Source organism: Cibotium barometz, chromosome 1 (genome assembly GCF_041138505.1).
Source record: "Cibotium barometz isolate CiBa-2024 chromosome 1, ASM4113850v1, whole genome shotgun sequence".
NCBI classification, from domain to species: Eukaryota; Viridiplantae; Streptophyta; class Polypodiopsida; order Cyatheales; family Cibotiaceae; genus Cibotium; species Cibotium barometz.
This window is the reverse complement of record NC_141046.1, coordinates 79,317,666-79,389,754: the sequence shown is the minus strand read 5'-3', so window position 1 is coordinate 79,389,754 and position 72,089 is coordinate 79,317,666. Positions and strand designations below refer to the sequence as shown.

At 41.7% G+C, this 72,089-nt stretch overlaps 1 protein-coding gene across 1 annotated transcript; it reads right to left on the bottom strand.

Annotated features, from left to right (window-relative positions):
* Positions 1-31,883: 31,883 nt before the first annotated feature.
* Positions 31,884-69,490, bottom strand: LOC147642468 (coiled-coil protein). Its single transcript, XM_086806831.1, has 3 exons — positions 69,234-69,490; positions 68,537-69,012; positions 31,884-32,415 (listed from the first exon to the last, which is right to left on the bottom strand). The coding sequence occupies exons 1-3, from the start codon at positions 69,430-69,432 to the stop codon at positions 32,017-32,019; spliced, it is 1,074 nt and encodes a 357-aa protein (XP_086662957.1). The 5' UTR covers positions 69,433-69,490; the 3' UTR covers positions 31,884-32,016.
* Positions 69,491-72,089: the final 2,599 nt, after the last annotated feature.

Here is a 72,089-nt window from a genome sequence, read left to right as displayed (position 1 = left end):
TATTTTTATAATAAAAGTGTTATTCTCATGAGAATTAATTTCTATGCATAGAAGGATGCATATTGGGAATATTTTGATTATAAAAGTGTTACTTTCATCAAAATTGATTTTTATGTATAAATAGATGCATAAAAGAATTTTTTTATTATAAAAGTGTTACTTTCATTGAAATTAAATTTATGCTGCATAAAAGATTTTTTTATATAAAAGCGTTACTTTCATCAAATTTTGATTTTATGCATAGAAAGATGCATAAAGAAATTTATTTTTATTTCAAAAGAGTTATTTTCATTAAAATTAAATTTATGCATAGAAAGATGCATAAAAGATTTATTTTTATTTAGAAAGTGTTATTCTTCTTAAAATTGAATTTATGCATAGAAAGATGCATAAAAGATTTATTTTTATTTCGGAAGTGTTATTCTTCTTAAATTTAAATTTATGCATAAATAGATGCATAAAAGAAATTTTTTTATTATAAAAGCGTTACTTTCATTAAATTTTGATTTTATGCATAAAAAGATGCATAAATAAATTTAATTTTATTTTAAAAGAGTTATTTTCATTAAAATTGAATTTATGCATGGAAAGATGCATAAAAGATTTATTTTTATTTCGAAAGTGTTATTCTCCTTAAAATTAAATTTATGCATAAATAGATGCATAAAAGAATTTTTTATTATAAAAGCGTTACTTTCATCAAATTTTGATTTTATGCATAGAAAGATGCATAAAGAAATTTATTTTTATTTCAAAAGAGTTATTCTCATTAAAATTGAATTTATGCAAAGAAAGATGCATAAAAGATTGATTTTTATTTCGAAAGTGTTATTCTCCTTAAAATTGAATTTATGCATAAATAGATGCATAAACGGATTTTTATAAAAGTGTTATTTCGCACTGAAGTTGTTCTTATGCATAAATAGATGCGTAAAGAATCTTTATATCAAAAATAAGAATTCTCTTACATTCTATAAATAGATGTGATAAGATGTGATATGAATCAGATAGATGGGAATGAATGGATGGATGGGTGTGATGAGAATAGAAGTGATAAGAATGAGAGGTAAATAGATGTGATGATATGTGATGCGAATCAGATAGATGGGAATGAATGGATGTGATGAGAATAGAAGTGATGAGAATGAGAGGTAAATAGATGTGATGAGATGGGATGCGAATCAGATAGATGGGGGAATGAATGGATGGATGGATGTGATGAGAATAGAAGTGATGAGAATGAGAGGTAAATAGATGTGATGAGATGGGATGTGAATCAGATAGATGGGAAAGAATGGATGGATGAACCTCTGTGATAACTTGCCATATGACCAAATAGGTTGGAAGCTAGTCTAACTATGACACGGCTAGGGCAGGGCTTCCTCTCCCTATATCTTAAGAACCTTCCATTGAGTGAAGCGAAATTGGGATAAACCCCATGCCTAAAAAACCAATTTTCATGTCTATTTAACCAAATTGATTCGATTTCAAGCCTAAATTATTGTTTTTTTTCTAGGTCGCAGTCTTTTTGTTGTCTTGAGTCAATCTTGAGTTCACATCAAAAAATGTTAGTGTACCACATGAGTTCAACAACAGGAGGGGTTTTTTTATTAGATACATTGAGAAAATTTAATAGGATTACATTAACAAGAAGGGTTTTTTTATTCAAATTTAGAAAAAAATCTGTTAGTTCATAAGTAAAGAGGGGTTGTTTTATTGGGGGGGGGGATTTAGTGAAGGGCTCTTGAACACACATGATACCTAGGGTTTTCTCGTAGTGCACCCCCCGAGGAGTCAATCCAGCCCGTCTCTCAGCTAGTTCTCTCATGAGATTCAATTGTAACCTCTCTTGTTCAAGGGCTTGTAGCTATAATTAGTCCTCTCATAATCTATTCTCTAGGTCCATCTCTTTAGTGGTGGTAGGAAAGAACACCACCCCTGCCTTTTGCAACATCTCTCTAGATCCTAGGTGGTGGGAGGTGGATGTCCTGTGGTAGGGTTGGCACAAGTGGACGCTTCATTATTTGTTCTATAAGGAAAATCCCTAAGACACGATCTATTCCATATTTTACACACCTTGCACTAGGGTTCACAGAGCGTTTTGCACAAGTTGTTGTCTCATTGAGGCCAACTAGGGAATGAATGGATGGATGGATGTGATTAGAATGAGAGGTAAATAGATGTGATTTGATGGGATGTGAATCAGATAGATGAGAATAAATGGATGGATGGATGTGATGAGAATAGAAGTGATGAGAATGAGAGGTAAATAGATGTGATGATATGTGATGCGAATCAGATAAATGGGAAAGAATGGATGGATGAATGGATGTGATGAGAATAGCAGTGATGAGAATGAAAGGTAAATATATGTGATGCGAATCAGATAGATGGGAAAGAATGGATGGATGGATGCGATGAGGATAGGAGTGATGAGAATGTGAGGTGAATAGATGTGATGAGATGTAATGCAAATCAGATAGATGGGAAAGAATGGATGGATGGACGTGATGAGAATAGAAGTGATGAGAATAGAAGTGATGAGAATGAAAGGTAAATAGATATGATGATATGTGATGCGAATCAGATAAATGTGAATGAATAGATGAGATGTGATGTCATGTGAATCAGGATGTAAATGAATGATATAGGATGTGAATGAATGTGATAACATGTGAATCGGGATATGAATGAACGATAAGGGACGTGAATGAATGTGTTAGCATGTGAATCGGGATGTGAATGAACGATAAGGGACGTGAATGAATGTGTTAGCATGTGAATCGGGATGTGAATGAATGAGTTGTGATGTGAAATGGATGTGATAAGATACGATGTAAACTGGATAGATGTTAATGTATGTGAAGTGATGAGATATATGGGTAGATGCAAGTAGATGTGATCTGATGAGGATAAATGAGAAAATCAGTGATGAGATAGAAAAAGATGTGATTAAATGAGAATGGGAATACTTATGAGGAATTTCCGTTCACATGAAAGAGAAACTTAAAATATTAAAGATAAAAATATTTTAGCTCAAAATTAATGCAGGAATGCCCCTCCAAAGGAATGAAAGAAAATTCTCAAATCAAGGCATGTTTCCCAATTAATATTGGTTGCCTCGTATACATAAAGAAAGCTCGACCCTCCTTACACTCAATCTCTCTCACACACACACACACTCACACATACACAATGAGCATATAATAGTTCTAATTGAATTAGGCAAGCAACACAAGAGATCAAGAGCACTCTATTAGTTGCATAAGAGAATAAGTCATTAGAGTTATATTTTAGGTTTTGTGTGGATGACCTCTAGGGCTTACACTCTTAGGTAGCTAAAGATAAAAGTATGGTCCTCAGGCTCATTTGGTTACTCTAGCTAGTGTAAACACCTATTCTAAAGCTAGCACTCTCAACCTAGGATCCCGTGTTACACCTTTAATAGACAAACAATGAGCACACACGTAAAATGTACAATACATGGTTTTCCTATAAATTGCGGCCATTTCAATGCTTGTGGCCCAAAAGAAGTGAAAATAATATGGTGGGTCCGGTGGTGTCGATGCCATAGAGGTCTCCGACAAGGGTTAACATATCTCCCTTCCTGATGTAAATTTCGTCCTTAGAATATGTGATGAAGATTCGTCTCGAGGCTATATGTTGGATGCATGTTGGCATTGGAAATGTTGGAGGTCTTAGAAGATTTGCACGGCAACATGGTTCAACGAGTAAGGTGCTCTTGTGAAAATATTAAAATTTAGGCATATTGCCTACACCTAATCTAATAATGAGGAAAGATTTTTGCGACTAATCAAATTTTCTAGTTAAGATAAGGGTAATATTAAGGTTGGTCCAAATTCGGTCTAAGATGGAGCAAAAAGCATGCCTTGGGTTATAATCTTAGTGTCAACACAATATCCCTTTAGTGAAACCATCTTTAGCTATTATCTAGCCTCACAAATGAAATTGCTAAGTGATTATTACACATGTTCAATTTGATTCTTTTATTTTTTATTTTTTATTTATTAAGAAGAGAAAAATATAAAAGTAGGGCACCACCCTATAGAGATCCAAGCAATGGCCCAAAGACCTTATACAAGAATATCTGAGAACGGTAAAGTACCTCTACAGTGATGGTTTTTTTTAAGCCCTTTATGTTTTTAGCCACAAGGTCCCATCCCATGGAGATTAAGGCTACGATCCCAAGGCTTCATCACTAAGAGCTAAAAGTCCTACCTAGATCGCACATGGCGATGGTTATCTTCTTGTGGGGTTTCTTTTTTCATTTTGTGTTTTACTTTATTTTTTGTTTTTTTTTGTTTAAACTAATTTCACTTTCACAATTCACCTAGAAGGCTCTATTATAACTAAAGAGGGCACACTAAGGAAGGTGGAGTACTTGGCATATACGTTAAGGTTGATCTCGGAAAGGATTGAACTAGAACCAAATCCTAAATGGTTATCCAAGTAAGAACTAGAAAAGTGATAGACTAGTCACATAATGATGCAAACAAGCACTCAAACAAACACTAAATGGAGAATCATAAAAAGATTGAAACAATAGCAATAGTTGAGGATGGGTTTATAATACACCTAGGCAAGTGGGAAAATCCAATCCATATTGAGGTTGCACGTCCACTGTAAGTTGTAAATCTGGATGTTGTCTACACGACTACACCTCAATAACCTGTAAATCAAACTCATCTAGCAAGCTCATCACTAGATAACCATAGCTCATATGCTCCAATTCGACATCCCTAGGTTGATTTTTCCCTCACTTGGGTTTGCTTCATATATATATGTCTCCTCTAGTATACTATAGGCAACGGTCTGAGGACATCCTCACTGTGAAATGACATGGGTACTGCAAGCTAAGCTATCTAGGAAATCACCCACCATGCTCCAGAAGGGACAAGAAGTCGGTAATATTACTTCATAGAATGATGGTGTAAGTTCATAAGTTCTCGCCCTCTGTTTAGGCTACACCTAAACATGGAAATTACATAGATACAAGAGAAAATACCATTGATGTGTATATTTTATTGCTTCATTCATATACATCGAATACAAAGATAAAGGAGGTTATAAATCCTCTATGCATAATAAGATATGAAGAGGCATGAGTGAAGGGATGTGCCTTACGCTAAGGTTAAATGACCATATTGTTATAATGTCCATAATGTGCATGCCCTAATGGATAATTTGTGCATGTGGTCGCTAGCACTTGGCACACCCGATGGGTCGGATTCCTAATCCGACCCATCGGACCCACAAGTATCACATGTATGCTAGAAATGAAATCCCATGAGGTATATGTGATACCATGCTATATCATGCAATATGAATATGAAGAACCATGAATGAAGAATGATATCCACACTCCAAGAGCATGGAGTGGATCATGTAAAACTGCCACATAAAAATCTACATGAAGCTCTAGCATCTGCATCATAGGCCAAAAATAGCCTATCACCATAAAGATACATATCGATGAAAAATCACCAGCACCTAGAACATAAAAATATGTCAATCCTCCAGCAATTAGGAAATATGCCAAGAAAGGCATACCACCAAAAGAATAAGTCAATGAAGCACATGGTGAAAGATCATCACCATAAAAGCATGCAAATAAGATCTAAGCTTCTGCATCAAGAAAGCATGGATGGTCGGATCATCCTCCAAAGGAAACATCAAATCTAAATGATCCACCAAAGGTACTAGATCAAGAGTATGATCCTCCACTAGAATATCATCTAGAGCATCATAATACTCTAACTCGGACATAGCATCATAATAGATATCATCATCATCAAAAGAGTAATCATCATGACTATGATCCACATAAATATTATCTTGAAGAACATGTGTTTCACCAATCAAGGTGAGAAGAAAAATCTGCTCCTTCCTCCCTATGCACTGCATAGCACAAAGAGGGTCTTCAAGAAATATATGTGCTCCAAGCATGAGAATATCCTCATCAAAGAAAATGAACACATAGAACCATAAATGTATGATATCTGCATGCTAATAACATCATATGAAAATCCATACTCTCCTACTGCAATATATAATCCATAAGCATATGCCATCATATGAAAGAGCATAGAAAAATCTCCATGAATAACCACACGCCTTGTTACCCATAATAGGCAACATGATGAATATATCTCCTTTGAATATATGTAAACCCACTTTTGCATGGATAAGCAAATCAGCCCCATCATGCCTCATAAAATAATGGGATAAACCCTCTATCACATGGAAAAATCTATCAAGATGGATCCCATCATGTATAATAGAAATATCATGAATATCATCATGGATCACCATAGCATCATCAAAAATAGTATCATGAGAAACAACATCATCATGGGAAACATCATCGTCATCATGATCAAGAGAAATTAAAAACTACATAATCACTGCATCATCAACATGATCGACATGCATCATATCAAATAAGATCGTATCAATGTGATCATCACCATCACTCATAATAGGCTCAATCAATGGAACCTCGAAATTTGGATCATGCGTAGTAGACTCAATGTGAGTCTCCAAACTCACATGAAGAACTAGATCACCATAAATAGAGTGAAAGATACTCATCATATTTGAATCAAGGCTAGCCAAAACTAGCTCCTCTCGATCATTATCAAGAATCAATGAGAGAGCATCATCAACTACATCACTGGATCAAAGATCTGCATATTTGCAACTGGAGTAGAAACTATGAGCAAGTCATCCTCCTTTGAAAAACCAAGGCCACTCCAATCATAAGGATATCGGTAAGACACATGAACATAAGAAGCTATTGGATGTCGAGTATGGAAAGCTAACATTGCAGACATAGTCACCTCAAGTATCATGGAAACCCACACCTCTATACTACGAGGTGATATGCAATCAGAATCACTATCTGACACCAAAGCCTCCTCTGTCATGGATTTATCTTCCAACTCGAGAGCTTTGCGTAGTCGACCGTCACTAATAGAGAATGTGTACTCTAGTGAATCATTATCCTGACCATCAACCAAACCCTGGGATCCATCTGCGAAGCTAGGGACATTCGAGAACTCCTCCTGACGCTTCCGGCATTCCTCGTTCTCCCATGCACTCTCAACTCCCTCCCAATATCCTGGCTATCAAGGTCAATATCATCATTAACATCACTATCTGACTCTGAATGTTGATTGCAATATTTCTATCCTCCTCAAACTCGAACAAGACTATGTCTACCCCTCTCATGATAATCATATGCATCATCTAGAGTATCTAAAAAATCACAAAGTTTTCTCCTGGCTTTCTCCAATTTTTTAGATGATTTTACTTTGCGAAAAGATTTAATGATCCCATATAACTCCTTTGCTAAATCTACCATGCAATAATATTTGCATTCATCTTTCTTATGACAAGGCTCACATAAGTATCGACATGCTTTAGGTTTATGATCCTTCTGGAGACAAATTCTATACTTCTTTTTATTCTTCTTCTTCCCCATTATGCTGATGAGGAGTGTGGGCCCTCACGAACGACGCACCACATCAACGCAAGACCAAGCTCACACACGACAAGAAGATCTTGGTACTATACCAATGTCCAAGACATGGACAAAACTCAACGGCCTAAACTTCTCATCATCACAACCAAATGATAATTTATCATTATTTTCTTTCAATTATATCTTCTCTCTTGCCCTAAGTGTGAAACTGATTAATGAATTTTATGCTCAAATTTTATCTTTCTTTTTCCTGGTTTGCTATTAATGAAATGATCGAGGAGAAGATATGGACTTTGAATCTCTCTGGCTCGGACTCGCTGCCTGTGAATCAGAGAGTTTGGCACAAAATTCCTTCGGCTTTGGTTCATTGTACTACTCTACCGAGTAGAGAAATTCAATCACATGCACTCACGAGCGATAGCATTGGCAGCCGAGACTGGTGCTTCACCGGATCTGGATCTGGATCCGGATGGTGTGCTACTCTGGGTGCGCAGATGATGTCAGAATCCGGATGGCGGATGACGTCAGTAGAGAGCCGGATGATGTCAAAATCCGGCTTGTGGCTTGGTTTGTCGACTCGAATGCTTTGCTTTGGCGGATGCTGTCTAGAATCCAAACTCCGGACGATGTCAGAATTCCGAAAACCAAACTGTAAGCGGCTTGATTCTGGAAATCCAAATATGGAGGCCGCCAGGGTTTGGGAAAAGAGAGGTTCACTTTAACCTTGGGAGAGTTCATCTCTTCAGAAATCCTCTTCACATTTGATCCAACAGGAACGCTAAGCCAGTCGAAATTAAGGGTGAAAAGGATTAACAGGCCAAAGCTAAGTGTGAAAGGATATTTTCCTTCTTATATAGAAAGCAAAAGCATAATTATTAAGATATTATATAATATATATATATTATATATATTATAATATAAAGTAACAAGTTTATAATATTATATTATATATTATTATATAGTAACTAGTTACCAATTAATTATTATCGGGATTCGGCACTTGGCACAAGTGGGCAGTGGGCAGCGGCCAGTGGGCACTAAAGTCTAAAATTCTAAATATGGATAATGGAAGCCTGAAGGATCTCGAACGATCAGATGATGCAGCATGCTGGCAGTTGCATGGCACATGCAATGTGCATGAATCAAATTATCAAGTATCTCTAGACAATGAGTTAATTTACTATCTATAGTAACTATTATCTAAAGGCTAATAATCCGATTTTATTAGATTATCCCAGCTAGTGGGTGGCCACCGAGTCCAGCTGGCCGCAAGTTGGCAACGGCAAACTTCGGACTCTCCATTCTCAGGCTTGTCGAATCTCCATTCTCAGGCTCGTTGAATCTCCATTCTCAGACTCACCGCTCTCACTGCTCAGTGCTAAGCACCCATTCTCAGGCTCGCCGCTCTCACTACTCAGTGCTTTAAGGACTCAGGAGGGTAACGGTTCTCCATTCTCGAATCTCATCCTCTCAGACTCCCAGCCTTGCAATCTCCTTCTCATCAGTGGGGTGAGTCTCAGGCACGTAACGTTCACAGTTCACTAAGCACTTTAGCCTTCAGGAGACTTGAAGACTCGACCGCTCAGTCTAGACTCTAGAGTCCAAAATACAGTGACTCTAGAGTCCAGCGGCCAACCTCGAGGCTCGCCCTCAAGCCTCCACTATCCCAGACTCCCAGTTTCCACGACTCCAGCCGCCAACGGCCCAGCCTCCGCCGCCCTCCGGCCTCCAACATCGCTCCAGTGACCTGAAATGTTTCTACATCTAATCTCTATAAGATCTGAAATTATATTTATTAAAATACGTTGATTTTTCATTTCCCAGATCTGCCATCATCGACAAGCAGCTAGCGACTCTGGACTCTAGAGTCTGAGAGTCTGGACGCTGACATCGACCCTCTGGAGTCTGAACTCTCTACTACTGTGGTAACTGAATCTTGAGAGTCTGAGAGTCTGGACGTTGACATCGACCCTCTGGAGTCTGAACTCTCTACTACTATGATAACTGAATCTTGAGAGTCCTTAGCTCTAAAGTTTTAGCTTTTAAGTGATTGATCATTGCAAGCTTGAGAGTCCTTTTCTCTTAGCGAGTTACTCTGAGTGTTTATGTCTTAAGAGTCCTTTGCTCTTAGCATTTGTGTTATAAGTTTCAATCTTTTAGATCTCCTTATGTTTATGAGTAGTGCTGAAAATCTCTAAGCGCATGTTGAATCACTAGAGCAACCTGCGAGCTCGGGAGAACTCAGAACGGGAAAGAGACTCCTTTTTGTGAAATCTAGAGAATTTGAAGGTAAATAATTTTTCTTTGCTAGATTTTCGTTTTCTTATTCACCAAAAGAGATGTTCATTTTCTTATAGCAAATCTTCCTCTTTCTTTATTTCCAACTTTGATTGAGCACTTGCAAGATTGTGAAGCACCCTACACCACGAGTCTATACAATGATGATAAGGCATGTGCCGAAATGATTTATTGTATGGCCAAGTGTCTAATGGCCTCTACGTTAAAAAAAGTTGCTCTGCAAGTCCTTGGTTTGGCATTCTTATTGATGAGTCAAATGATATCTCATCGCATGGTCATACGGTAATCTATTTGTCTTATCTTGAGGCAGAGTGTATTCCGCCAGTGAGATTTTATGGGATTGTTCGAGTGCATGTGTACATGCTCGCTGCTACACCTTCCAGACGGAAAACCAACACCGAATTTGTCTCTTTGCCAAATTTCACAGTAACTCCTCTCCGGGGCCAATGGTTAAACGCCGCCTAGCTGTTACCGCTCTGCATGCCACCCAGCTGTTTACTGCTCTGCACGCCCAGTTGTTACTACTCTCCACTCATTCTTCCATCGGGCTATAGGTCTAGCGCCAAATCGATGTTGCTCGAGTTCACCTTCCACGTCCAAAAGATCCACTCAGGATAGAAACCTAACCATGTATTTGTCCTAGAAACTCTGTCCACAGAGAGGCTTTCTACGTTGAGCTTCAAGTGCAGGTCGGTTGGGCTAAGGATACATTCAGTTGGGCACTTCCACGTCCAAAAGATCCAGTCCTCGTGTGGGATCCTTTTTTTTATTTTGACTGAGCTGGCAATTCACGCCCCACGTAAGCCATTGGCCCCGGAGAGGAGTTACTGTAAAATTTGGCAGAGAGAGAAATTCAGCGTTGGTTTTCCGTCTGGAAGGTGTAGCAGCTAGCGTGTACATAAGACGAGGCCAAGGCGCTGAAATGCCTGAACTTTGAAGGGCTAAGGATACATTTCAGCTGGGCACTTCCACGTCCAAAAGATCCAGCCGTGCACTTTCTGATAGCTCAGCACCCTGCGATATCCACCATTTGGGCTCTTCAATATTTGGACTTGTTAGGAAACTAAAATTTATACAGTTTTATTGTTTATTTTTGAATTACAGTTTTATTGCCATGTTTGAGTTCTCTTGCTTAAAAAAAAAAAACTTTCAACAGACGCAAGGTTCACACCATCTTTGAGAACTCTCAGGTAATTCACTACAAGACACTGCCGCCATACATGCGTTCAATACATGCGATAAGTTACGGGCGCGTGTATGGTCGCGCATGTATATGAGTAGTATCGGGCGCGTGTATATTGGCATCTAAATTCGCGTGTATACTGGTTTCAGAAACGCGTGTATCAGCACGTGTATATACGCGCAATTATACACGTATTATTACACGCGAGAACTTTCTTAAGAAAAACTCCATTCTTTTACAAAATTAAAAACCATTTTCTTTAAACCATCTCATTGTACATTACAGTATATATCATTACACAATCCCACTACATGCATTTACAACAATGAAATATATTCAAAAATAAATCATGAGATGATAATTAAAAGATAACATATACAATAGAAATGTCATCAATTTAGAACGATACAGTGATGGATTGGTTAGGGTTCGATCTCATCTTCAATAAGATCCATCCTTGCCAAACGATCAACATCAATATCCATTTGATCAATTTGTAAGGCTACGATTAAATTTATTCCACTATCGATATTCTGTCCCATTGATAATGGTATCGGTGCCCTGATCATCCTCATCAACATCACCATCATCCTCAATGATGGTAGGGTCATCCTCATGATCATGAGAAATGGCACGCTTATCCATATTATCATGATCATCTCTTATTTCTTGATCATCGATCACAACATCTTCATTGGCATGTTCGACATCATCTTCATTGCGGCTTGTTACATCCTCCATATGCTTCATATCAGTGAATGTATTATACATCACTTTGGAATGTGGTGCAATAGGGATGATGTACCACCATTTAATGAGCTTAGATATATATGTACATGAAACACATTAGTAAAAAAATGCATACTTGCTCACATTGTTATGGCAATACGAGCCTATCTTTCTTTGTTTGCCAAAACTTTGTAGAGTCAATAGTTACATAGCCACTTGCATGGCGTTTTATCATTGCATCAGGCCCTTTTTCCACCACGTTCATTTGCCATTTGACATCCAAAACATACACAAAGAAGCGACGAAAGTCAAGCCTAAATATGTCTTGGATTGTGCTACAATAATCATCCATTTTTCCATTAGCTCCCTCAAAGCTACTAATGACATAGCAATCTTGTGTATTCCTCTTTCCATCAATTCTTTGTGTTCGAAAATGCTTGCCTTCACACCATATAGCATTGAACATAGTGCACTAGACCAAAATAGAAGCAATATTTGTGTACGCAATGTGAATAAATATTAAAAGCAAATCACTTACAACTAATGCAAAACATTAGTTCTATGTACCTTTAACATGCATCCTCGTGCATACTCCCATTCTTCCACCGTGATATGCAGCCCCTCGCCGCTCTCTGCTCTCTCCATTTTCTCATGCAACCAATCAACATGGATATCATTCGGAAGTGTTGCTAGATGCTTAGGGTACGCCTTACGAGAGCCATGTTGCCTCCGAAAGAGAGCTCTTTCTGCTTGCCTTTTTGTCTTTGCATCCTCATATCTTGTAACCCATCTGCTCATCACATCACTATTAAGGATGCAAGTGAAATTGAGATCATCAATCAATGTTCTATCAATTACTTTACTCTATCCTTTTCCTTGAGGCACAATAGAGGTCATCCTCAAGTCCTCTTCATTGCTCCATAGTCGTGGCAAAGAGCTGTCCACCTGACCAAGAAATTTTGAAATATATACAAGAGACTCTTGTATCAACCAACCCTCGGCCATGCTTCCTTCGGGCCTAAACCCTAAACCCTAAACCCTAAACCACTAATTCAAATTTGCAAGTTAGAATGCTTACTTCAATAATGCGTCAAGACTTGCATTGCTCCATCCATAAACTATTTGTATATTGAGCAGTTCAAGTGAAGCATGTAAAATAGAGAATGTGCACCCTTCCAAAACCGGTGTCCGATGAAGCCTTGTAAAGATGCTCTTGTTCCATATCATCGTCATCCATACCTTTGGGATCATCCCTAAAAAGATACCGCACCATATCATCAAACACTTCCTCTTCCACAACATCAAACACTTCCTCGTCCATACCTTTGGGATCATCCCTAAAAAGATACCGCACCATATCATCCCTAAAAAGATACCGCACCATATCATCAAACACTTCCTCTTCCACAACTTCGTGGGGTGCAGGGCTATTGTCATCCCTTTCCCACTCATCTCTGACAATAGATCCCGAAGCTCCAGCATCATCTCGTCGACGCTTTGCATGCTCTCGCCGCGCGTAGGGCACCATGTTAGGGTATGGTATTGCATCCTGCTTCAATTAGAGTATATATATTACAACTCCATTAATTTAATTTGGATACCATGAGTCATTTGAATACTATCAATTTACATCTACTCACCTCTAAACCTATTTGATTCTATTCTCCATACATGGAGATGTGATTCAAGGTAATTCGACGCGCTCGTACAATGCATCCCTGACATCGATTACACATACACTCGATCCTTTGTCCCAACCACACATCGCGATTATGAGCGATGACGCATTGTCTCATCCTCACCAGAACTGCTTGAGGAGGTTGATGACATCCTATGTACAAAAGAGCAAACACATAATCATAATCAATTTTTAATGAAAGTATAAAAAGTTTCTATATCTTGTGTTAATCGCGTGTAACAGCGCATCTATATCCTTAAAATCGCGTGTATAAACGCGACTGTATCTTGTGTTAATTGCGTGTAAAAGCGCGTCTCACTGTTTTAAATCGCGTGCAACAGCGCGTCTATATCCTTAAAATCGCGTGTATAAACGTAGTTGTTTTATTATACACGCGAAAATACATGCGCTCCTACATGCGACCACCTGTCTATACCTAAAATAACCCACCGCCTTCTCCAAAAAACCATTTTCAAACTCAGCTTTCCTCTCCTTCGTCGCCGCCTCTTCCAATAGGGCACTAAAGCCAAGTGCAAGGAGCAGACGCAGACACGGGTGCAAGGAACAGACACGGGTGAAGGAAACCAGCCAAAAAGAAGACTCACTTTTTCAGAGGTAAGTCAGTTTGTCCTTTGTCCTATCTCTTTCCTTGTTTATGCGATTGTCTCTTTTCCTTATGCGATTGTCTCCGTCCTTCTCTGGTCGTGCTTGCTTCAGTACTTTTATAAATGATTGTGACAGTCTGGGGTTTTTTTATAAGAAAGATTTATCGGTGGTCAGTCGTTTTCAAAATTTTCTTTACGCAGGCGGCATGTAGTCTGCGTGTACCCTGTTTGCACAGACTGTTCACGTGCATATACACGCATTTTTGGACGGGTTTTTACACGCGACTGTGTTTCACCCATGCTTGCGATCCAACTCAAGAAAGAGATGATCCCATCTGCATATGGCTTGCCTTCACAAAATCATATGTGCTAGCTTGCATTTGTGCTTTGATACATAGAGTGATTCCCTTCATATGGCGACTGTGCTTTGATACATAGAGTGTTTCCCTTCATGTATATACTTTTATTTTTGCAGATTCTTCATGGATCCAGGTTCTTCATCCGATCCATTTGCGTACGGCACTTGGATGATGGAGATGCTAAATCATTTTGGGTGCCATCCTGGTCCAATTGAGCTTACAGAGTACATGTATGCCCATCCCCCTCCTGGATTGCCTGGTATCTATACCCCGCCCCCGAGTATCCATGTCACTCCACTGCCGTCTATGCCTGCGAGTCCGGCGAGACGGCATGCAGCTTCTCCTCTTCCACGCCCACCGAGGAGACATACCCCGTCCCAGACACACTCACGCACACCCTCCCAGGCACTGTCACGTCAGGACTCACAGCCACCATCACGTACTCCCTCACAGCCACAGTCACGTAGACAATCCCCCAGTCGTGACTCCACCCGCAGTACAGAGGAGAGCAAACGTCGCAGTAGGAAGAGTGGGAGTGGAGGATGCGGCGGGTGCTTTGGTGGGGGAGGTAGTAGGGCACGCGGTGAGAGAGTAGATAGAGGGAGAAGAGTTAGAGGAGACAGTGAGGATGAGGAGGAGGTTGGAGGGAGTGATCTGCTATGATGTGACGGATAGGGGCGGGGTAGTGATGGATGCGAGGGGGAAAGAGGTAATGGAGTACATGCGTGGGGTAGTTTCAAACTTGTACAGAAATTGTTTTATTAGATTTAAAGATCAAAATAGCCGATTAGTTGGGGAGGTGATAGATGCTATACATAGTCAGTATCCCAATCCCCCACATGCGACATTCTCGGATGTATGGGGAAGGATGCGAATAAGGGAGATCTTAAGTAATAAAAGATCTCACCTTAAGAAACTCGCGTACGATGATGGGCTAAATGTAGCTGCGGCGGGTGGCTATCCTGCCGAGAAACCTGCCCCACTGTGCACAAACGCGAGTGGAAGGAGGCAAAGAAACAAGCAGAGGGTGGCGTGAAGAGCAGGCAGCACGTGGAGGCACGACGGATCCAGATGGAGACCATTGGATCTTCGCATTTTGGATCTGGCGCCGTCGAGTCATGGGAGGCAGAGTTCGTAAGTATCTTGCCACTTTATTTGATTGTTTACTTAATTCATTGATTCTATGATTGTTTTAATCTTACAAATTGTGTTGATTATGATACAGCGATGGGTTATGGGGAGGAAGACCACATCCCACAATACTGGGTATGCTCGTCGGCATAGCAGACGTGACACGTGGGCCCTCTTCAGAGCCGAGGGACGTATTACGGACGCGCAATTTAAGATGGCCATGAGACCATACGGTCGACAGGTACTTGAAAACTCTAACCGAATGATTTTGGTTTATTGAATTACATATATATATACTTATATACTATATATTACTTGAACAGGCACAAGCTACGCTGTACCTGCTGATGATCCTGCCTGATGATCCACCCGCCCGCCACTGCTCCTGCTGGACGTGAGCACTACTCATCGGACATGTATACCGATGTGAGCTCATCTGATCATGGAGGGAGCAGTGGGTCATCATCTGGGTCTGAGTAGTACTCAGACTTATAGTATCACATTCCATATTGAGGATGTGGTTGTATATATATTTTTGTAACTGAGGCCATGGGCTACTTCGACATATGGACTCCCTTGTATATATGCACATAAAATTTTGATTGTAATATTGAATCGTGAATTGATAGTATTGCATTCATGTCTGTCTTGAATCGTGTATTGACAATGTATGCATACATGTCGTTCTTGAATCGTGTAATGACAATGCACTAAATCTTCCTCGTGGATGGTGTAATACACCCAAAAAAACATCCAGAGAGTGCTATTGGGTGCTGGAATGCTGGAACAGCATTCAAGTACCAAATAGCACCCTCTGGATTTTTTTTTTTGCTCTCTGTTCGCGTGTATAGACGCGTCAACTCTGTAAAAGTCGCGTGTATATACGCGGATACTGTGTGAAATGCACGTGTATAAGCACAGCTAAACTGACAAAATGCGTGTATACGCCCTCGTATCAGCGCGTCTGACTGCTTCTATACACGCGCTTTTACATGCATGTCTCTGGCCGCGATGATACACGTGCTGATACACAGGCCCGTTACTTTTTTTCCACAAGTCATTTTCTGCGGCTAGGAGCACGGGTATGAGCCTGATCCCTTGTAGTGATTGGCCTTCAAGGATGCTACCTATCGCCACATCTCATTTCTCTAAACTCCCTTTTGCCACAAATGCAAGTGGTAACATAGGATCAAAGTTCAATGCCCCTCAAGTGGACCATTTGATGCTTCCACTCTACATTACGATGTTAAGCTTGATCCTCATTCCTAATATAATTCTATATGTTATTGCTTATTAATATTAGACTTTTTATGTAGGTTTGGCATTGAAACATACACGAGAAACTTACTTACAGGAATTTGCAATAGCAGGTTTCCATCATATTCTCTTGTTTGTTTCTTGAACGACTTTCCAATCAATTGTTAGCTGCATTAAAACAAATCAAGTCAAATATATCTAACTTACACAACCACATCCATGTAGTGACTTGCAACCCATCATTGATGGGTTTGGAAACACATTGAAGCGTGCAAAGCTAATCATCGAGATGAATATTCCAAATGTAGGAAGGAGATAAATAGAAGAATAAAAGGAAAATCTCCCAAAAATGAGTAAATACTCACATACGATGAAGAGTTGACTAAGGACAAGGTTAATAGTTAAAAAAGAGAGATATTTAGATGAAATGATGCATTTTTGACACCTTAGTATGGGAAAATTTCCCTCATGAAGGAGGCACCTATTTCACATGTGTGGGAGAGTTTTAAACTCCCAAATAATGAGATATTTTTATCTTTCCTCTCTCCTGTTTCAACTAGATCCAAAAAGTGGACTAAACTGACCCAAAAATGGTCAAAAATTGACCAAATTGATCTGGAAAATTCTAGAATCAGTTGGCTTGGTTAGAAGCTCACTTTTTCCTATAAATAGAAGTCTTCCCCTTTGTTGAAGCATAATAGTGTTTTTGCATTGTTACCCTACTTCTCCCAAGAGCCAAAAAACTGTGAATTTACTCATAATTCATTAGTTTTTTGACCTTCCCTCTTCTAAAAATTGGTGGCCACTCTTGTTTCAACAAGAGTAGAACACTCAAACCATCAAGCCAAAGGAAAGCTCTCAAATTCCTTCGTAAGTTGGAGATTCTTCTCTTTTCTATTCATTTTATGGTTTTTTTATGATTTTTGTCTTCTCTAAATTGAATGTGATATTATGTCTCATTGAAAAAAGGCATTCCCCTCTCTTCTTTAGTAAATCCAACCATTCTTATCCTAGATGAATGATTAATGGATAGAATCAAGTTTTCATAATGTTTCTCTTTGATAAAGTAGAAAATGTTTACATTAGAATGATTTAAATACTCTTGGTGAACTTCTAATTAATTGTAAAGAGTTAAAAATTAAAAAATGGTCAGCCATACAAAGGAGGTTAAGGTGAAATTTTTCTAAAATTGTGAAAAATAAGTTTTACTTTTTTATTCAAAAAGAGTAATTCCCATCGTATATGTATTCTTAAAGTGTTATTTTTCATCCTAGGTATGGAAAAATGCTTACTAAAATTTTTTTATAAAAAGAAAGTGTTACTTTCTTTAGAATTAAATTCTATGTATAGAAGGAAGCATATTGAAATTCTACTTTGATCATAAAAGTGTGATTTTCATCATAAATGATTTTTATACATAAACATATGCATAAATATATATTTTTTTATATTAAAAGTGTGATTTTCATCATAAATGATCAAGACTGGGTGCAATCTTCCCCCCCAACGTGAGTGGCTTCTTCTCGCGTGGGTATTTTTATATATTCCAAAAGTAGGCTTTAAGCCAAAAATAAAGTATACATCCATATTTGTACTTTGCCATTTAATTAGCCTTTGTCCTCAATTAACCTTTGTCCTCAAACCTTATAAGGTTTGCACTATTTTTCTAATACAATAATCTAACTTGTGCACTTATGCACATTACAAAATAAATCAACTAATGCTCGTACGCACACTTTATAATAAATTGACGCATGCACACACACACATCACACTGATGTCAAAATAATATCAAACGCCATAGTACAGCCACAAAATATTGTGAGATCTGTCCACACGCCATGACTCAATCCACCATCTGTGCGACACCTAAATCGGTACCCTCGCACTGTACAACACCTAAATCGGTACCCTTGCACACCTCATCACCTAAACTCATAAACATAAACCACGTCAGTTAGTAACAATCAATTGACATCACATCAATCAATCCTAACGTGTTCATGATGAGAAATAGGTATCATAAAAAATATATACAAATTTAAATGACCATGATTATTATTCAAATAACATGGGTCATAACACTTCCACATCAACAAAGGGCCAACACTGAAGTAGATCTTTGGCTTACAAGCGCGTCCAGTGGATGCTAGCCTAGGGCCTCCAAACCTTTGAAGACATGATGGAGATAACTTTCTGGACAAGCTCCTGTGTCTTCCATCAAGCACCCCCGAATCCTACCTCACTTTGCAACTTCATCCGCACCTATTTGATCTACTACCATTAGATCCAACCAGCTCTAAGAAAATGGACCTGAATTAGGGAGGGGGATATGTTAACCACCCCAGTTAACATTATTTTTCAAGCGTGTCCATGCTTTGTTAACCACTCGAGTTAATATGACCTTTCACATGGCTACACCCCTTGTGCTTTATCTTTTTGTAATCGTGCAATGCGTTGATCTCATATGAGACATGGGATGACCGAGCTTACAACTTGTGTAAGGCTAGTCATGAGGAATTGGTGTACATAGAGCTAGAGAACTAGGAAGACTAGTTTTGGGCCCCACTTGTAAATGGGCGGCCGGACATTGTAAATATGAGCTCATGTATATAAGACATTTTATGGAATATGAAAGGGACAATCCCATTTGTCTCACTTGAGTTTGCCTTCTCTCTCTTTCTCTCATTATGAGCTTGTGGTTACATGCTTCTTGTGTTCTTGCTTGCTTGCATGTTTGATTGTCGGTGTATGTGAGCAGGAATGGTAATGCTCTCCTTTCTCTCCTTCTCTACCTTCTCTTTGTTATCTACCATGTCCTTTTTGGAGAGCTCAACCTCTACCTAGCATTGGATCTCTTCTTGGGTGACGCAAGGAGAGTGTGGAGTAAGCCCCTAGCTACTGTGAAGGAGTTAACCCTCATAGGGTTGGCCAAGTGCTATATTCTCCAGACTCAACTCTTGCATGTATCTTTCCTCTCTTCTTTTCCCCTTGTGTACAAGGTAGTATGTTTTCCTTAACATCTTTGATTTTATCCTGGGAAATACTGTCAAAAGAATCTCAACCTTGGGTAAGAGGCATGGACCAACCCCAAGAAAGCAAGCCCACTCCTTCTCTAAATCTTAGAGTGAAAGTAGGACAAAGTGAAAGACAACTAGACCACCAGTCTAGAGAGCTGTTCTTGTTTCAGGTATAGTTGATCAGTATAGGACCCAAGGACAAGTGCAAAACCCAGGGCCGAGTCTATCATCTCAAGGATCAAAAATATTGCACCAAAGGGAAAGGGTCTACCCAGGCTGTTCACATCAGTCCATTCCACCTGTGTATCAACAATACCCCCCACAGGGAGTCTACCTTTTGGACCACAAGGGGCACATCTAAACCCACCTATCAAATAGGGGCCTCCTATGGTTTATTATCCTCCCGGCCCCACTCCTCCACCTACCCATCCACAAACTACTCCTACTCTAGCCATGGCAAGGCTAACACCAAAAATGTTGAGATTGGCCATGGAAATAGGGAGGGGGTGGTACCTAGTATCACACCTCCAGCACCAGTGCAGCCTACACCAGAAATGTTGAGATTGGCCATGGAAATAGGGAGGGGGTGGTACCTAGTATCACACCTCCATCACCAGTGCAACCTACACCAGCACCAAGGTTAGAGCGGAATAAACCCACTAACAACTCAAATCTTATCATGAAATTTAATGGGACTAGAGATCCAATCCCTTATTTAGAGATGTTTAATCAAATTTGTGATGCATTCGACAATGTAGAAGATCAAATCAAGGTGAGCACCTTCGGCCTTACCCTTGTTGATGGGCAAGGCAGGCCAATGGTTTCGATCCTTGAAAGCTGAGGACAAGGCCGCCTTCGAGGCTTTGAAAGAGGCTTTTAAGGTTGGATATTCTCACCAAGGTACCAAGTAGTTGAGCAGATGCATAATGTAAAGCAAAGGGAAGGAGAAACCATCAGGGATTATATCAATAGAGTTAGATATCTCCACTCACGCTGCAGTGCAAGAGACAAGTTCTCTAATGAAAGGTTAATAGGGAGATTTCTAGAGAGTCTTGATGGCGTACCCTTACATGAATCATTGTATGCCTTGGGCCATACCTCCTTTGAGCAATGCTACAAGAGTGCTATGGATTTCTAGGACAATTTCAAGGGAACACGTTCTCGAGAACTCCATGAAGGCACATCAGAAGCTTCCCTCAAGACTACCAGCACAAAGCTTGATGAAAAAAAACAAGGAATCCATGTCAAGACAAAGTGTTAAGCGATTGACCGCTGCATTAATACAGCAAAACTGACCCAACAATAGAGAACTAGCCAAGGTCAAAACTAGGGAGGCCAACCTCATCGTTATCGCACCCCCAGCACAACGATGGTGTTATGTTCCGGAGATTGTACACCACTCTTTAGGGACCCTTTCTTACAAGTAACATTTTTATGAGGCACTAATTTGAAAATGTGAGACATCAAGAAAGCTTCGACAATATGTGGAAAAACATTATTGTGCAAGTGGGAATATCTCTTTATTGTCTTTGGAAAATCCTCCTCCTACATTAGCTAATCTGTTACTTGGTAATGATAATGTAAGTAAGGAATACAGCGCTCTTATAACAATGCGTTAGCATTCGTTTCACTAAGTGCTCACTTGGACAATCAGTTTACTAGGGGAGGAGGTGAAGGCCAGCATCAGACTCGACCTCAATCCCAAAAGGATCCATCTACAAGCCAGGAAATATGTCACGACGGACGAAAGTTTTGTGTAAGATAATAAAGGATTAGGCAAGATCAGTATAACACGATAAGCGTGGGAGAACTCTCACCGAGATATCTAGTCGCATTGTAGTGATTTGATGAAATATTAGTAAGAAAATGAAAATGCAATATGTGTGGGTGAATTCCCACTGAGGCCTCTCTTCACATTATAGTGATTTGATGCAATATTTCAAAGGCAATGACGATTGTAAGAAAAATCACTACAAGAATGATAGTAGGACAAATCACTAATAACACAATATGGGTGGGAGAGTTCTCATCGAGTTCCCTCTTCGTGCTATAGTGATTTGATCAAATATATATAAGAAACAAATCACTTTCTTAAAAAACTAAGCGCCGAAATCTTTCAAAATGCAAAAAAAGAATGATAGTAGGACAAATCACTATAATGCGATATGCTTGAGAGAGTTTGCACCGAGATCTCTTCTCGCGTTGTAGTGATTTTTGCCTACAATTGTAGGCAAAATCACTACAACGCGATATGGGTATGTTAGTTCTCGGAGATCCCTCTGCGCGTTGTAGTGTGATTTGGTGAAATATTTGTGAGAAAAATTAATTTCTTAAAAATCTAAAAGAAGAAATCTTTGATGGAATATTTATAAAACAATTATACAATTTCGGCCAAATTGAAACGTGGAAATATTTGAAAACATACCACGAAATTCACTTGGAGAGCAAGAAGCAACAAACGAAGTTGACTGTACGAGAGCAAGAAGCAACGTGCGCCCCCCCTAATTGGTACACTTTTTGGCTCTTTGGAATACTTTTCCATCATTTTTTATTCCTCCTTGTCAGAATCAGTGTCTCTGTTTTTGGAAGCACTAGGATCACAGTCCTAATGATTAGGATTATGTCTGCCATAAAATTGTGTTCCCATGGGTATAGGATATGCATCCATCATTTCTAGCAAGTGTATCCAGTTCTCCTCCTCTTCAAGGTCTAGTAATGAAGCTATGGAAGCTTTGTTTTCTGACTCACATGTCTTGCCACTTTGTCCACTAAAACGGTACATGTGTTAAGTCCAAGCGAGCCGTCATATCTTACCCTGGGACATCAATAGGCGTTCTTGTGACTTATTTGTACTTACTTTTAGGTTTACCTTAATAGTATTTCTCTCCTAATGGAGGTAGAGATTGTCATAACCCTAATCACATGAATCATCGGCAATTGGTGCATAAATGGTCTTCCAAGAATCACGTTGTTAGTTGGTGGGCCCTCCAAAGTTGACATCAACAAATGTATCCTCATAGGTCAGGCCACACGATGTTACCTCCACATCCTTTGAGATTTCCATAAACTTCCATCAGCTAGCTTGAGGACTATTTTCACTCTTTTAAGGGGCTTGCTTCCCCATCTTTGCCACATATCTTTCATTGCAATGCTCACTCGTGTTTCTTTTCGCCATCAAAGATTGCAGCGGGCGGTGATCACTCCTCCTAGTTTGATTGGAATGGTGGCCACTCCTATTAATTTGATTAGAATGGTGGCATTTATATCATCACACTCATATTACTTCCCAACCACACTCACTAAAACATCCTTGAATGTCCATCATGGGTTATCTATTTTAGTTTGGTCTATCTTCTACATTTAGGTTTAAGCTTCTCTTTCAGCCATTGTTGATGGACTTCATCCCTCATAGTACTTCCCAACTGCACTTACTAGAAAATCCTTGAATGTCCTTGAATTTCCATCATGGTTTATCTATTTTAGCTTGATCTCTCTTCTCAATTTAGGTTTAAGCTTCTCTTTCATCCTTTGTTGATGGACTTCATCCCAAGATTTTGGCTTACATGCCAAGTATTTGTTGGCCATGGTTATAACGACTGGGGCTAAGAGGATTGCATCGAGACTCCCATTTCTCCCTTCAATGCAAGCCTTAAAGATGGTATGTTCCCAATTATCATCAACTCCTAGTCCGTACCCATGTAGGACAGTGCAGTTGTTTTTGGTAATGAGCTAAGTTTAGATTTATGTGGCACCCATGCCCATTCTAAAGGTAGTCTCTCGGTGTATCCTCCCATTAGGGATTCTCTGAGGGCATATTTCCTCTCTTGGTGGTTGAGCCTCTCTTTTATGATCTCTTTTATGATGTGCTCATGGAGCAACCTCATATTCTCTATTTTCACAAGCTCTTGGAGTTGTTCCAATGTTTTTGTTTCATGTTCAAGCTCTTTGTGAGACTCTGGCAAGGCAACTCTTGTTCCTTACTTAAGACACTCCCCTCACGTGATTCCTCTTTGATAGGCTCTAACGGTGTTGTTAATGGAGAATCTATGTGCGAATATAGAAATTGGTCCTACTAGCCCTTCTATTTCTAGCTGGGTCTACTGCACCAACTCTTGCATGCCATTCAACCTCGAGATTTCATCTCTCGGGTTAGGGTAAGCTTGTAACTTATTGGGAAGGGGTTCTTCTGATCCTTTGAATTCGTATTTGTATTTCCCTGGTACATTATGATTGATCAATTGACTTAACTTTTGTCGTCTCCTTCTTCATCGAGAGTGATTTCAATTGGCAGTTCATGGACGATTTCTATTTCTTTCTTCATTTGGTTTTAACCACGAAGTTGTTCGTTCCTCTCTATGACCTTTATGAGGCTCTTCCAACTTTCTCTCGCAGTTCTGGGATTCTCTCTATCAACGCTGGTCCATTGAGACCTTTTACCCTTTCTCTTCATCCAAGGTTATTTGGCTTATTGAATCTTGAATGTCTTCAATATTCTCAGCATAACCTAGATGGTCCTTTGGATCCTTCTCTCTTGTCTTGCTTCACCACTAGTACTATCCCCCATTGATTAGGTACTTTGTTAGCTCTGAGGAAGGCAATGTAGCTTTTCCTTTGCTACTATCCTTTCCTCTTTTCTTGTTTTTATTACTTTTTGAAGTTTTCGATGCTTGGGTTGTAAACTAAGGACTAGCCTGATTTTGATTTTGTTAGGTCCTACTCACAATTCTTACTATATTTCATGTTCTTCCTCTAAAGAAAGGTGTCTTATGTGATAAGAATTATGAGGAGATGGTTGCTTCTGCATATCGCACACCAAATCTTATTGTTGGTGGCTGTGAGAGGATGGTAGATAGATTTGAAGTGGTGGGCTTATGTGGGCAGTCATCTGATCAAGTGATATATGCCGCACCTAGTGCACCATCTATCCAAAGTTGGCAGATTTATTATCACCGCTTCTAGATTCACCTTCATAGGGAATTCAACCACTCTATGGAGGCCTTGACATCTAAAGCAAGCAAGAGGGGCTCTCCTTAGGCCATTAATATCCCGTGGTCTATAGGTTTCCTGATGTTATTTGCATCATCACTATGCACCACACAAAGGTCCTCTTTTATTCTTCGCCACTTCTTCATATCCATCAATGCCCGTGCGATGAGCTTTGATTGTTTCTAGTGTCACCCACTGGCAATTCCCAATTGAGATCAAGTTGTAGCTTTGCATGTCAAAAGTGTAGTACTTGGGCGAAACAAAAAGAAATGGATTCGGTGAATTGTTCCTTGGTGGTTTGATACTTTGGACACCATCTTGAAAGAACTCTTCAATATTCAGGTCATCACTTTACGCATCATCAGATGTCAAAGGGTTTGAGGATTCATCAAAATCAAAGTCAATTGCATTACATGATTCATCCATCATTCTGTCCCAAATGCCTAGGTTGATTCATATGTATTGCAATTATCATACAAGTGATTCATATATTTTGGCAAGCAAAGAGAATTAAGAGAGTAAGGGCATACATCTTGATCCAGGTAGGTGGCAATGGAGTGGATTGAGAATTCCACGGATGTAGGTGGCAATGGAGAACTCCACACAGATTTAGTGCTTCGCTTGGTGTGTCAACCTATCAATTGCCAATGAAAAAAATCTAAAATCTACAATAGGTGAGCGGGCTAGGGTTCAGATCAAACAACAACATAAGCTACATACAAGGTTCTCTCTGCAAGGTCCAGAAAAACCGACACAAAATGCCTAAAATTAACGTGGTCCAGGCAGCAATAGGGTTGGTGCAGCAAACCGGGCAGGTGAAGACACACAGAGGCCGGCACGGGCAAGTAGAGGCACCCCACGTAGCCTTCACCTGCGTCGCTTGCTTGTTAGCCGCCTTTGTATAGGTTGAAGGGCCCATGCCTCATGCATTGCTCATCGTCTCATGCCATGCGCCAAAGCCGCCCACACTTAGCCTTCGCCTTTGTTCCACGCCACCCCTCTCATGTCCCCTGCCCTAGTAGGAATACGTGTTAATCTTAAAAAGATACAGACATTTAGATCATGGCCTAGACCAAAGAACATTCATGAGTTGAGATCTTTTCTTTGTTTATGTTCTTATTAGACGATTTGTGAAAATTTTTGCTTGTAAAGCCTATTATTTAACTGAATTATTGAAAAAGGTTAAAGTTTTTCTTTGGACTGACATACATGAAAAATCTTTTAATGCACTTAAGTACGTACTAACCCATGCACCTGTATTAACATTACCTAATTTCTTTAGACCATTCTTTGTGGTAGTAACTAATGCTAATGGGCATGGTATTGGTGCTGTGATTATGCAAGATAACCATCTAATTACCTTTGAAAGTAGAAAATTGAAACGATCTAAGCTTAAGTATAGTACTTATAATAAAGAATTGATTGTTGTTGTTCATGCATTGAAAATTTAGAAACATTATCCTATGGATTCTGAGATTATCATTAAAACTAATCAACAAAGTATTAAACATTTTCTTTCACCATCTTTAATATCAGATATACGTATTAAGTGGACATCTTTTATTTAAAGTTTTTAGCCAGCTATTCAATATACACTTGGATGTGACAATGTTGTTGTTAATGCTGATGTTTGTGAGTAGGAGACCTAGCATTAATACAATATCTATTATTGAAGGCATTTCTTTTGATACCATGAAAGGAACATATGAAAATGATTCTGACTTTTCTCATGCATACAACAAGATGAAAGATAATGATTGGTTACCTCATTTGGATTTATATTGAGAAAAGAAGACTTAAGTCTGTAGAGACAAATCTTGTAGTAAAATTAGCTCTTAGATTTTATGGACCTTTCAAGATAATTGCAAAGACCAATGATAATGCATATAAGTTGGAGCTAGCCTCTAATTAGCATATTAACCTTTTCAGACCTTTTGGAGGACCTCTACTTTCTCATCCCACATTAGAATAACCTCGTGAAGTGGTAGATGAAGAAGAACATCTTGTGCCTGAGTCTATCATCGACCATGAGACTATCACTACGCACACGAGTAATACTTATGTTAAGTATCTTGTGAATTTTAAGAATCATCCTATTGAAGTTGCCAAATGGATGCCAGAAAAGTTTTTCCATTCTTACCAAAATATCATCCACTCATATTATCTACGCAATTGAGGTCAATTGCACCCCGAGCAAGAGAGAATGTTAGTCATAACCTCTATGGGGATGCCCATTACTTTATTTTGGGATATTTTATTTTGGATGCGCCTTTTATTTATATCATATCAAGATTAATGTGTTTAATTACTTATGTGTGCTGGTATGATATAGTCAAACCCAAACATCGTCCAGGTGACCAAACTTTGTAAGCATGTGACATGCTTACAAAGTTTGGTCTTACCACATCGAATGATGTTTGATATGTCAAGTAGCACCCAGCATGCATTTTTTAAGTCTCCTAGTGCTTAAGAGGCCTTGAAAAATCTTTCTCATGCCATCGTTTCCAAACATCGTCCGATGGTAAAAACTTTGCAAGCATGTGGGGGGGGGGATCCCCCCTAGAGGAGCAAAATTTAGTCACCATCGGACAATGTTTGTGGAAGGGACCGTCTTAGGGAAAACAAGTAACACTTTAAATCTTAAAACAAAGTTGGTAAACAAAATAAAAGAGACACTTAGTTTTGAAGCCATGATCAACAAAACATAAATAATCATCGAGATCAATCGCACTAATAAAGTACAAAGATAAAATCTAGGTAGAAGAATTTTCAACATGAGAAAATATAAAATGTTTCTAAAAGTGCAACCATGAAATGAACAAAAGTAGTACTATGATGGTAAGTAGACTCCCTAGTAGAATAGAGATCTAGTCATCAACACCCTCTCTAGCTTTCAAATTCTCTAAAATGCTCTCATGGTCATGCACTCGAAGTCGAAAAAACACGGGCAAACTTCGTGTTTTTAACTATATAATTGATCAAGAGTGAGCCTGATCACAAGCACTAGATGAGTACTGAACTAACTCCCACTACCACTACTAGAACTCAAGACTCCTCCGACAATGTCTGATCTACCTAGTAGAACCGGCCTACCACAATTAGCTATACAGTGAAAAAAACCCATAATCATCCATCGTATCCTGGTCGAGGATGCACTTTGGCCTAGTGCAACTCATGAGATAGTAGTCTACTCCCTTGCTATTTCCCTCATCAGCCAATAACATAAAATACATCACCCTTCCGTAGTAGTAAATCTATCAGCTCATCATAGCTGGCCATGAACACACCAATGTGCTCATTGAAAAATAGTAGATATGAAGAATGCTAAGGAGAGAGCGTTGTCTATATCCATGCATTTGCCCATCCTCTCAAGGCACAATCTAACCAATCACCATCCATAATAGCATGAAAGGAACATCAAGCATACATAAAACAATGGAAGTACACATACAAGATGTACATGTACACAATACTGAATATGTTGATGCATAGAATTCATGGAATTATATGTAGATGCATGGTATTCATGGAATTATATATGAAATTGATGCACAATTCAATAAGAAACTAAGAAGATTGGGTAGAGTTTACCACATCACCATCGAGAAGAAGATTATCGACCTTTATCCTATGATGCTTCTGGTTTCTTACTCTGATCGTTAAATATAGAAGATGCCTCTCAAAGATTCCATGCATATCAACATATTAACCAGCATCACTCACTACATCAAAAGCACTCTTATGTGCATGTGCACTTTCAGTGTTCAAAGTGAAGGATGAGCACTTTCAAGGAGGATATTACAGTAGTGTAGCTATATAGCATGTGACAATGTACTTACATGGTGAGCACTCACTTCAAAATCATTCTTGAGCATTCGTCTCACGATTCTCACTCTACATGTGAGAAACTTCTAACTTTTCTAGTGAATTAGGATTTGGATCATAGCATCACTATAAAATACACCAAAAGAATGTGAGCAAAGGGCCTTTTAGTTTGTGGGCATCCACGGTCCGTTCCAAGTAGCACCCCTTCTCTGTTTGGTCAACCCTCATTGAATATGAGAGATGGCCAGAGAAGATAGTGAAGGGAGTGGATTGTTTACAAGAGAAACTAAGATAGATTCTAAGAGAACCTGAGTCTAACAGTTGAATGTGGGCTTACAATGATGATCAGATCACGAGCAAAGTCTTAAATAGGTTAGATTTGTCTAGTTTGATCCAATAACTTAGTTCACTTATTGGTTCGCCATTGCGTATAACCTTTTGAGTAACACTAGTTTGATATCATTAAAGGACATAAAAGTGTTCTTACTTTAAGGGGTTTTAAAAAGGTCCTAAAAATTTATTTTACATCTCATGAGACTTTTCTTATAGAGGCTTCATATTTATTATCAAATTAGGCATTTTCATGCTAGAAGAATTAAGTGTATAAAGTGACCATGACCTTTTTCATGCTAGAAGAATAAGTGATCAAGACCTCTATAAGCACACAATTCTCTAGAGAATTGAATATAACTTGAAGGAAAAAAAACTCCATTATAATTGTACTAAATTGTTAATGATCCCTTGTTGTGATAGGAAATCATTCAAGCCACTTCTATATATATACCTAGATGAATCCAAGAACATGCCCAAATTCACCTTTTAGGAATGTGCATGTTATATACTCATGGTAGTCAACCCACAAGACTATATAACTATCAACTCCATTATGCATAGTATGGACAAGATACTATGACATCCCCACTAACGTCATCAGTGCCCAATAGAAAATCAATAAATGAACAAAAACAACCCGATTTGATTGATATCTTGGTCACTTTGTATAGTCATTTGAGTGGCATCAAAATGTCCAATTTGAGAACAAATTTTTACATACACCATGCTAATATATTAAACTTCAAAAAGAAAAGTTTCATGGGATATACTAGAAAAAACCCTAGGGAGTGAGGGCATAAAAGTGCCTTTAGGACACTAGAATGATCAAATTCCAAACTAGTGTTAAGACCAGTACTCTTCTGGAGTTTTCTTTTAAAAAGGCTCGAGGGTGACAATGGGGTGCTCACAAGTGGAAGTCCCACCATTTTGGCATCCGTGTGTTCATGTGAGGGCGTGATGTATTGGAATTCTCAAGCAACTTCGATCTCAAGCATTGGAGGCCTTCTGGTTCGACATACAGAGCACAAAGGTTAGGTCCACACAAACCAACAGAACCGAAATGACGCATGTGCCTTAAAGCTTCCCATGATGAGATAACCTCATTTATCCTTTCATATCTGAGTTCCAGTCAACACTGATAATCTTTGCTTCTGCATCCAAGTCTCTGGCATCGGCACTAGCATGGCACTTATGACAACTGCTTCATGCATTCTCACGCAGCACCATCCCTCGGGCTTTATAACCACGCATGATTCTAAACCTTGGGCACACCGAAAAAGCACTCTCGAGTGCGCCTCAAAAATGGTACATTCACTTGACTAGTTGGAGACTAGAACCATGATGTTTCTCTGGCAGCACCTCCAGATGGGCGAGTAGTTCCACGAGACCGTCTCCTCTTAAGACACCATGTAGGCCTGAATATTGGCATCCCTTCCAAGACCGCAAGCCCAGGTTGCACAATCCTCTTCACCCTCGCACCACCACACATCAGCAGGCCATCACCCTTCACAGACTGCAACAGAGAGAAAGAGCGCTGGATGCTGGCAGCTAAAGTCTAGGGTAACCGTTCGGAGGGCTGCCCAATGGGCTGTTATCGGCTCTGGCCGGGGTGGCTGTTAGGAGGTGATTGATTGGGGGGAGTTGAAAGCTTGAGCAGGCCCCCCGTAAAGGGTTGGCGGAGCAGTCGTAAGGATTTCCATGTTAAGGAGTCTTCTTATGCATTAAAGAAGCGGCCCTTCTCACGTTAACAAAGTAGGTCCTAGGCTACACACAGCATCTGCGCTGCAGGGTCCATCGTGCGCAAAATTAACACTATTTCGTGCTCAAAAGTTGATGTCAAACTACTCGTGGCATCACATAAACAGATGCATCCCTTGACCTTTGTGCTTACCTTGAGCTCTCCACTGTCATACACGGTTAGATGTAATTGCCAACTTCGTATCTCCCATGCATCCTTTTAAGTTGAGCTTCTTCTCATAGCGCTTCATTGCTAGCTTAAGCATTAGATCTTGCGTATAACTACCTGGACATTAAGGTCGCTTTCTAGTCTTCGTCTTGTATGCTACATTCCATCACATACCCCTTGTGCTCGATAATGGAGTGAATGCATGTGCGCACGCAGGCAAATCAAGGGAAAAAATAAATTCATAAATTCTTTTCATGCAACCCTTGCCATTTCATTGCAAGATCTGTTGAGGCATACCTATGGCAGCACTCAAGAATTTCTTGATTTTAACTTATTAGGTATAAGGTCCAAGATATTGTGTGCAAGCATCTCTCTCTCTCTCTCTCTCTCTCTCTCTCATGTCTTGTAATTGCATACCCTTAGCTGGTGATGCAATACACACCTCATCATTTATTCCCATACTAAATGGATCCCTTTTCACACCCTTACTTCCAATGCCAGTAAGTTATTACTTGGCCCTCTAAACTACACCACGTACAGCCTACCTTCTTTCATTTTAAACTGCAGCCACATCAATTAAAGCAAAGCCAAAAACCAATGACATTCCCAGCTCAAGGGTTGACGAAGCTCACTGTAAAGATGTCTAAGAAATTTTCCCTTTTTTTAAACCACTGAAAGAAACTTTAAGCAATGAAATATTGATGCACGTGTTGAAAGACTAGGGTACACAGAGTGGACACGCTCTTATCTTAACCTCCACACAGCCATGTTCATATATATGCCTTACAGTTATGATGAGGATTCTCAATAGACTGCGAAATGTACCCAATTCTGCCATCATCCACCACCACAATAGCAAAATAAACAGTTATTGCCAAGCACCATTGAGTCAACTGCATGGCCCAATGTACTTTTTAGCAATGCCTTCAATAGATTTCAAAAAGGTCAAAATGCATAATGATCGGATTCCTGAGGAAATTTTTGTAAGTTAAATCTATTTCAAAGCCTAGATGCCGATTGCTTTCCTGATTTTGAGGTAGTCCTAACAAAAACATTCAAAGTAATCCAATGGTAATCAAAAACAAAGATGCCATAAAAACAAAAAATAGATTTTCTTTCTATACGTCTGCTCTTTCTCACTGAAAAGATCAACAGTGTCAAAACAGTGGCTACCATCAAGTTCTACACTGTACACTAGTTTACTAATCCTCTCCAAAGTATTTATCTTCAGCATCCTGAGACATCTCCTCCAACCAGTAATCATCCAGACCAGTGTCATGATCTATGCGCACATAATCAAAGTGATCAGAATCTTCTCCTGAGAGGAACTTCTCTTGCATGATGCGTGTAAAGTCATCCATCTTACACTGCAGCTCTTCACTGGATATGGAAGGCTTCGAGCTGCTTTCCCCTGCAATGAACTTGTCATGCATATAGCGAGAAAACTCCTCAAGTTTCAATTGTTGTTGTTCCTCAAATGTGAGCACCCGACTCTCGGTTTCCCCCCTCCTATCCCCTCCACTACCTTCTGATGCAGTAGTCTCTTTTTCAGAACTGCCAACCCCCATTGCTTTCTGGCCTGTATCATGGTTCCCCAAATCCTGCCCAAAAATTACATGTTTCAAAATGCATACACATGTTACGACTTAACTTGCAACTTAGACAGTTCAATAAATGAAACCATATGCACACATATAATCCACCTATTCCTCTACAACACCTCTATTTGTGCACTTGTGACTGTTAACTTCAACCATCATGGCTTGACTCTGTTGATGCCACCAACATCACTAGTTCTTTAATCACAGCTTGTGACTAGTCATTAATCTTTCTTAAACTGTCTAATTACAACCTAATCCTGATATTAGTGAAGAGGCACTGTTCAAGGGTCGTCCCAAAGCAAGGGTTATTATGAAGAGGCACGTCCTATCCAAAGGCTATGACCCTTCGCCCTAAAGACAACTATTTGTCTAAAGTGTGTCTCAATGCAGCTTTCCGCTAGTATTGAGTCTCTATCGGGCTGTCCCTGACTCCATAAACACGTGTATTCATTGCATGTTTTCTTGTGGCATGTTTACCTGCAAGAACCAGTCATTTCATTATCTTCCAGGCACAACACACCTCAGGCACAAATATTACCTACCTGCATTCGCTGGACACACCTAACCATTTATCAGTAAACCCTTTTGCTCAGGTGGCTCACACCAAGGAGACTTAAAAGTTTAGTTATCTTCACGACTCTCCCCCTCGAAAACCTTCTCCAGCGATAACTCCAGTGCCTTCTTGTAAGCCCAGTGGGGCGTGCCGCTAGTATTGAGTAGTCTCTATTGGGCTGTCCCTGACTCCATAAACACGTGTATTCATTGCATGCTTTCTTGTGGCATGTTTACCTGCAAGAACCAGTCATTTCATTATCTTCCGGGCACAACACACCTCAGACACAAATATTACCTACCTGCATTCGCTGGACACACCTAACCATTTATCAGTAAACCCTTTTGCTCAGGTGGCTCACACCAAGGAGACTTAAAAGTTTAGTTATCTTCACAACTCTCCCCCCCGAAAACCTTCTCCAGCGATAACTCCAGTGCCTTCTTGTAAGCCCAGCGGAGCGTGCAGTGACAGACTCAACCACGTTCCAAGAGATAAAAATATAAAGAGAGAGAGGGGAGAGAGAAAAGGGAATGGGGATCTTGCATAGTACACCACATTGAGCGGGAAACAAGCCCCGCCCCCCTTCATGAATTTATTCAAGAACAATCCACGGGCACGCTGGCCAGCATCAATACAATCAATGAATACAAAACAAACAAATATGCAGATGTAGGATACCCAAGTCGCTGTCAATGTCGACGCACAAGATCTCTGATGTCGAGCACACCATAGGGATGACCCACAAGTATCTCTCACCGGCCTAGTACCAGATCCAATACCTAAGTCCAATGAGTCCAAATCCAAGTCCAAGTCCAAGTCCAAATCCCATTCGAAAATCCAAGCCATGTCTAAGCTCTATGTTCCATGTTCATGTCCAAGCTCTATGTCCAAGTCCTTCATGTCTATGCAAGTTCAAGCTTCCATGTCCAAGCTCTATGCCCAAGTTCCATGTTCAAGCTCTAAATCCATTCGCTCATCCCATGAATAATCTCCACAATTCCTATAGCCTTGTCAATGATGAAAACCCTAGAGAAGCTCTTTTTGGCAAGAAAACTGATATAAAACCTATTTTAATGGTTTTCGGGCGATAAAAACCTCCAAAAAACAGTTTTTTAGGGTTTTTGAATTTTTCTGTCCATACAGCTGTACGGATCCATACAATCACACGGGAAGATGGTGATGTGGCACTGCAGTTACTGGAGGGGCTCTGAAATCAACGGGTAGCGATGAAAAACTCCATGATTTGATTCATAGATGATGATGAAGAAGATAATCTCCACGCGTGAATGCAGATGACAACGCGATGAAGAGATTCTTCAACTTGATGCTCAAGAGAGGCTCATGCTTCTTTTATACTTGGGAAAACCTTGCTGTTTGCCAAAAAGTAACGCTTTTGCTTTGCTTTTGTCTTTTTATTAAATATTATTAATAATAGCCAAAGTTCTTGATTTGTGCTTTTACAACTTCAGGGCCTTGCTTTTTGGCTCTAGAGCTGCTTTTTGAGAAAGCGGCTTTTAGCTTTTTGGTCCGGCTTAGTCTCCTCTTTCCAATGGTGCCCTTAGCTCGTGATCAACCCTGTTTGACTTTTTGCTTTTTCTTTCTTTTTGACCAAGAATGGTGCTTTTTCTTAATCAATCCTTATGTACCTTGTCTCCATGTCTTCTTCCACCTGTCTGGTGTCCGGGCATGGATTTCATTATGTGTAGAGCTAGGAGGGCCAAATAGTTACATTCCCTCTCTCTTACATCGCAGTTGTCCTCAACTGCGGACTGCAAGTGTTCCAAGCACATCCATATGTTCCATGTATATCCGTGTGTTCCAAGTACATGAAGTACTTCCATATGTTTGAAGTTACTAGCCCCATCTGGTGAGCTTGTGCATCTGGTCTTTTCCCATATCCGTGGTGGCATCTACTCATCTGGCAATATCTCAATGCCTTTTCTTTGACCAATGTCCTTGTTCTTGATGGTACATCTTCAATGTTCATGGCCTGTCACATGTGTTAGATAAAATAAATACATACTTACCTCCTGCAAAAACTAGACACAAGCTAGTCAACAAACAAGTATACATCATTCGCGTCTACTGGGTATTCCAGGTACTGGCCAGGTAGTCTGGAGCCCAGTGGACTATTACATGCCATAAATCCAAGCATTGTCCATATATCAAAAACAGCACACAAAGTCAAAGAAATTCAAACATACATCACTATGCACAAGTAATGATCCTCTTGTTCATGGATTGTCTTGTCTGGTTTCATCGAAACCGTGTTGAGCCATCTGGCCACTAGGACCGCTCAGACTATCCTCAAGGCCATCTAGTCACTAGGACCGCCCGAGAGTTCATCAATAGTCATCTCGGCCATCTGGTCGCATTGACCGCCCGACTATGAAATCCAATACAGCCATCTAGGCCATCTGGTCGCAATGACCGCCCGACTCCGAAATCCAATACAGACATCTAGGCCATCTAGTCGCAATGACCACCCGATTACGAAATCCAATACAATCATTTGGGCCATCTGGTCGCAATGACCGCCCGACTGCGAAATCCAAGATATCTGGCATCGTTGCCGTCCAATGGGTCATCTGGCATCCAAATCTCGTTCTGGCATCCATTTCACGTCCAACAACGAATAACTCTTGAATTCCAAGAGGAACTTTCTGACCACTGTCTTTCCTCCTTTTCTCACAGAATGAAACACAATATGTTCTGGCTCTTCCACCCCTGGTGGATTCTTCAAAACAAGTTCCTCCGGGGATAACCTGTACATGGTTTCAGTAAACTATCACGAAAAACATTATATATCTTCCAATGATTTGAAAGGTCCAGCTAATGACATACATGGTTGATCTTCTTGGTATTCTGAAAGGGCCATATACCATCATTCCCTAACTTTGACAATCCAAAGATAAAATCCATAGCAATATTCTCCCATAGATCATTCAATGGGTGCAATAATCCTGCTGGTGTTTGTCGATCAAACTTTACCTTCTGACAAAACAAACATTCTCGAATCATAAAGCTCAATGTCTTTCTCATACTAGGCCAATAAAAATAGCTCTCCAAAGCTTGAAGTGTAGTCAAGGTCTCTCTATACCCCATGTATGGAGAAGCATGGCACTCTTCCATTACTTTGGCCTCGATTCCTTGTGTTACACATGACCTGGGTTTGTATCATAAGAAAACCCTTCTTGATGACTTAAAAAGTCACCAAATTTCTATTCTGCAATCTGTTTCAAAACATCTTTGAAATCCTCTTTGGTAGAATAAGGATCCTTCATCAAAGTGAAATCCATATGGTGACCCATAGAAATTGCATGGCTCAAGGGTCTCCCAGATAATGCATCTGCTTCCTTGTTGTCTTTGACATTCATCGACCACAACATGGCTTGCTTGGTTCAAGACTGCTCCAATGCAATCTCATCATGTTCAACCACAAAAAGATCTAGAATAACCAACACCGGTCGTTTGCTAGCATAAAGTCTCAATGCTTCAAACGGGTTTTGTTTCAGCTTTGGTCCACACAGATTCCATGGCTTTATTTGTCGAAATATGCAATGGGCTAAACACGACTGCAAACCACTCATCCAACTTCCGGGCATGATGTCAATCTGATGATCTTTAGATCTCTCTGGTATCTTTGCCTTCCTTTCCCTTACTTGTTTGAGGAAGCTGCATGTGAGAGAGCAGGCCAGCTTCCCTGTCTCCTCCATAAGAAATAGAACGGGTAGCTCTAGATTCTTCCACAATGGTGACTCGAAGATAGGCTTTAGCAGCTTCAACTCCTTCGGCTTCAATGGTTTAATCCTTGATGAAATCTGCAAACATTTGAGCCCTTCTTTGGTCCTGTTCTCTCTTGGTACTCCAAGAAAGAAATTCTTCGTCTCTGAGAAATTCTCTGAACTACTGAAAGTCATGCTACTCTTCTCATGACATGGCTACGGCGTCATGAGTAATGGATCAACGACCCTAGTTCTTGTCTTGAAGTCCTCGATCGGCCTGATAGTTGTTCCCTTCATTAGACCCTTGGTTTCCCTCTTCTCTCAACATGGCTCTGTCACCCCAAGAAAGTTTCTTCAAGAGAAATCCTGCTCTGATACCATTGTAAGCGCAACGGGGCATGCAGTGACAGACTCAACCACGTGTCCAAGAGATAAAAATATAAAGAGAGAGAGGGGAGAGAGAAAAGGGAATGGAGATCTTGCATAGTACACCACATTGAGCGAGGAACAAGCCCCGCCCCCTTTCAGGAATTTATTCAAGAACAATCCACGGGCACGCTGGCCAGGATCAATACAATCAATGAATACAAAACAAACAAATATGCCAATGTAGGATATCCAAGTCGATGTCAATGTCAACGCACACGATCTCTGATGTCAAGCACACCACGGGGATGACCCACAAGTATCTCTCACTGAGCTAGTACTAGATCCAATATCCAAATCCAATGGATCCCAAGTCCAATGAATCCAAATCCAAGTCCAAAATCCAAGTCCAAGTCCAAGTCCAAATTCTAGTCCAAAATCCAAGCTCCATGTCTAAGCTCTGTGTTCCATGTTCATGTCCAAGCTTCATGCCCGAGCTCTATGTCCAAGTCCTTCATGTCTATACAAGTTCAAGCTTCCATGTCCAAGCTTCATGTTCCATGTCGAAGCTCTAAATCCACTCGCTCATCCCATGAATAATCTCCAGAATTCCTATAGCCTTGTCAATGATGAAAACCCTAGAGAAGCTCTTTCTGGCAAGAAAATTGATATAAAACCTGTTTTAATGGTTTTCAGGTGATAAAAACCTCCAAAAAGCAGTTTTATGATTTTTTTGAGCAATTTTAGGGTTTTTGAATTTTTCTGTCCGTACAGTCCATACAGCTGTGCAGATCCGTACAAGCACTAAAAGATGGTGACGTGGCACTGCAATTGCTAGAGGCGCTCTAAAATCAGTGGGTAGCGATGAAAAACTCCATGATTTGATTCATAGATGATGATGAAGAAGATTATCTCCACGCATGAATGAAGATAGTAACGCGATGAAGAGGTTCTTCTTCAACTTGATGCTCAAGAGAGGCTCATGCTTCTTTTATACTTGGGGAAGCCTTGCTTTTTGCCAAAAAGTAATGCTTTTGCTTTGCTTTTGTCTTTTTATTAAATATTATTAATAATAGCCAAAATTCTTAATTTGTGCTTTTACAACTTCAGGGCCTTGCTTTTTGGCCCTAGAGCTGCTTTTTGAGAAAGCGGTTTGGTCCAGCTTAGTCTCCTCTTTCCAATGGTGCCCTTGGCTCGTGGTCAACCCTTGTTTGACTTTTTGCTTTTTCTTGCTTTTTGACCAAGAATGGTGCTTTTTCTTAATCAATCCTTATGGACCCTGTCCCCATGTCTTCTTCCACCTGTCTGGTGTCTGGGCATGGATTTCATTATGTGAAATAGAGCTAGGAGGACCAAATAGTTACACTTCTCCCATACTTGATCCCACACCCCGCACAGTTCGAGTTCACGCAGCCACACCTACCCCACAGCCTTGCTAATTTGCCCACACCCTCTCCAGTATCCCAAGGTCCCAGCCCAATCACGGTACCTACCAATCCCCCACAATACACTGGTGGGTGGTCTATTGTTGTTCCTCGATAGCCTCGCCCCAACTTTACTCCATGGCCTTGAATCACTCTCCAAGATGATTCTCACTAGGGCACAACAGCACCTCCAAGAGCTACAACAGCACAACCAAGATCCATCTCCCACCATGGCAGATGAACCAATACTTGAGAATGAACCAGTTCTTACCGGATGGCAGCAGGAGATGCAGACCCACATGGTGGCAATGCATAGTCAATTCCAGAAGACTTTGGAGACCCTTACTTCACAGATGCAGTAGATGCAGTCACGACATTCTCAACCTGCAAATTCAACAGCTTCGATCAACACACCAATTCTAGATATCATCACTATACCCCCAAAGGAAGCCGATGACTTTAAGGTTATTTACAAGCATCTAAAACTAAGAAACTCGACATTAAACCCCCTCATTCTTGATCTAGCCAATGCAATAAGTGTATTCTTGACCAATGGATGTACAAGCTCCGCCTATACTTGGGATCTTCGTCGCAAGGTCACCCAGGATCTTCTAGCTTCAATAACGATAATAGATCGGTTCGTGATGGTTCCAAGCTATGAGGGACTCCTAGCAAGGATCACCTAATACACAAGCATAAACAAGATTAGAGAAACCAAATAAAAGGAGTGCAAGCAAGTTCATCACCCAACCGTAGGTTCGTGTCCGCAAACCTCCTCGAGCGAGGGGCTAAGGTTCACTCCACCTCTTAGGGTGAAAGGTAGTCAATATCTTCTTTGGAACCGATTTGTTGTTTTGAGATGATACGGTATGTGCTCTGGATTGTACTAGGATTAGGAGATAGATCTCTTATGATTGTTGGACACTCCTACAGTAGGTCATCCAGAGATTTGACGGACTTATGTTTTTTTTTATCGTCCTTAGTCCGATAGGGTAGACAGAGAGGGTGGGATTATGTTTTGGAGGTTATGCTTTGTGCATATGACTGTAGACAACTATTTTATTGGGAAAGGTACATCTCTTTTTTCGAGTTTGCCTATGGTACTATTGAACATATGGTTCTGGTAATAGCTAGAATATGTTTGGTAGGAGTTAGGTTAATATGTTGGTTCTCTCAGACTTTGATAGCTTGAAGGAGACACAATTGTGGTGCCTGACAGTTAGGAGTCTTTGAGAGGGAGGTATGATATTCCCTAGGTACGAGGATTTACGAGATCTTGGAAGGATTGGTATTATGTTGCAACAAGCAGATATTTGTCTCGATGATTTCAGGTTTCCTATTCCATGAGGAGTTGGAGGATCGAAGGATGTTATGCTCTTCAAGGACTTGAGAAGGTTCTATCTTTTTTGTCTTGTTCTCACAGTCATATGTTGGAGGAACAACAACTTTAGTTGAATCGGTTCTTGGACATGTGGCTATGTGGATTTGATAGACATGTATAAACCCGATTTCGGAGACATTTGACGCAGGTAGTTAGATTCTTCTTCATTTATTTCCAAAAGTGGAAATGTCCTAAGTGGGGAGGAATGTTATGTACCTAGCACTAACCCTTGGGGTTAGGGACTAATCTAGCAGGGTGAGGAGAGCCCTGGGATTAGGGTAAGCAGGCAGGTTTAGGTGGCTAAGGTTTAGATTTAATAAATCCAAGGTTATTGGCTATTTATGACGTTTATAGCAGCAATAAGCACTATGTGAGTCTTGGGTTATGATTCGTTGTGGTCTGGACCTGGATCAAGGGGCATGGATGAAACCGATCCCGTCAAGTGGGAAGACTCCGTTGGACACCCACACGCGTAATAGCACAACTTTAAAACCACAATTTGAAATGGACAACTTAATACAACTTGAAATTGAAATGAAATGAAATGGATAAATGGACACCAGCACTGGGGCCGGAACGGGCCGACCCCCCCCTCAATATATGATATATTTATTGGGAGAATTTAACAAATACAATGCTCCATGGGTTCCAAGAACCAGATGATGTCCATGTACATATGAATACAGTACCAAACAAATAAATTCGAAGTCGACGTTCGAAGCAGAACGACCACTAGCGTGGTCCAATCTATACAGTCCTGTGCTTTCACTGGACTCCGCGGAGAGCGCCTCACAGGTGTTCCGAGACCACGCACAAACAGGCGCTCTCGTAATAACGCCTGGCTCTCCCGATCTCAGCACCTTTGGACCGAGGTTCTCCAATAGAGCTTGGACTACCCGGCATCGAACGGGTGTTACCGTGGGGAATGAATCCCTTATCACATTTAACACAAAGTACTTTATTTAAATCTGAAAATTCACTTACTTGTGGATAGCAGATGGAAGTCCAACACCCATGGCACTTGTGTAGTTACTAGAGTGGGACACCAGATGTAGCCACTTCAAGAAGGAAGACGCCGCCTTGTTGAGATGGCACAGCCACCTTGTAAGAGAACTTAGCGCTGCCACCAAGATAAGTACAACCGCAAAGACCACAGCCGCCTGCTGTGAAAGAAGGAGTATCCGTTTGCAAGGAAGGAGATGCCTGGCTGCAACGTGGAGGAAAGATGGCGTGGAGGAGATGGCCGCCTGCTGAAGAGATGCTTGAGGAGATGGCCACCTGCTGAAGAGATGCCTGAGGAGATGGCCGCCTGTTGAAGAGATGATCGCCGGCTGTCTTTTTTTTTTTTTAACGAAGGGTGGTCGCCTCTCCTTTTATGAGTATTGGAGGGGGAGTATAACCTTAGTGATTTGGCTAGCCCCCCCACGTTTGCATGTGGGTGGCCAGTTCCAAAGGGATGTGGTAGGTGACCATGCCTACTTCCACACACACTTAAGTGGGGCTCCCCACCTTGGCCCCTAAGTGGGTACCCAAAGGGGGTGCCCACTTTTAAGTGAGTGTGAACAAGTGACCTTATAAAACAAAAGGTTTAGAATATAAAATATTAAAATAACATGTGCCATATACTTACCACCTATTCACATGCACCAAAACTCGTCAGAAGACAGAGCAGACTTCACGACTCACTGGCAGGCGTCCCCGCTCAGTAAGTGACACGTCAAGCAGGCAAACACAAAAATATAAGTCATGCGAAAACAGTTTCAAACATGTAGAACATGAGTGCATGTGCAAATAGTAACATGGACATATCTCCCGTTCATGGAACAAGTACAAAATATCTGTCGGCACAAAAATGGCACGACGTAAAACATAAAAACCTGGTCTTCCTATGGAGTGACAGTCCCATAGGTAAGACACAGTTCCAGGCACGAGTCTCCCTATGGAGTGACAGTCCCATAGGCAAAACACGGCACAAATACTGGTTCTTCCATGGCGTGACAATCCCATGGGTCCAACACAGTCCAGGTCATACACGGGTCGCACCAGTCTGGCTCCCGTCCATACGACACCATCCTGCTAACACACGGGTGGCACCAGTCTGGCTCCCGTCCATGTCAGCACAATACTGGCCTCTTCACATGAGACACCAGCCTGGCCTCAAGTGAACGAGACACACAAACTGGAGATGGACCAAATGGTAGGCCAATTGGTGACAATGGACATGGCGGATCACGAGTAGTCTTACCAAGGGCCCCTGTGGTGGGCAAGCGCAGGTGGTATGGGATGCCAAGGTTGACTAGCATGGACTCGTGGCTGAAACCGGCCTTCAGAAATTTGACGGGCGGTGAAACAAACACTTGCATACAAAACACTTCAACACTTTTGAGGACCTCGAAAAGGAAAACAAACAGAGGGAGCTAGAGTGCTCCTACAAACATTACACGGACACCGATTGGTCCCAAAACGCAGTGGCACCCCTTGCGGTATTTCTTTACTTGATCAAATTTGAGTACAAAGTACAACTTGTAGAATCCTCCACTAATAGGATCCCTTATAGTTTCACCCAGGACTTCCAAATAAGAACTCTCGTTATTACAGCACAACATTCCATGGAGAAGGCACACCTGTACAACACCTCCCTGTTTTTCAAAGATCTTCTCCATCTCAACTATGGATCCTTCAAACCTTTTCCCAAACAACAGTAGGGCTGTACCGTACCACATGTCCTTCCCTATAGCCATAGCTTGCATGCAACCTCGAGAAAACTACAACCTGTTCATATGAATCCAAAGACATGTTTTCCACATGAAACCAGACCTGTATCCGATAAACCAAAGACCTGTATCCCATAAACCATAGGCCTGTTTCCTCGATACCAAAGTCCTGTTTCCTCTCAAAAACCAATGTCCTGTTTCCATGAGAAATCCAAAGATACACCATCCAAGCACGGTGCCAAAACCAGGGTTGTTTTCCACAGCAACACCCTGAGCTTTTTCCATAAAAGAAAGAAACCCACATGGCTGTGCACTTCCTGCAGCCGCCTATTGTCCTGTGCCTCCTTCCAAGAGAGAGAGAGAGAGAGAGAACAAGCGCAGTCCAATCATCCGCCTCTCTACGCAGCTATGCGCCACCTGCAGCCAGCCCGCTAGTAGCCAGAAAGGGAAAACACGTGCTGCAGCCCGACCTCCTGCAGTCCAACCCTTGCCTGCTTTTTCACCAACTATAAGGTTTCTAGCTGTCATGCCATCTGCTCGCCCTTCTCCAAGTGAGAGAGAGAGAGAAAAAGCCCAAACGCAAGTGTACCAAGAGAGAGACGCCTGCTTTCTGCCCTCTTCAATCAAGCCCACGCGACTGTGCCAAGGAGAGAGAGAGAACCCAAAAACATGTTCAGCCTCTTGTACCTCCTGCAACCAGCCCACGTGCAGCCAATCATGAGAGAGAAGATGAGAGAGAAGACTGCACCCTGAATTCGGCGCCACCTGCAGTCCTGTTTACACCTGCGCAGCCTAGCAGTCATGCAGCCCGATTGTCGCCAGAGAAAGAGAGATATTCAGTCAGTCTGCTGTGCGCCTCCTGCAGCCAGCCCGCATACAGCTAAGCGAGAGAGAGCCCAGTTCAGTTCAGCCCGCCAGACGTCAAAGACAGATAGAGAGAGAGAAGTAGGCCTGCCTTCCGCTTCTTGCCAAGAGACCCTGCGCTGCAATTGTGGGTGTTGCCTGTGCTCTCTGGCGACCAGCCATCCAAGGAGAAGCGCCACACCACCACCTCGACTCTACCACCCTTCGCTTTATATCAAGGATGTGATTCAGTTCGCTTTTTCTCCAAAAACTAAAAGCAATAACAAAAGCATATCCTCCAAATAAAAATTATTATTTTATCATCAAAGGTTTTAAAACCTTATAAACTTTAAATTCTTTTGTCCTCTTCACACTTGGGCTAGCCACACATGGGTTTCTTTCTCGATTCCAAACTGATGCCTTTCACACTGTCCATCCCGTGCCCGTGCCCACCTGCTTACTGTCCAGAGAAAAACACAGGGTCGTAACATACCCCTCTCTTGAAAAATAGCAAGCGTCCTCGATTGCACTCAATAACACAGTAAGGCATCGTATGAGCAAAGATTTCCCATATGACAAAAGCAATGCCCCTCCAGTGCATGTGGGTGATGAAACAATCATCCTGGACAATAAGGCCACACTGTCACGTCAAAGTGACAAACAACTCTTGCTTGTTCCTTCAGAACCTACAGCAAAAAGTCTAAAACCAAGTGGAAACACGTAACCTGTGTTAGCCAAAAACAAAGCCATGCATCATTCTACATATGACAAACATATGCGTGACACATATATGCATTCGCAAACAATATGCTCCTCAAGATGCTCTACCTACTCCAAAATAACACTCTCAGGGCTGCTCGCAAGTCTTACACCCATGGGCATCCCGCAGAACCCACGACTGATGGTACAACATGCTCTGTTTATGGCCATCCCGCAGGAGCCACACCCAGTGGTGCATCCATGAACATAATAAAGTACTTGATGTATCATACCAACATACATGCCTCACACGACACAATCCAGAGTATTACCCAATGTATTCTCAATGGTACCACGATCCAATGGCACCACAATACAATAATACCTCAGAAAGTGTATCAATACATGCACAAATAGAGTTCGATCCATATATCCATGAACCAACCCAACTCTGGACTGCTTGCAAGTCTTATGCCCTTCATAGAGTCTCGAAGTGTTAGCTCAGGTTGCTGCAGACTTTGAGCTGAACCAAACCATGCCATTCCAAAGGAGATCAACTCCACAAATAGCATCATCTCAATATCCAATTGACTAATCATGTGGTCAAGAACAACCAGAACCATATGACAAAGATCAATGTCCCAATCTTCTTCAGTCATACTGTCATGTGCATAAAATGCCATGGACATTCTCAGATGCTGGTCCAGAAGAGGCAACCAGAAAAAAGAGTATAAGAACCAGAAGATGGAGCACACAGTGCTGTTTTGGTAGTAGTGTGGACTTGGAGAAGGACTTGGATCCCTGTCGGCTCTACCAGAGCTGAGACAAGAGACTGTCGGCTGCGTTGGAGGCTGTCGGGAGCAGAGAACTGTTGTCGGTTGCATGAGGACCAGATGGCGCTGAATTATGGATAAAAAGAAGCCAGTCGGCCGGCCGACCACCAACATCCCAATGTTCCAAAGAGCCTATAAATAGCAAGTTTGCTCATCATTGTAATCATTCAACTCCATATGAGTTGGGTCCTTAGAGTAGGACAGATTTTGGTGTTTACCACCTTTTATGCAAGGCAGCCTATGGCTGTAGATTAGGTATCTTTTTGTACCATATGAATATACTGAATTTCCAGCATTTCTCTCTCTCTACTCTCCATTATGTCTGCGTTTTTGCATCAGCATGTTCTCAATGGTGTTTAGGGCTAAAAGAAGACCCCCAGAGCTTCCGCGTGTTACATTGGTATCAGAGCATCAGGCTCAACAAAGCTAAACATTGATTCAGTCCATATGATGGTGTAAAGGTCCAAGGTACAGGAAAGAACACGGATACGAAGCCCAAGGCAAGGAACACAGGAACGAGAAGAGCTCCCAGGAGGTTTGTTGGTGGTGTTCCACAAAGCCAGAGGGGATGGCAGTCCTGTGAGCCAGATAGGTTCTTGGAGGCAACGGTCCCAAGGGAGGATTATCCTCCAAGGGGTAATGTGAGAGTGCCTGTCACCAGCCTGGACATTTCCCAGTATGAAAGGGGTCTGGTGGACTCCAGGATGTCTAAATATTTGGAAAGTACAAGCTTTGGGAATGGGAGATTATCCTAGAATACAAAGGACCACACTCCTAAAATTTAGGAGAGTTGCTATTTTTGGCCCGCCGACTCCGATGGAAATTCTGTTCGCGTCATTACATTTGGAATTGAGCAGATACCAAGAGTTGGCAAAGTGCCTATGACAGAATGTCTACCAGTTGGGATATTTTTAGAGATAAAGTTTATGGAAGGACCCATCTCTTAGATTGGGACATGTGGCAAGAAAGTGGACCAAAGTGAGACAAGTGGCCTGACACTTGTTAGAAAGTGGATCAAAGTGAGACAAGTGGCCTCACACTTGTCACTTCAGCTATTGTGTGGCTCTCCACTTGTCATTGTAGCCTTCTCTTGCCATTTTAGCTCATGGGAGGCCCAAATCTATAAATTGGAGTCCTCTCTCTTCATTAATGGAGGCTCTCTTGCTGCACACTAGCCTCTACCACCGTTACAGGCTGCCCTACTCTCTTTCTCTCTCTCTTGAAGGCTGCCCATGAAGAATACCGGCTGTTGGGGACTGTTTTGGAGGCTTCCATCGTGAAGAAATCTGAAGGCAAGGGTATTTAATCATTTATTATGATTTCTGTTGTACCAGTCTTTGTACCTGCTGTACCAACCATTGTACTGGCTGTACTAGTCCTTATACTTGTTATACTTGCTGTACCACCCATTGTACCGGCTGTACCAACCACTGTACCTGCTGTGCCAGCCACTGTACATGATGTACCAGCATTTGTACTTGCTGTACCTGCTGTACCAGCCACCGTACCTATTGTACCAACCATTGTACCTACTGTACCGGCTGAATGGAGCGTTGTACTTGCTATACCAGCTCTATTGCATGAAGACCCGTGGTTTTTGGGAAAGAATCAGTACCCACACGGAGGTATATGGATTATATTGTTGGTTCGCCATTTCTACAGCCTGTGTTCCGGCTTGGTAGCCTCGTGTTGGGCTGTGTTATGGCATTTGTATATGGATAATCCGGCATCTCCCGTGGGGAGAGTAAGGCCCTCAAAGCTTGTACATGATATTACTCTCCTTGGGTAATAAAATACTCCAAGGGGGGGGAGGGGGGGGGGAGGGGGAGGTCGGCCCATTCCGGCCTCTATGCGGTGTCACACGGGCAAGCTCCATTTTCAGCATTTGTGGATGTTTTATCGCTTTTATGTTTTATGCAAAGTGATTATGGATATGTGTTAAGGCTGTGGCTATGTTTAAATGTTTTAATATGCATTGATGGTATCAACAAGTGTGTCAAAGGCCCTAGTCCCCCGGGCACCCGCCGCGAGTTACAGTGCCACACTCATTTCTCAGGAATGAAGACCAAGACAGTGTTCAGAGTCAGGGCAGGAATGGATTGGGGGCTGGAGGGAACAGATGCATAGATATTATTCAGAGTCAGAGTGGTTTTGGAGACCGGCCGGATTTTCACTGAAAAGGGTTGCCAGAGTTGGATGGATGACAGAGGGACTCCGGGAATAGAGTGGGATGATGATAGTCATCCAAGAATAGGTTAGAATCCCGTCATCAAGTTTAGCAGAGGGGGATGTCATGTGCATAAAATGCCATGGACATTCTCAGATGCTGGTCCAGAAGAGGCAACCAGAAAAAGAGTATAAAAACCAGAAGTTGGAGCACACATTGCTGTTTTGGCAGTAGTGTGGACTTGGAGAAGGACTTGGATCCCTGTCGGCTGTACCAAAGCTGAGACAAGAGACTGTCGGCTGCGTTGGAGGCTATCGGGAGCAAAGAACTGCTGTCGGTTGCATGAGGACCAGACGGCGCTGAATTATGGATAAAAAGAAGCCAGTCGGCTGGCCAAACAACAGTCGGCCAGCATCCCAATGTTCCAAAGAGCCTATAAATAGCAAGTTTGCTCATCATTGTAATCATTCAACTCCATATAAGTTGGGTCCTTAGAGTAGGACAGATTTTGGTGTTTACCACCTTTTATGCAAGGCAGCCTATGGCTGTAGATTAGGTATCTTTTTGTACCATATGAATATACTGAATTTCCAGCATTTCTCTCTCTCTCTCTCTCTACTCTCCCTTCTGTCTGCGTTTTTGCATCAACATGTTCTCAGTGGTGTTTAGGGCTGAAAGAAGACCCCCAGAGCTTCCGCGTGTTACACATACCATAGTTCCAAAGGCAAAAACCATCCATAGTTGCAGTTATAGTTCATGGTGCGGCCGACTGTGAACCATACCCAACTTTACCATCTCATGTGACTAGTATACAATATCATAGAAGTCCCATAAGTAGATGTACTGTCACCCTCAGTACCTTCGGGTGAATACATAGATGTCACCAAGCGACTCCTAGATGACAACCGAGCCTCTCTATAACAAGGAAGCGCAGGTGCTACCCCCTTCTTGAGCATCAGGCAATGCTGCAGACCTATGCTCTACTGAACCTGAATGAGCCGTAACAAGAGTCAGCTCCAACTCAAAGGCATCAAGATAAAGCTGCAATACCTGAGGTGAATCTACTAAGTCACCCTCCTCCATCCACTTCGCATCCATCAGTGAATAGTTCTTGAACTTCACAAGATAGCGACGGGAAACTTTACCTCGTACCTTTCTTTCCTTATGTGCCAGTATTTGCTCGGGAATAAGAACCTCATCAAGTTCCTCCACTTCCATCTGAGCCTCATCTGATACATCCTCAGGCACCCAAAACCTGCTTGCAGTCCACCCAAGTGGTAAGCACAAGTCCCCAATGAAGCATAGTAGATCACCACTGCTAAACATAGAAAGAAGCTGCCTTCCGAACCCCATGAAGCCTCCGTGAAGATACCACTAGTGACAAAATGTCGAAAGCCATAGCCTTCAACCAATGTTTTGCACCATAACACTTCAACTACTTCTTGTTCCTGGCTGACTACTTCCTGTTCTTGGTGTCTTTTCTTCTGAGCTTCATCTTTCGCTTTTGCTCTTCACCTCATATAGGCAAAGACACACAATCCTGCACTTCCTTTTCACTTTCCACAAGTTGCAGCTTATGATGTGACAACCACAGGCTCACCTCCTCGAGAAAGTCGACGATGTCCCAACAACGGAACCATAAATCTGGCCTTCAGAAATTTGACGAGTGGTGAAACAAACACTCGCACACAAAACACTTCAACACCTTTGAGGACCTGGAAAAGGAAAACAAACAGCGGGAGCTAGAGTGCTCCTGCAAACATTACACCGACACCGATTGGCCCCAAAACGCAGTGGCACCCCTTGCGGTATTTCTTTACTTGATCAAATTTGAGTACAAAGTACAACTTGTAGAATCCTCCACTAATAGGATCCCTTATAGTTTCACCCAGGACTTCCAAATAAGAACTCTCGTTATTACAGCACAGCATTCCATGGAGAAGGCACACCTGTACAACCTCTCCCTGTTTTCCAAAGGTCTTCTCCATCTCAACTATGGATCCTTCAAACCTTTTCCCAAACAGCAGTAGTGCTGTACCGTACCACATGTACATAGGTAGCTTATGAATGTAATATAGAACCCTAATCAACCAAAAAACACCAAAAAATCACACATTCTCAAGATAGTCAAAATGCTTCCCCAGCATTCTTGACATAAAACAGTCATTTACAGACAGATCACAAATACAGTTTCTATAATGAATTCACATCTTTCCAGTTTGTTCCACATCAATCTATATTACTTAACCCAAACCCAATTCATAAGTGTATCCATTCTTGATGAGATGCATCATTTTACCATCCCATCTCATCAAATTCATTCACTTCACATAACATCCATTCCTATCTTTCTTAATTTACATTACGCCTCATCACATCCATTTCTCATTACATCTCATTCGTTCACATATTATATTATTCATTTCACATTCTGATTCACTTGACATCTCATCTCATCCATTTCCACATCCACCTTCATACATTCACATGCATCTGAAAATGAAACATGGAAAGAAAGTTTGCCATTCTCATCTACTTCTCTAAAAGCTTGGTTTGAGATAGAAAGTATCTCAAGCTTTGATGATCTGTCTTGACTACAAGTTCAACCCCAAGAAGGTAATGTTTCCAAATCTTTAAGGCGTGAATTACAGCCAAGAGCTCTTTCTCATAGATATCCATATGAAGCTCAGCATCATGCAAACGACGGCTCTCGTATGCAACTGCATGCCCTTCTTGATTTAGGACAGCTCCTATGCAATCACCACAAGCATCACATTCAACCACGAATGACTTGTGCAAGTCAGGAACAATCAATACTGGACCACATATGATCGCATGCTTGAGCTGCAAGAAAGCATCCTGTTCCTTTGAAGTCCATTTGAAAGCAGTTTTCTTCTTCATGAGATCATGTAGAGGAGTGGCAATCATAGCAAAATGCCTTATGAAACGCCTGTAATACGAACATAATCCCAGAAAACTACGTACTTGATGTACGTTTTGCAATTCGGGCCAATTCCAAATGGTCTCTATCTTTGCAGGATCCATTTTAACTCCTTCTTTGGATACAATATGGCCCAAATAATGAATCTCTGAAAGGAAGAACTCACTCTTCTTGGCATTTACGAAAAGTTTGTGCTTCCGCAACTCTTCGAACACTGTGACCAAATGAGTTCTGTGTTCCTGCTCATTCTTGGAGAAAACCAAGATATCATCAAAGAAGACTCCTGTGAACTTGCGATGGGGTCGGAATATCCTATCCATCATACGATTAAAAGTAGCAGGAGTATTGGTGAGACCAAAAGGCATTATCAAGAATTCATATAATCCGAAGGCTGTCCTGAATGCAGTCTTATGGACATCTTGTGGCACCACGCGTATCTGGTGATAACCACTCTTCAAATCAAGTCTGCTAAAGCAAGCCGCACCATCAAGCTTATCCAAGATATCATCAATTCGCCGAATTGGGAATCTGTTCTTGATGGTAAGCTTGTTCAAAGCTCTATAGTCCACACACATACGGAATGATCCGTCCTTCTTTTGAACAAGAAGCACAGGAGAGCAGTAAGGTGAGGAACTGGGAACCAAACCTTTCTCTAAAAGCTCGTTTACCTGCTTCATGATTTCTTCTTGTTGTGCAGCACTCACTCGGTATGCGGGTTTGTTGGGTGGAGAACTACCTGGCACAAGATCTATGCGGTGATCTTCGGGCCTTTGGGGAGGTAATTCACCTGACAATGAATCAGCAAAACAGTCGTTGAATGCATTAAGAAAATTCAGCCTATCATTAGACATAGCATCCACATTTTGATGATTTGGCACAAGGCTATCACGTACAAAAACCAAGTACGGAGAAAGACTCTTTTTCATTGCTTTATTAATTTGGATATGTAATACAAGTGGGATGGAATCCCCTTCTTTGCCAGCATCAATAAAATGCATGCGGCCTTTATGCATAAAAGAGATCATATTGGACTTGTAGTCTTTGCAGGGCTCAAGCCTATGGTGCCACGGCTTGCCCAACAATACATCACATCCATTCAGTGGAGCAACTAGGAAATGTTCATGATCAAGGTAGCCCTGGATATGGATGCGCAACTTCCCTATCAATGGGGTAACCCTGCACCTCTTTACCAATAAATGCAGCTTCGGCTTCAATCTGAGGTCGAATATGCTCGACCTCAATACCCAATGCAACTGCCATTTGCATAGAGATGAAATTATCAGTTGCACAGTCATCAAACATGAATAGTGCGAGCTGATCCTTGATTTGCCCCCAAGCCTTGCAAACCATTCGCTCTTTTGCATCATGACCTGTATTTCCTTGCACATCAGGAACTGCATGTACATTAGCCTTGGTCTGCTTGTCCTCGTGCTTTGGTTTGCGATCTGGGCATTGTCGGAACATGTGGTCTTTGCTACCACAAGAAAAGCATTTTCCATCCTTGGCATATTGCTCTCTTTGCTCCGGGGTTAAGCCGAATTTGTTCTTCCTTGGGCCCTGTTCTTTAGATGGGTTATTTTCAGCTTTACCACCCTTGTAGGACTCCCGGAAGTTCTTTTTAAGTGGCTGTCCACCCTTTTGCTGATTTGGGACAGCCTTGTCCTTCCCCTTTGAACCTCCTTGGTCCTGCTTAATCTTGAGCACCAATTGCTCCGTCGCAAGAGCAGAAGCTGTGAGTTGTTGCAAAGTATGTTTCGGGTGCAATTCAATGCCCAAACGATATGCTGGTTGCAGTCCAGAATGAAACTTCCTCTTTCTTTCATCTTCAGTGATTTGCATAAGCACTTCCAGCAACACTTTCCAGAACTTGTTAACATACTGTTGCACGCTTTCATTGTCTCTTTGTTCCAGCCTGTCCCACTTTTGAGTGAGAGTTTGCTCCGCGTTTGGTGGCAAAAACTGAGCATAGAATCTGTCTTTGAATTCCTTCCAAGTGGAGATGGGATCCTTGGTGATCTTTTCAGTGATCCACCAATGAGCAGCAGTCCCTTTCAAAAACATGCTAGCATGGCGTACCTTTGACTTTTCTGTAAAGTCCTCATCGCTAAAAGCAATGTCGAACTGTGCCACAAATGCTAACACCTTAGAAGCATCATGTTCACCATGAAAGACATCAAATTTAACAGATTTGTTACCTGCTTTGAATTCCTTGAGCTTTCTGGCATGAGGCTCATGGTCTTCTCTTTTTCTTTTCCCCTTATCCAACGGGGCAGCCCTATCTGCATGGGCTCCATGGGCCGTCATAGAAGTTTCATGAGGCACGGTGGCATGTGCTCCACGAACTTGAAACTCAGATGCATGTGACTTACCTGCATATGGCAATGTCTCTCCATGAGACAATTCAGAAGGCAAAATTTTTCTGGAAGCAGACCTGTCACCATGAGATACATGTCTTGCATGCATGTGACTTTCATGCCCTCCATGAGCACTGGCATACATATATCTGTCAGGCTTTGTGCCTTGTGGAGAAGATGCATGTCGAGAGGTGACTGTCACCTCTTCCTTTTGCATAAAAGATTTCAGCCTTTGAGATGTAGGATCTCCATGCTTCAAACGAGGTGGATTTCTGAATTTCAGCTCTCCGTCATCCCCCTCTTTAATATCACCTTTGCGGAGAAGGTAGGCAAGTGCCAACTCCCTTGGTTTCTTGCCCACTTCCCGAGCCATAGACTCAAAAGTTACATCTACCATTGCATCAGCCTTCCTGGCTTCAATAGCACTTTGCACATGGGGATCTTCATGCAAAAACTTTAACTCTTGCTCTTGAGCCTGCAAAAGTCTTCTCATATGTTCCATTTCAGCCCTCATAGCATCAGGCTCTTGTTCAAGCATGACTGTCTTTCCAAGAGACAGTTGACCCTTTGATTCACTATCAATAACCCTTTCAAGGGGCTTGTGTCTTCCTCGCAGGGCATCAGACCCACGAGAGGCACTAGATGGACCCCTCGAATTAGGCACTTCCAAAGGGTTGCCTTGGCTGTCCATTGTGTTTTAAGTTTGCTAAAAGCGGGATGTCCACTACACAGGTTCGTTTCCCCACTAGAAAGAGGGAAACAACCGTGCTCTGATACCAATGAAACCGATCCCGTCAAGTGGGAAGACTCCGTTGGACACCCACACCAAATGAAATGAAATGAAATGGAAAGATGGACACCAGCACTAGGGCCGGAACGGGCCGACCCCCCCCTCAATATATGATATATTTATTGGGAGTATTTAACAAATACAATGCTCCATGGGTTCCAAGAACCAGATGATGTCCATGTACATATGAAAACAGTACCAAACAAATAGGCTCGAAGTCGAAATTCGATGTAGAAGCTCGAAGCAGAACGACCACTAGCGTGGTCCAATCTCTACGGTCCTGTGCTTTCACTGGACTCCGCGGAGAGCGCCACACTGGTGTTCCGAGACCACACACAAACAGGCGCTCTCGTACTAACGCCTGGCTCTCCTGATCTCAGCACCTTTGGACCGAGGTTCTCCAATAGGGCTTGGACAACCCGGCACCGAACGGGTGTGGCCGTTTAGGGAGTCGGGAATCCCTTATCAGATTTAAATACAAAATACTTTATTTAAATCTGAAATTCACTTACTTGAAGGTTGCAGATTGTAGACCAATACCCGTAGTATTCGTGTAGAAGATGTAGCCACCCAGGAGAGGTGAATTCCTCTTGTAGTCGCCCGTGTAGAAGATGGGCAACCTCTTTCAAAGTACAAAATTGAGAGGCAGCCTTAGGAGATTTAACACTTACAAAAGAAAAGATGCCTGGCTGCAGTGTAGAGGAACCGGCTGGTTTGAAGAGGCAGCCGCCTGTAGAAAGTGGGGCAATACTTGCTGGAAGACGGGCGCAACACGTGTAGACTTGCAGCCACCAGAGGCAGCACGCTGAGATTCTGCAGGTTTTGCTGCCGCCTGTAGGAGCAGCCGCCAGAGACAGAGAGTACAGCCTGTTGAAGGAGGATATAGTAGCCTGTGCAGCATACAGTTGGCTGTATGAGCAGGAGCGCAGCAGTTCGAGTAGTGTGGCTGCCTGGTCATACAGGTACGCAGCAGCCTGGGAGAGAAAGAGTGCACAGCCTGCAGTGCAGAGAGTACACAGCCGCCGGTTGGAGGAGGTCCTACAAATACGCAGCAGCCTGGGAGCGAATGAGTACATAGCCGCCGGTTGGAAGAAGCAGCAGCCGCCTGAACGAATACAATCGCCTTCGAATTTGGCTCAGCCGTCAGCAACAAGCGATGAGGGCGCACAAAGTCATGCGTGCCAAGGTGGTCGTGGGGCTTCTTTTTTTATAAAAATTAGAGTGGAGTTTCTCTACGCTTGCATGTGGGTGAGGAGTGTGGGTAGGTGACCATGCCCACCCCCACACTCACTTAAGTGGGGCTCCCCACCTTGGCCCCTAAGTGGGTGCCCAAAGGGGGTGCCCACATTTAAGTGAATGTGAACACTTAACCTTATAATACTAAAGGTTAGAAATAAAATAATAAAAACAACATGTACCATATACTTACCACCTGTTCACATGCACTAAAACTCGTCAGAATACAGAACAGACTTCAAGACTCACTGGCAGGCGTCCCCGGTCAGTAAGTAACACGTCAAGCAGGCAAACACAAAAATACATGTCATGCGAAAACAGTGTCAAACATGCAAAATATGTGTGCATGTGCAAATAGTAACACGGACATATCTCCCGTTCATGGAACAAGTACAAAATATCTGTCGGCACAAAACTGGCACGACATAAAAACATAAAAACCTGGTCTTCCTATGGAGTGACAATCCCATAGGTAAGACACAGTACCAGGCACGAGTCTCCCTATGGTGTAACAGTCCCATAGGCAAAACACGGCACGAATACTGGCTCTTCCATGGCGTGACAATCCCATGGGTCGAACACAGTCCGGGTCATACACGGGTGGCACTAGTCTGGCTCCCGTCCATACGACACCATCTTGCTAACACACGGGTGGCACCAGTCTGGCTCCCGTCCATGTCAGCAAAATACTGGCCTCTTCACATGAGACACCGGCCTGGCCTCAAGTGAACGAGACACAAAATCTGGAGATGGACCAAATGGTCGGCCAATTGGTGACACTTTTTCTCCAAAAACTAAAAGCAATAGCAAAAGCACATCCTCCAATTAAAAATTATTATTTTATCATCAAAGGTTTTAAAACCTTATAAACTTTAAATCCTTTTGTCCTCTTCACACTTGGGTTTCTTTCTCGGTTCCAAACTGATGCCTTTCACACTGTCCATCTTGTGCCCGTACCCACCTGCTTACTGCCCAGAGAAAAACACACGGTCGTAACAGGTGGAATGATCCCTGAGACCTAGTCTAAATCAATGGAGCTCCCCAAGCCTAGACATACTGCCAATACTAAATGAAATGCTCATCGGCTCGACATAGCTCTCTCAAGGAATCATATAAATCAGGACAAAACTAGATAAAAGTTTAACCCACCCAATCCTAGGACCCCATCCAAATTACCCTTCCGATTTCCTTGTCAAGTCTTATGTAACTTTGTGTATAGTAGGGTAGCTACCCCCCATAAGCATAGGACATAGCAAGGTTAGAAAATATAGACACCCAAGAAACTCTACAAGCTACAGATCCTAGCTTCCCATACCACTAGGATACACCATATCAAATTTCCTTGAGACTTATAAAGCTGAGTCAAGGTGTAATAGACCCTTGTAGGCCATAATAAACTTTTTTGTACCCTGCAACCTTCATGTGTTTGATGAATAATATATTTCATCCTTATCTTGATGAGTTTATACTTGTTTTCTTGGATGACATATTTGTGTATTCAAAGAACAATGAGAAACATGAAATTCACCTTAAGAAAACTCTCCAAGTGTTGCGTGATCATAAATTGTATGCCAAAATGAGTAAATGCTTCTTTGCTAAGGATAAGCTTGTTTACTTGGGAAGGGTTATTTCTAAAGATGGGATTCATATTGATCCAGATAAAGTAAAAGCAATTGTGGAGTGGCCTATACCAAAGTCTGTAAGAGATGTGAGGAGCTTCATTGGGTTGGCACAATTTGAGAGGACACATGTATCGCGAGACCTCTTGTGATTGCGATTGTGAGTGATTGAGAGCGCGATTGCGATTGAGAGTGTGATTGCGAGTGTGAGTGTGATCAAGGCAGCCTATGCATACAAACGCTCGGGGGTGGTCGAGCTTCTGTATAGAAATACTTTTTCCGTTGTAACCTCTCTTGCAATATAATAAAATCTCTCTCTCTCTCCATCTATTTGATCTTGTCTTGTTGTCTACCAATATTCTGTACTGTGTTTGAAGCGGTCTTGTAACTACCAAAGTCATATACACATACTTGTCCTTTTACAAGCCCAATAGGTTATCGAAAGTGGACTTGGGAGTGGAGTACCACTAAAGCTTTACAAAGCATACAAAAAGACAAATATTGAGGTAGCAATCCAAAATTTTTAGAACATGTTCACACGGAGATTGAAAAGCTCTTGATATTGGAAGGAAAAATGGAGCTTAATCACACACACAATGCTCAATGAGAACAACATAAGGGTGTACAGTGTAAGAGAGAATGGCTAGCTCAAAGGAGAGAGAGATGAGCAACAACCCCAAATAGTGGATGTGGTTGCTTATATACTAGCTAACCCTAAGGTGTTCATTCACGTAACAAGACCGCTTCAAACACAGTACAGAATATTGGTAGACAACAAGACAAGATCAAATAGATGGAGAGAGAGAGAGAGAGATTTTATTATATTGCAAGAGAGGTTACAACGGAAAAAGTACTTCTATACAGAAGCTCGACCACCCGACCACCCCCAAGCGTTTGTATGCATAGGCTGCCTTGATCACACTCACACTCGCAATCACACTCTCAATCGCAATCGCGCTCTCAATCACATTCACAATCGCAATCACAAGAGGTCTCGCGATATATGTGTCCTCTCAAATTGTGCCAACCCAATGAAGCTCCTCACATCTCTTACAGACTTTGGTATAGGCCACTCCACAATTGCTTTTACTTTATCTGGATCAATATGAATCCCATCTTTAGAAATAACCCTTCCCAAGTAAACAAGCTTATCCTTAGCAAAGAAGCATTTACTCATTTTGGCATACAATTTATGATCATGCAACACTTGGAGAGTTTTCTTAAGGTGAATTTCATGTTCCTCATTGTTCTTTGAATATACAAATATGTCATCCAAGAAAACAAGTATAAACTCATCAAGATAAGGATGAAATATATTATTCATCAAACACATGAAGGTTGTAGGGTACAAAAAAGTTTATTATGGCCTACAGGAGGGGAGACTGTAATAGACCCTTGTAGGCCATAACAAATATGGGGCATGTTCCCTCTCTATTCATGCACATAAAATAATCCACATCCATCTAAGGGTTTTCTTTCTCCCTCTCCCGGAGAATCCATGGCTTCCTAACCACATCCACAACCACCACGTTCAAGGTCCCTTCCCATGTCAGATATAGGCTCGGATACCAATGTAAGGTCTCACCAAACCAAACCCCAAAACTATCTAACTAGGGACCATGAAGGAGTGAGGCTTAAGGCTCACCTCTGCGAGAGACTCCTCCCAAGGATCATGTCATGTGCATAGAGTGTATCTACCGTGTGCAACACGCACACAAGACTAGCTTCGAGGCTTGGGGTAGCTTGGAGCTAGGCGAGCTGGGCTGGGGATGGACTGACAAGCGGGCACCCATGTGTGGACGCCGCGGCAGCCAGGGTGTGGTTTTTTTTTAGCCTTCACGTTTTTTTGCCTCCACTTTTGCTTTTTAGCTTTTCCCGTTTTTTTTTAATGACGGCCCCATCCTTTTTAAAAAAAGCAACTCGCGTGACCAATGTGGGAGTTTTCTTTATCTAGCGTGGGCTTACCAAAAAAAAAACAGCCTAGGTTTCCGCACGGCAATTCCTCGAGAAGGCTTCTTGCAGCATCTCGTTTTCTGTTTCCTTGGCAGCCGGGACCCCTACGAATCTCTAGAGCCCTTTGTGCTCGACATAAGTGTGTTCACACGGGGAAAAAACCTGTGTCCAGTCACAGGGAAAAAGTGCCCGTGAGTAAGCTGGGTTCACACCTAAAACTAGCAGCAGGGTGATAAAGCTATGAATGATGCCTTGCACTATGCTCCACAGTAAGAGTGAACTGCAGTGCAAATGGAGAAAGCAAGCACTATATGATGGGGAAAAGGAGAATCCCCAATGTCATAGTGCTAATGCTAGAGCACAGTAGTACATAAATGCATCACCAGAAATGCATGGCAAAGATCATGTGGACAATGCCATGATCAATGGCATGTATGGCAAGTGTAAAGATGCATAATCCCACAATGAATAATATACATGTGACATGTCAAAACCATGAGAGCAAGCCAACACTGGCCAAGTGTGTAAAAGGCACTCCCAGTAAACATCACAAGTGAGAAAGTGACAATGTCAACACTGTAGAAACAATACCACTGCAAGGGAAAACAGCATAAAAGGCATCTCCAGTAGACATCACATAAGAGAAAGCGTCTAGCATAGACCAGCATAAGGGTCAACAAGCATAAGTGACCATGAGGCATCACCAACTGCATGTGGGCAAGCAAAATCCCCCCCTGAAATGCATCCACCAGACAATGCATACCATGGAGTACAGACTATAGAGCAGTCATCAAAAGCAACGGCATCAAAAGACATCTCTACAGGCGATGAAGATGTAAGGGTCAAGGCTGACACGTGTAGCCAAATTGGCCTGATCTACACCTATGGAAGAAGATGCCAGCTGTTTCTTTTTCTCTCTCGATACGCTTCCTGCATTCCTCTATGGTGTGCCCTGTTTTCCAGCAATAGTTACAACGCTTTTTCTTTTCAGGCTTGTCCTCTGTCTTGGGAGGATCCGATGGGCTAGGTATAGGCCCAGATCTATTCCCACGAAAGGGAGCAGCCATTGCTGACTCAGCAGACATCGTGTTGTTCCTGTTGGAACGAGATTGCTCTTCACTGAGCAAGAGAGTCACAAGGTTGTCAAAAGTGACCACATTAGGTGCATTGCCAGCCAACAACCGCAAAGTGGTGCCAAATGTCTGATAAGAGTCGGGCAAATTACGCAAAACTGTTTGAACAAGATAGCCATTTGTCAAGACCTCATCAATGTTAATGAGCTGCTCTCGTAGGTCTTTCACATGCATAAGGTACTGATTGATAGTCACCTTCAAGCATGCGGTCAGTCTCAAGCTTGCCTCGAAGGTAAGCTACATGAGCCTCATTGTGACCTAAATACAACGCTGCCAAGGTATCCCAAGCACCCTTTGTAGTGGTGCAAGAACGAATGTGCGGAATGATATGCCTGCGGCACGAGAGAGCAATCAATGCATGGGCTTGAGCACCCCTAGCATCCCAAGTACGCTGCTACTGAGTAGGAGGTAGACCTGCAAGAGGGTGAGCGAGAATCACTTCACCTTCCGCTGGAGCAGGTGCAAGAGGACGCTCCTCAGTGCCATCCACATATAGCCATACATTCTTGGCAACCAAAACATGAGGCATCATATAAGCCCACATAGAGTAGTTATCCCCATTGAGCTTGTCCTCTTGAGATAGCATTCCAAAGAGGTCATTATTACTGTTGGCCATGATAACACAGCAAATCTGTCACAAGTCACCACGAGTAGGCAATGCCCAGCAAAACCGTAAGAATGCGGGAGATAAATAGCAAGATAATCAATGGACTGAAAGGGAACTCCTTCACCACGAGAAATACATAATGCATGTCCCAAATCTGCAAGTGTACTGCACGACGATGCAAATCTGTCAAAGTGTCCACAATGGCATACATATACTGCAGCAAACCACAAATGTATACATGTGCTGTGAAAAACATGATCAGCTGACACCTGTCCACAATGGCATACATATACTGCAGCAAACCACAAATGTATACATGTGCTGTGAAAAACACGATCAACTGACACCTGTAAAAGCTGCAAGTGCTCAAATGCTGGCAAATTAAAGGTAAATTGGTCGAATGCTCCAAAAATGGGCTCGATGTAGAAAAGCCCTAATTTTTAGGCAGCCAATTAGACCAAATCTGAACCAGATCTGCACCTGTAAATCTGCTAATGCAATTGTCACCTGTACCAAATGCTCTAATGTCCCAAAAATTGGAACAAATGACCCAATGCCAAGCAAATGTGCCTGTAATACCCAAAAAATTGAGGAAAATGTCCCAATGCCAACCAAATGTGCCTGTAATATCCAAAAAATTGGGGGAAATGCCCCAATGCCAACCAAATGTGCCTGTAATACCTAAAATTGCCTGCAAATAGTGTCAAATTTTTGCAAAATCCTTAAATTTCTAGTGCAATTATGCACCAAATCTGCTGAAATCAATGCCAATGTTGCAATTGCAGGCTCAATGGTGAAAAGCCCCAAAATTAATGTAACTAATTTGCTAATTTTTAGCAATTTTAGGTCAAAATTTGCAAATCCCAAAAACCTGAAATCTGTAAGGGATTTGGAGTTGCAGTTGGGCAGCAACAATAGGCAGGTGGTGTACAGATCTAAGGCAAGACATGCAGATCTGACAGATTTGAGACGGTACAAGGCACAGGTACAGTCGTATGGCGGCATAGGTACAATCACAGGCGGTAGCGGCGCAAGGTAGCGCAGGACCGTACACGCGGCACAGGACAGGGCGGCGAACTAGATCTGAAGCGGCGAACAGCAACTTGCACAGATCTGGAGGCGGCGAAGGCAGATCTGGCGACAAGCGGCGGCGGCAGCGCAGGTACAGATCGGCGACGCTGCGCACAGGTACAGGCGATGTCGTAAGATGTACAGTCGGCGGTAGATCTAACAGGCGGCTCTGAGGGCAGCGACAAATCTGACAGGCGACGGTGGTGGGAGATCTAACAAGCGACTGCAGAGGCGGCTGAGGGCGGCGGCGGCGGCGACTGCAGGGCGAAAACCCTAACCCTAGGCGGCAACAGGGCAGTTGAGGGCGAAACCCTAACCCTAAACAACAAAACCCTAATGCCAATAGGCTGAAGCTCAAGCTGTGAAGGGCAGCAGGGGGCAAACCCTAACCCTAACCAGACTCTGATACCAATGTTGGGTAGGAGGAAAGCTAGCCTGCACACACACACACACACACAACCTCAAGCACAGAGAAACGTGAGAGTGCTGGAAAAGATGTACTCAATAATGATATGAAATGAAAGTACAAGTGAGTACTAAAAGACCTAGGGCTAAGTGCCCAACACTGTTCACACGAGGAAAAAACCTGTGTCCAATCACAGGGAAAAAGTGCCCGTGAGTACAGTTTCATCCATATGGCGATGACAAAAAGATTCAGTTAGCGACAGGTTTCCTCCCGGGCAAGGCTTTGCTCTAGTGGAAAGAACTCAAACCTAAATTGATAACCTGGGCGCAATTTGAAGAAGCTTTCAAGGAGGAGGACGACTACGACATAGTTGCTCAGTTTACCAGTTTAACCATGACCTCGCAGAACCTCACTTATGAGGTCTACCTCCAAAAATTTAGAGACTTGTAGATGAAAGCTACGAAGATGGATTCTACTACTCTTTTGGGTTTCTTCGTAGCAAGATTACCAAACTCGTACCGTTTACAAGTCAAGAATAACAAGTGCAAAACTTTGGATGAGACCATTCACTATGCGCATATTTATGATGATACGATGGTCTCTTCCAAAACCAAGACTGTAACCGAGCAGGGGAACAAGCACAAAAGGAAGTTCTCCGCGCCAATGACTAGCACGATAGAAGGGAAGTCTACGAACCAACCTTCGAAGAATTCTAATTCGGCTCTAGCGGAGAAAAGCCGTCTCCTCAAGGCTTTGAAGCTCAAGAAGGAGGGACGTTGCTTCATCTCCAAAGAAAAAGGACACATGCATAATGAGTGCCCGAAGAAGAAGGGTGCTAAGACCAACGCAAGACCCAAGACGAAGGCAGCCAACCAGTTGTCTTTGACAAGTACTTCAGTCCATGTTATTTCTCGCCCTAGTTCATGTTCTGATTGTCTGTTCAGCTCTTAAGGTTTTCGGCTTGCACGATCTTATGGGGAAGTGAACGGCCATAGAATACACATTCTTCTGGATCCCGCAAGCTCACACAACTTTGTAAATTACAAACTTGCGCAGAAGTTGGATCAGGACACGACGCCTAGCAATCATACCTACGAGATACGCCTACCTATGGGTCGACAAGTGTGGGATCGAAAGGTGGAGAAGCTACCAATCCGGATTCAAGACTACAGCATTGATCTAGAGTGCTATGTTATGCACCTGGAGCATGTAGACTTGCTATTAGGGATTGAGTGGTTTAAGACCCTTAAGGTCCAGAGAGATTGGTTTAATCATTCTCTTTCTTTTGAAACATAGGAACACCCAGTTTTGCATTCAAGGTGATTGTATACATCCCTCTCAGGGACCTCTTATAAATGCAGTTGATTTTGGAACTATAATGGATTCTTCTTTGTATACTGCTTTTCACTATGTGTTGATTCCATTTTCTTCATTTCTCGTACCTGTGATAGAAATTAATGAATTAAGTGTGTTTGAAAGCAAAGAATTAAAAAGTTACTTGACTCGTTTCAAGATGTATTTCCTAAGGAGCTACCATCAGGTTTAACACCCGAAAGTGTAAGATCCCTGTCCCCACCGCGCAACGGATTCGGGGTGCTAGCAACGGAAGTAGCACATCTTGCACGGGGCAGAGTCCCACACTCGGGGCCTCGCCCACGGATATCCAGACAGGTGACTAATTCCTCGATTCTGCCAAACCGAACTCGGAAAAACTTCTCTTGCCCGGAAAGCACGGGCGATTTCACCAAGATAACTTTTCCCTAACGTAGTCAAAAGCCTTAACTAACTGAGCTCATCTGACCGAACTCGTAAGTCCCATAGTCAGATCAGGGAAAAAGACTGTACTTAGATCATAGAGACCAACGCTTTTTTCCTCATTGAGAGGCACAGCCATTGATTCTTTTCCATAGAACAATTTTTGTCCGGGATTTACTTCATCTATCGAACTAAACAGAATTTGAGTCTCGATTTACGGATCCATCAGTCCAGCCTAACCCCATCCAGTCCCATGGGTTAGCCAACCGCCCAACCACTATAGTGATGGGATCCAATTAGGAATTTGGTTAGGTTTTGTCCCGGGTACCAGGGAAAAGAGTTCCCAGGCCCCCTAGCCGGATTTTCAAGCAAATTTAACTCTAGTCACACCACTTACACACCCAATATGAAATTGCCTTTTTCCTAGATTCAAATGTATTTAATTCAGTCATTTAATCAAATCATAGTGTTACTGATCATAAACTTCCAAGTATCTGATTGAATCTTAATTTCCAATCATTCCTTCATCGGAGTATCTATGGCATCATTGGCAACCAAAACGCTCACCACCTGTTCACTCATCAGGGGCCTTTTCTATAGTTCCTAGCTCATAGTACCCGACAGATAATCACTTATAAAAATCAAGATGGAATCCTCGTTGAAGATCAGCAAGATCAACCAACAGATCCATATAAGAGAGCTATGGACTCATCAGTTGAGGACCAGCAAGGTCAATCAACTAGATCCATACTCGATTTCAGAAAACAACTCTTACTCCTTGTTCCAATATCTTCCACGACGCACGTGTGGGTATCTTCGACGACCCACAGCCCGAGCACCGTATGGTCAGCACCCTCTAGGATCCTTCGCAGGTCACCTAGCGCTTCACTCATAGGCCGCTTCCTTGGTCCCTCATCCACCGTACCGGAAGCTCACCATTTAAATCCAACCGAGGTTGGTCAAGACCTCGGCCGACCTTACTACGCGAGACGTCCTCCGTTGACTCTCCGTCAACTGTTGCAACTTTATCAGGTAGGTCTCCACGACCACATTCTCAAGACACTCAAAATGCTTCCCCAGCATTCTTGACATAAAACAGTCATTTACAAACAGTTCACAAATACAGTTTCTATAATGAACTCACATCTTTCCAGATTGTTCCACATCAATCCATATTACTTAATCCAAATCCAATTTATATGTGTATCCATTCTTGACCAGATATATCATTTTCCATCCCATCACATCGGATTCATTCACCATTCCTATCTTTCTTAATTTACATTACGTCTCATTCATTCAGATCTTATATTATTCATTCACATTCTGATTCACATGATATCTCATCTCATCCATTCGCTCATATCGACTTCATATCCATTCACATTCATATTTGTATTCATTATTCCACCTACACATCCACATTTGTACATCCACATTCACATCTACATCCATGCATCCACATTCACATTCACACCCATATATCCATATCCACATTCCACATTCACACATCCACATCCACATTCACATTCATATTCATACATCCATATCCACATTCCACATTCATACATCCACATCCACATTCACATTTATCTATCCACATCCGCATCTACATCCATACATCCACATTCACATCTACATCCACATCCATACATATATATCATACATTAACATCCGCGTTCACATTCATACATCCACATTCACATCCATACATCTATATCATACATTCACATCCGTGTTCACATTCATACATCCACATCCACATTCACATCCATAGATCTATATCATACATTCACATCCACGTTCACATTCATACATCCACATCCATACAATATCTTCTATGCATATGTTTATGCATAAAAATCTTTTATGATGAAAATCACACTTTTAATATAAAAAATTATCTTCTATGCATATGTTTATGCATAAAAATCTTTTATGATAAAAATCACACTTTTAATATAAAAAAATATCTTCTATGTATATGTTTATGCATAAAAATCTTTTATGATGAAAATCACACTTTTAATATTAAAAAATATCTTCTATGCACCCATTTATGCATAAAAATCTTTTATGATGAAAATCACACTTTTAATATTTAAAAAAATATCTTCTATGCATATGTTTATGCATAAAAATCTTTTATGATGAAAATCACACTTTTAATATTAAAAAAATATCTTCTATGCATATGTTTATGCATAAAAATCTTTTATGATGAAAATCACACTTTTAATATAAAAAAATATCTTCTATGCACCCATTTATGCATAAAAATCATTTATGATAAAAATCATACTTTTATAATTTAAAAAAAATCTTTTATGCATACTTTTATGCATGAAAATCAATTATGATAAAAGTAACACTTTTATAATAAAAAAATAATCTTTTATGCATACTTTTATGCATGAAAATCAATTATAATGAAAGTAATACTTTTATAATAAAACTAAATTTCTTTTATACAAATAATCAAAATGCATCTTCTATGTATGAAAATGACACTTTAGAATATAGAAATCATAAGGATTACTCTTTTAAAATAATAAAAGATAATACTTATTTTCAAATTTTTGAAAAATTTCGCTATAACCTCCTTCGTATGGCTGACCATTTTTCAATTTTAAGTCTCTAAAATTAATTAGAAATGCATCAAGAGTATTTAAATCATTTTAAAGTAACATTTTTCTGCTTATTTAAGAGAAATATTATGAAAAACTTGATTTTATTCATTAATCATTCACCTAAGATAAAGAATGGTTAGATTTACTAGAGAAGAGAGGGGAATGCCTTTTGCAATGAGGCATAACATCATTTGCAATGTAGAGAAGACAAAATCATTAAAAAAAACCATAAAATGAATGGGAAGGAGAAGAATCTCCAACTTACATAGATAATTTGAGAGCTTTCCTTTGACTTGATGGTTTGAGGGTTCAACTCTTGTTTGAGACAAGAGTGGCCACCAATCTTTTGGAAGAGGGAAGGTCAAAAACTAATGAATTATGAGTAAAATTCACTGTTTTTGGCACTTGAGAGAGACAGCGTAACAGTGCAAAACACTATTAAGCTTCAACAAAGGGGGAGGCTTCTATTTATAGAAAAAAGTGAGCCTCTAACCAAGCAAACTGATTCTATAATTTTCTGGATCAGTTTCGTCAATTTTTGACTATTTTTAGCTCAGTTTTGCTCACTTTTTGGATCTAGTTGAAACAAGAGAGAGGAGAGATAAAAATATCTCATTATTTGGGAGTTTAAAACTCATTCAAGCATGTGAAATAGGCGCCTCCATCATGAGGGAAATTCCCCCATACTGAGGTGTCAAAAACACATCATTTCACCTAAATATCTCTCTTTTTTAACTATTAACCTTGTCCTTAGTCAACTCTTCATCTTATGTGAGTATTTACTCATTTTTGGGAGATTTTCCTTTTATTCTTCTATTTATCTCCTCCCTACATTTGGATGAATCTTATTGGTCCATAGGAACCTTAATTTAAAATTTCAAAAAAATCTTCACCCTTAGGATAATGCCTCTTAAACAGATTATACTTAATTTCTAATGCACCGTCTAAAAATCTTTTTAAACTTCTGTTTCAGGGGAACTTATTTTAATAAGATGAAATATTTTTCTATCCAAAAATATTTAAAAACTGAATTACCACTCTCTAGAAGATTCTCTCTCTCTAGGTCAAAACTGGTAGAAACAAGATCTTTTATATTTCTGAAGAGGAATTTGACTACAGGGGAAGATACTGGACATCCTGAGAGACTGGGGGAGGAATCTTACAGAAAGAGCAATTAATCATCGTATTGATCTAGTCCCTAGTGCTCAATCTATTAGCATTCCACCGTCCATGTCATGTGCATGACATGCTCATGTATATTCTCAGGGCTAGTCCAGAGGAAGGCAACCAGAAAAAGAGCATAAGAACCAAATAAGGCTAGGATTTGAAGCACAAGGTGCAGATGACATAGTAGGATGGACTTGGAGCAGGACTTGGACGACTTAGGGGATTCAGTTGGCTGCAAGTAACAGGGCGTCCGCTGTACCAGTTGGCTGCAAGTAACAGGGCGTCCGCTGTACCAGAAAACGCCGGCTGCATCATGCGTTTCCAGTCATGGAAAGACGCAGCCCGACCAAGGTTTATGGAGGTCCAAGGCCAGTCGGCTGGTCCGACAATAGTCGGCCAACCCAGCTTTGAGTAAAGAGCCTAGCATCTACCTTAGCACTTATAAATACCAATGCAATCATAAATAGCCAATAACCTTGGATTTATAAAATTTGAACCTTAGCCACCTCAATCTACCTGCTTTCCCTAATCCCAGGGCTCTCTTATCTTATTGGTGGATTAGTCCCTAACCCCAAGGATTAGGGCTAGATACATAACAACCTCCGAACCATAGAGTCCTTCGAACTCACCCTCGAGCTAGAGGCCATAGCTACATCCTTGGAGAAGCTCCCCCGCAGTAAGACCCGACGTCCCATACCACCAAGCCACACCCTACACATGTTGCGGTGAACACCCCCCCCCATGGGGCATTCTCAACGAAGTCAGACCAGACGATCGTGATAACTTATGAGCCTAGGTTTCACTTCTACACGTCACTAAGCTTTATAATTAGCCCCTCTGCTTTTATAATCTTTTAACCCTATAATTACTTATAACTATGCCTCCACTTATAAGCCTCTTTCCACATTAGGGATATCTCCCCACTAGGCACCCCATGTCCGGCCTCCAGCCTAATCCCACCCTAGTGTGTACCTATCCTGGACGTAACACCAACTAACACTGCTTGCAACTTATGCAAAACACAATATTAACCTACATAGGCCTATTGTCTTTTGGAGCAGCCAAGGGAGAGAAGACCACTTTGCAAGAGTTGAGTATTGGGAAAGGACTATAGAAGTTTTCTTGCTATGTTCCTCTCTAAGTTTGATAAGAAATTTAAGTTCTTCGCAGCTCTAGCAAGATTCTTGGTAAAATTGTAAGCTTCATTCAATTCAGCAATACATAATAAACTAGGTATGTTCTGAATTTTGTGCTTCCAAACCATTCCTATACCTACTTTTGCATGGTACAGCCTGACACTAGCTCAGCTCTCAATCCCCTTCATTCCTACCTTCCTTTCAAACCCTACAGTAGTACCAAGTTCAAGATTGGACGAAATGAAAAATGAAACCCAGCTATTAATCAGGCACATTGCCATCAAAAGGGGCTTCTCTGTTATGTGTGGTGTGCTATGGTTGGCACATGGTGCTTCAGTCTCCACTCTAGATCAACTACAGCTTTTACGCAATCTACTGGCACTGCAGCTAGCCAACAATGGAAAAGCGGATTATTAAACAAACAGAGGTCTTGATCATCATTAACTACTTATTCATGCAATCACTCAGCAAAAAGTGTGATCCAAGTATGAATTTACTCATCATGTATGGTCTGAATTCCTCTCTGGAGTCTATTACAACACATCTTAGGAGTTTAAAAGCTATGCAGTAACATACAAAATTTACTAAAAGGACAAAACAGTACAAAACAAAACATACCTCCTCCTTGTCCTCGTTGTCATCCTCCTCCTCCTCTTCTTCCTCTTCTTCTTCTTCAATGTCATCCCCATTCTCTTCTTGCTCAACTGGTATCCCCTCCTTTTCCCTCTCTGTTTTTAAACGGGCCTGATATTCCACTTCTTCCCCTTGCCTAAACAGCATGTCAGACCAGCGCTCTCCAGGACGTGCAAAGGCTCTCTCAGAAGGATCCTGAAACTGTCCGAGATACTCATGATAAAGGAGAGGAGCCCGCATTCTCATGGCATCTTCCGAGAAGAAATCACCATCTTGGATCAGCATGTCCATGTACGCAAGGCGCCTGTTCTTCACCAAGTTTGCACGAGCCTTCTGCTCCTTCTCTGACGTTGGGGCCAAAGAACTCTTCAATTGTTTGAGATGCCAGTTTACCTCATAATCTCCATTTAAGACATTAAACTCTTGGAGCTCTCTAACGCTTAGCCTGGAACCATGACGCTCTGCAAAAAGTTAGCCCTGGCAAAGCTTAGAGAAACCCTCAGCCGAGCAATCAATCACAAAGAAAGCATAGATTTTGCTCAAGACAACAAAGTAAAAACTGGGCAAACGAATTAGGGTAAAAAGAACCATGCTTGAGGAGTAGGGTTAAAGATTAACCATATACATTAGGTTTTATTAACGTACTCAAAATTACAGAAGCTATCAGGCGGTATGAACCTACCAAGGAAGATAGCGGCGTCCCGGCGCAGGAGGTCGAGGAGATGGGCCTTCTTGTCGGCCTGCGTGATGGAGTCCCCTTGGCTGGAGAGGGCGAAGGGGAGGTGGAGGTCCGGCAGACCAGAGAGCCGCTGCGTGATCTCCTCCACAGCGCGCTCCTCAAGCGTGCTCATCGTAGCTGCAGGTTTGTAATCTAAGCCCATGGAAAAACAGCATTGAAATTTTATTTCTTACTTAAACGGCCAAACATATATGCGTGCTCATTAATTATGAGCGTGTATTCTCAAAGTCTTTGAAAGGTTTCAAAGACATTTGGTAAAATGAATCAAATCTACCCTTTTTAGGGATTTGGAACGCTTGGTTGCATGCATGCTTTCTAGGTGCATGCTCTAGTGTGCAATACAAGGTAAGGTCTGCGAGGAGTCATCTTTTTTTTTTGTGTGTCTAGTAGGGAATCTCTTTGTCTCTCTCTTGTATACACTCGGTTGGGAAGGAGGAGGATGTTATCTCCCTATCTCTTTCTCTTGTGGAGAAAGACGTCTATCTCATTCTCTTGTGGAGAAAGTCACGTAGGAAGGGGTTTGAGCAGGAGAAGAACTGCTTGAGGGGTGCAGTATAGCAGAAGGAGGAGGAGGGCTTGGGGGCTGCAGTAGCGAAAGGAGGAGGGGGGCTTGGGGGCTGCAGTAGCGAAAGGCAAGACGTACGGAGGGCTCGCAGGCGGCCACGTAGAGGTCGCGACAGCAAGCACACAAAGCGAGGGAAAGAGAGTATAGCCTTAGTATTATCATATTTATTAATGCCACATTGATAGGATTTTTTGTGGCCAAGGGGACATGATCAAAGGAGATGCCCATCCCAACCCCAAGAGAAGAAAAATAATATATTGGATATGGTTAAAGACCTTAGGAAATGTAGGATTCCTGCATGGATATCCATATGCGCACTTGTAACTAGATGTAATAAGTTGTTGTTAGGACTGTTGCATGGTGAATAGCCGACAGGATTGGGTAGAGTAGGTAAGGGCATACATGGGATAAAGCATAGTTACACAAGAAGGAGAGGTAGAATTGACAGTTTTTTTTTTGGGTGAGAGCATTGTGGGAGCTTTTGTGTGTGTTGAAGCAGTGATTGCTAAGAGAGCTAGTTCTGGGTTGTGAAATTGTTGTAAAGCTATATATCTAAGGGTTTGTTCTATGTGAAAAGCGACGTGGGGTCTGTGAGAGAAGACAAAGATCTATCTAGAGCAGGGGATTGCAAGAGTGGGAGAGGGTTTTGTGTGGGAGATTGTGTCCCTAAACCTCTTATAGTGCAATATTATTGGAACTTGGACCAGATTTGAGGATTGCACAAGCATCTCCTTGTTGTATTAGCTAGTATAAGCATGCAAGTAGTTGCTGTAGATTATATAGTTATTGATGATCTCATTGGAGTAGAGAACATATATCTCTTAAGGATTGCTCAAGCCTCTCCTTATTGTATTAGCCAGTATAACCATATGCAAGCAGTTGTTGCAGATTATATAGTTGTTGATGATCTTGTTGGAATAGAGAACATATATCTGGCTTCTTTCATAGTCATTTGTGTGAGAGCTCTCTGGCTCTGTTGTTGTTTTCATTCATCTGCTTCACTCCCAGTCTCAAGGTTTTTTATGCAGTCTTCTAAAATACACATAGAATCAAGTTGTGTGAATTAAAGAGCTTTTATGTGGTTTTGGTTCAATTCTGTGTTGCCAGGATGGAATTCTTTTGCAAACAAGCCTAAGTGAAGGGCTATTTATGGTTAAGTTTGGGTTGGGCCAGTTAGCCTGAGTAGGGGTTGAGTCTAAGTTAGCCACAAACATCAGAAAGGTTAGTAGGTTGTGTTGGTACCTTTTCCTAACCTATTTGAGTTAATAGGAAGTGGATATGAGGCACAACTAATAGTTTTGGATCTGTCTGAGGACAACTGTCAGAAGGCTTGCTGTCTTACTGAGTTTCTGTGTCAATAGTCTAACACTAGAGGTCAGCTGAGAGATTCTGAGGCTTGGTTCTGTGTTTGTCTAAGTACTTTGAGGCTCATGTGGTGTTAGTTGACTCTAAGGAGAGAAAATCTGTGTCAACCAGATCAGGTTGGCTAGTTGAGTGGAAACAGTTCATTCGGAGGCAGCTGTGAGCTTGTAGAAGTTAGTAGAGAGCCTATAAGGTGATATCTTGCAAGGCTTGAAAGTGTCTGAGGGTTTGTGGGTGTAGTAGGACATTTTGGGAAGTTTCAGATTTACCGTAAACTTCGGAGGCAAAAGGTTTTGTGGCAGAACTCTACATGAGGAGAATCAAGGAAGGGTCGGCAAAGGGTCCTCAGCAGGACATCTAGGAAGGTCGAGGGATCATGTTTATCTGGTTTGCGGACGCTGTAGGATCGTGGGAGACACTAGAGGATCAATTTTGAACTAGGGAAAGCCATCCAAATTTAGAGACAGGTAACAATGAGAATCTGACTTGTCTGGGGCAGCCAGGAGAGTATACTATCAGACAGAGGTCAACTGAGGGTAGTTGCTTAGTTCTGAGAGGTTTTAAGACAAGGATGTGAAGCTAGCCGACTGTGGAGGACACCTTAGGACTCTAGAGAGTAGATTTCTGACATGAAAGAAAGAGAGGACTTCGGAGGCAGATTTTGAGAAATTCTGTGTCAGTTGGAAGCTGGTCAAAACTGTGGTCAAGAGAGGCTTTTATTGGATAGATCAGCGACATTGGCGGTTAATGCTGACCCTAGAGGAAATTTTGAATAAACTGTCAGACTGAATATGGAGGTTGGGAGGGTCTTGAAGGATCCCATTGGGGCAGCTGAAGACCAGGGGATGTTAGTTGGGTGTGTTGGTGCCTCC

Coding starts and splice junctions, on each gene's coding strand:
- LOC147642468 (XM_086806831.1), bottom strand. CDS start 69,432: ATGGGCTTAGATTACAAACCTGCAGCTACGATGAGCACGCTTGAGGAG. Junction 69,013..69,233: donor GGACGCCGCTATCTTCCTTG/GTAGGTTCATAC, acceptor AACTTTTTGCAG/AGCGTCATGGTTCCAGGCTA. Junction 32,416..68,536: donor ACAACGAGGACAAGGAGGAG/GTATGTTTTGTT, acceptor ATTTTTGGGCAG/GATTTGGGGAACCATGATAC.